Here is a 65,297-nt window from a genome sequence, read left to right as displayed (position 1 = left end):
GATGACATATGATTCTTTTTTGATTAAAATGTTTGTCAATCTTCAAAAAAGACTTTTGAGGAAAAATTATTAGTATCTGATCACTAAAACTTGAGATATTATTCACAAAACTACGTAAAACAGGAAAAAACTATGACTTTCTGTGTTAAATTTGCCTCTAAATCAAAATCTAAAGCGATGACATGTGATTCTTTGTTTATTAAAATGTTTGTCAATGTTCAGAAGAGACATTTGAGGAAAAATAACAGGTATCTGATTACTAAAACTCGAGATATTATTCACAAAACTACGTGAAACATGCAAAATTAGGACTTTTTAAGCTGAGTTTGCCTCTAAATCAAAATTTAAAGCGATGACATATGAGTCTTTTTTAATTAAATTTTTTGTTTATGTTCATTAAAGACATTTGAGGAAACACTATTAGTATCTTATTACCAAAACATGAGATATTCATTCACAAAACTACGTAAAACATGCAAAACTATGACTTTTTGTGCTAAATTTGCCTCTAAATCAACATTCAAAGCGATGACATGTGATTCTTTTTACATTAGAATGTTTGTTAATGTTCAAGAAAGACATTTAAGGAATAATATTTAGTATCCGATCACTAAAACTTAAGATATTATTCACAATACTGCGAGAAACATGCAAAATTATGACTTTTTATACTTGATGATTATAATGTGATTGATAATGTGATTCTTTTTTCACTAATATGTTCGTTGATGTATAAGAAAGACATTTGAGGAAAAATAACAGGTATCTGATTACTAAAACACGAGATATTATTCACAAAACTACGTGAAACATGCAAAATTAGGACTTTTTAAGCTGAGTTTGCCTCTAAATCAAAACCCGAAGCTGTGATCTGTGATTTTTTCTATAATAATATGTTCGTTGATGTTTAAGAAAAATATTTGAGGGAAAACTAATAGGTATCTGATTATTTAAATTTAAATATTCTTCACAAAACCACATGAATCATGTCTCACAGTTATGATATATGATTTTTTTCATTAAAATGTTTGTTTATGTTCAGGGATGACTTTTGAGTAAAAATAACACCATGTAAAATATGCAAAATCATATATATTTGGGCTCAATTGGCCTCTAAATCAAAATTCAAATTTATGATATGTAATTGTTTTTCATTTAAATGTTTGTTAATGTTGGGAAATAGTAATAGGTATCATATTGCTAAAAGTTGAGATGTTACGTTAAAAACTACGAATGTTTAAAGATAATTTTGTGCATAAAAAACATTAAAATACTCTTTTTGAAATTTATATATATATATATATATATATATATATATATATATATATATATATATATATATATATATATATATATATATATATATATATATATATATATATATATTTTTTTTTTTTTTTTTTTTTTTTTCAGGTGAAGGGGAAATTTGCATCCAAACCCCTGAGGGGAGTGTGGGGTTGGTTTGAATCAGTGACCGGACCCACTAAAACCCCTTCAGTCTCCAGCCCATAATACTCCCCGGGACCACCGCTAGGTATTGCTTCGGGGAGCGGCTTTTGTGCTCTGTGCACCCTCTTGGTTCTTTAGGTCTTTTTGCTAACTTAGCTAACTTACCTGGAGACTGGCCGTTAGCTAACACTGGCGTGTCGGTGGTCAACCTGTCGCCTGTTTTGCAATTCTAAAACTATTTGAGAGGCGGCTGTACAAACCGCCCTCCAAATGTTTGGGTCTCTACACATCCTCCGAACTAGGTTGTCCGGAGTGGTGTCTGGCCCGCTCACTACCATCATGTCGCTCCGCGCATGCACAAAACGAGGGCACACGAAGAAGACATGCTCAGCAGTCTCTTCCGCTTCCGCGCACTCGGGACACATGGGGGACCCCGCATGCCCGAATCTGTGTAGATACTGCCTAAAGCAACCATGGCCTGACAGAATCTGTGTCAGATGGAAGTTCACTTCTCCATGGCGCCTCCCGACCCATCCGGAATGAGTCGATGCGTCCATCTACCCTTCACGGAATTGGACCACTCCTGCTGCCATCTGATCATCGAGAATGATCTTCTGGTACCTCGTATGCCCCTTGTGTCACGTTGATCGAAGCATTCTACGTCCTCCTTAATGGCTATGCTGATAGGCATCATGCCGGACAGGACGCAGATTGCGTCGTATGACACAGTTCGATACGCGCTCGCAACCCTCAGGCACATGAGCCTGTAGGTACTCTCCAACTTACCCCGATGTTTACTAGTACCTAGTGCTTTGGACCACACTGGCCCGCCGTATCTCAGTATGGACGAAGTCACGCTAGCTAGAAGTTTCCGCTTGCTGCCGTACACTGCTGAGCTATTGGACATCATGCGAGATAATGCTGCAATAGCCATTGAAGCCCTCTTACAGGCATATTCGAAATGGCTCCCGAAGGCGAGCTTGTCATCGATCATCACCCCCAGCAGCTTCAGGGAGCGCTTAGAGGCGATGGTGCAATTCCCGACACTGATCAACGCCTGTTGCTTCGACTTGCGGTTATTGACAACTGAAATCTCCGTCTTATGATGCGCAAGCTCCAGTTTTTTGGAGCGCATCCAGTCCTCGACGACGCTTATAGAGTGCGAAGCCGTCAACTCAACCTCCTCGATCGACTCGCCGTAGACCTCAAGTGTGATGTCGTTCGCAAACCCAACGATCACAACCCCTTGGGGGAGCTTTAGTTTCAGCACTTCATCGTACATGATATTCCACAGTACCGGGCCCAGGATGGAACCTTGTGGAACCCCTGCGGTAATTGGGACACATTTTTGACCCTCGTCTGTGCTGTAAACTAGCACACGATTCTGGAAATAATTTCCCAGAATCCTGTACAAAGATACCGGAATGTCTAGTTTCCGAAGCGAGTGGGCTATGGAATCCCAGCTAACACTATTGAACGCATTTTCCACGTCCAACGTGACGATTGCGCAATAGCGAATGCCCCATCTTTTACGCTGGAGTGCTACCTCTGCTGTTTTGGTGACGGACAGAATAGCATCCACCGTAGACTTGCCTTTTCGGAAGCCGAACTGGTTACTCGACAGACCGTTTGCACTTTCGGTGTACCTAACCAGTCTATTGAGAATAACCTTCTCGAGCACCTTACCCGCCGTATCGAGCAGACATATCGGTCTGTATGCCGACGGGTCACCAGGTGGTTTCCCTGTCTTCGGCAATAAGACCAGCTTCTGTCGCTTCCATCTCTCTGGGAATGTACAGTCATCCAGGCACTTCTGCATGACTTCCCGGAATAGTCTGGGGGCCTCTTTGATGGCCTTCTTCACAGCCAGATTCGGAATCCCATCCAATCCCGGTGCCTTGCTCACCTTCAGGGAGTTGGCGATCGCGATGAGTTCCTCATTCGTAACCGTTTCCGCCTCCTCTGCCTCGGCACGGCTAACGCCGTCACTCATATATTGGGTGTTCGGCAGGTTGGCCGACCACCTCTGGTCTGAGTTTGAGATACTGGAACGTCGGTGAAGTGACTCGCCAGCCGGAGGCCAAGGATTTGGCTCGTGGCGTGGAAAGAGTCCCTCTATGATCCGCTCAAGCATCGCTGGTGATTTTTCTGCGGGCGCCATCGCACCCTTAGTCTTGGCCATCACCATCCTATAGGCGTTACCCCACGGGTTAGTGTTGGCACTAGCGCACAGTCTTTCGAAGCACGCACGTTTACTAGCTTTTATTGCTTTCTTAAGCGCCGCTTTTGCGGAACTGAATGCCCCTCGACGATCTTCCCTTTCTTCGTCGGTTCGCGCACGTTGAATCCTTCTTCTCGCTTGAAGACACGCTCTGCGGAGGTCCGCTATCGCGTCGGTCCACCAGTAGACTGGTGGCCTTCCATGCCTAGGCTGGCGGTTCCTAGGCATAGTGGCGTCGCACGCCCGCGAAAGTAATGCAACAAGTTGATCAGCGCTCAGGTTACGAGTTCTGCTCGCCTCGTGTTCTAGTCTAATTGCTTCCGCGAATACCTCTTCGTTGAAGTGTGATATCCTCCACCCGCGAGGAGCTGGAGTATTAATTCTACTCGCCACATGCGGTCTCGTTTTACAGTCTACGCTATAACAGACCGCCAGGTGGTCGCTATGAGTGTAGCCATCGTCTACCCTCCAGTTCGTGATCAATCCTGGACTACAGAATGTCACATCGATGATCGACTCCGCGCCGTTTCTACTGAAGGTGCTCTTCAAGCCGACGTTGGCCAGATCTATGTTGAGCTTCGCCAAAGCCTCCAACAAGATCCGGCCTCTCTGGTTTGTGCGTCGACTTCCCCACTCAGTTGCCCATGCGTTGAAGTCGCCCGCCACTACCAACGGTGATAGACCGATCAGCTCCACGGTGGCTCGGTCGATCATCCTTGCGAACTGCTCGGTAGACCAACGAGGCGGAGCATAGCAGCTGCAGTAGTACACTCCGTTCACCTTGGCAACCGCGTATCCTTCGTTTGAAGTTGACACTATCTCTTGAACCGGGAACCTGCTCGTCGTCCATATTGCCGCCATACCGGACCCGTCCGAAATCCAGTTACCGTTTCCGGAAGGAATTCGGTAGGGGTCCAAGATTATGGCGATGTCCGACAACGACTCAGTGACTGCTTGGTATAGCAGTTGCTGAGCCGCGAAGCAGTGGTTCAAATTTAGCTGTGTCACTCTCGCGCCCGTGGCTTGCTAGTCGGCTTACCGGCCGTGCACCTCGGGCCTCCCATTATGTGCTTTGCGTCACGCTTCCCGGCGCACGCCAAGCACTTCGGGGGCTCTCCGCAGTCTTTGCTTTTGTGGCCTGCAGCACCGCACCGCCTGCATAGGGAGCTGCTGTCAGGCCCCTTGCAGCTAAAGGACTTGTGTCCTTGCTCGAAGCATCGAAAGCAGACCTCCGGCGGCTGGTAGATGCTGAGTGGGCACATTGACCAGCCCACTTTGAGCCTCGCTACCTTTAGCGCCTGGTTTGCGTCTACTGACGGAAGCCTGACAGTGGCGGTCTGGGTTCCTACTGGGCCTTTGCGCAGTCGAACTGCCTCTGGTGCCACAACCACTTCGCACTGCTCCTTGAGGGCATCCACGACTTCGCATGCCTCGGTGACTTCGTCCAGGTATTTAAGTTGTAGGGTTACCTGCGACGTGAGTGCCCGAACCTGCACTCTATCTCCAAGCGCCTCTTGGGCCAATGCCCGATAGGCTGGGCCCTTGTTTCTGGCTTCCTTGCGGAGCTCGACGATCATTTCTCCCTTGCGGGATCGGCGGATGCTACGCACATCTGCCCCCAGATCTTTGAGCTTCGCATCGCCTCTCATTGCCTTAAGGACTTCCGAGTACTTTGACTCTTCTGTCTTAAGGATGAGTGCGTCGCCCTTATTTTTAACTTTCTTCGTCGCAGGATTTGTAACCGGGTGCGGTTTTTTGGCCACCACTTTTTGGTTCCTATTCCTTCCCGGAACCGTTACCCACGGGTTACCGGGAGCCTTCTGCTCCTTGGCTGCCACCGTGGGCGTTGCTTGCGCCACTCCTACACCGGTCTGAGGGCTGTTTGCGATTAAACGCTTCTTGGTGCCCCCGGGGGCCGTCTCTCCCGGGGACTGTCGCGTTCGTTTGGCAGCTGGTCCTGCCGCGCAAACCGCCGCAAACGTGCTGGCGTCCGTTTGGACCGACTTCGTCGCCAGCTCGGTCACCTTCGTCTCCTCTTTCTCCGCAGCCGCAGCTTTCATTTCGAGCTCGGCATGCTCCTTTTTCGCAGCATCGACGGAGGACCGAAGCATGTAGAGGGCCTGCTTCAAGTACTTCGTTGTATTGCTGCGACTTTTCGCAAACTCGATTATAGCATCGAGCTGCTCAGACAGGGCCACTACCCTCGGTAGCGTGTCCCGCTGTCTTCCGACCGCCTTTAATAGCTGTGGACCAGCCACCGCGATGTCTTGCGTAGATCCGGTAGGCGTACTGCCTTTACCGTCTTCGCAGGCGACCTTCACTGCACCCGTCTCCACTTTTCTAGGCGGAGACCGCTGGATGCCACCTCGCGCAAATGGGTTTTCCAACCCATCTGCCCCCATCTCCAGAGTTTTGTTTTGCTGCATTTTTGTTTATTGGGTCCCCCTACCAGCCGCTATCCTTATCCATAATGGAGTAGTCGCCTAAATGGTCCCAAGGTAGTCTATGCCGGAGCAGTGAGGCCATGGCTAGGGGCGGCTGCCATAGCGCCTCATGGGCAACTATGACACCCCCGACCGGCGCAAGTCAGGAAAAGACATCTGATCCTACTCCTGCCGGGTTCCCACCAGGCAATGGACTCGGAACGTACTGGAAGGCCTGCCAGGTTTTACGGGACGGAGACCCCTGCACCGGTTGTACTCTCGCCGTTTCAAGCCGTTATCACACGACATTACTAAGGGAGCTCAGCGCAGGTGCCAGCCCAAAATCATGGTACGAAAACGAAATCCGACTCTTATCCTATAGTGATGCGACCAGTTGCCGTAATTGGGAACATTACTGGCATCAGTCCCAATGGGCGGTATAGTGCATTTGGGTGGTGGGAGCGGCACTACTCGCTCCGTCGGAGCTGCTTCCGGCCAGTGTGGCTTTTGCGAGAATTCAGCGGCCCAGTGCCTGAATCTCGCCACGACCTAGGCTAGCTCCCGTTGATGGTCCGGGACTGCTTGCTAGCAGGGAGCACTTTCGTGGCCTTCGGTAATCGCCAATTATATATATAATGCATATAATGCATGCAACATTTTGACTGTTTGAGCTCAATTCGCCTTTAAATAAAAAATTCTAAGCGATGACATGTGATTTTTTTTTTTCAATAAAATGTTCGCTGTTCCTTCAACATCTGCGAATATTTTCTTGCAAAAAAATCCATGTTTTGATTATGTGCGAGTCGAGCAGAAGAAAAGTTACATTTCTGATGTTTTCGTAGTTTTGTGAATGGTAACACATTACGGGATTCGATTTACTTTTTTACTTTTACCTAAACTAGATCTTGAGACATTTGGCTGGAGGAAAGGCCGCATTTCATTAATTTAAACATCGATTAGGAGGCGACTTATGCATTAATTTTTTTAAATTTCTGCGTAGTTTTCTGGATTGAGAATTATCTTCTTCTCAGACGTGTTTCTTAGGACAACAATAAACATTTTCGTTATAAAAATTCACATGTCATCTTTTTAGATATCATTATAGAGGAGAACTAGCATGAATGGTCATGCTCAATTCTTATTACATCGATTTATTTCTTTCAAAAATCACATAAAAGAGGTTTTACTGTAAATGTTGAAGTACTTAAAGTGATGATGGACGTATTATCTTATAATAAGATGTGAAATATTTTTAGAGTGAGTTATGTTAATAAAGCAATGAATTAAACAAAATTATTCCTAATTTTGAAACCTTTGATCCCGAGCATCGCCGGGAACGTTCAACTAGTCTGCAATAAACTTAGATGCGTGCGGAACAGCACAGCAAAGACAAAAAAAAAGTTAGAGAAAGTTGCGGTCGACATTTGTTCCCTAATGACACCAGTTGAACAACGACGACAGTTGGCATTTTATGAAACACATTTTTATTTTATAAAAAAAAAAAACAAGAGAGAGAGAGAGACTACAACTGCGTCATTTATTTGCACTTTTAATATCATGTCATGCGTGTAACGTTTGAACCAGCCAGCAGCGACAAAGCAGGCCTGGCGCGACGATCTTTCAAGCGATGTGTGATAAGTATGAACGGCTCATCCGGCTGGCTGCGATTGGTTTAATTGTTCGGATATTTTATCAAGCCGGTTTATTAGCGGTGATTTCGTATAGCGGGTTTGATGCCAACCAGCAGTTCAATGCCGTGGTCGTGGCCAGTCACTGGACAGTAGAAATGACATTCACTTGCTATCAGCTTGTTGAAGGGATTAAAGCGAAGGGAGCTATCGCAAGGTATGTCGTAAAGATAAACTATTCATCGTCGATTGGTTTCTGATGGAAATGTGACATTTCTAATATTTTGCAACGCCTCGATTCGGGCCAAACCTTTCGATTGTGCATCATAGCAGGCGACACATCTGTGGAATTTTTAGTCAGCTTAGAGTCAGGTTTCATACCAGAAGAGGGAGTGTCCCCTCTACCATTGTGACAAACTGGATGCAACTTGTTGCACAATTTTCAACCTTTCGGTGCCATTCAAGACGGCTCGTCGCTTACCGCAGCAAACATTGCAATTTCCATGAGGATGAGATGATCTCAGGTTGTGCGAAAAAGTATTGTTCTCGTAAGATTTTACTAAAACTCTTAACAACATACCTGTTGGGTGGATTGTCGCCGACGGTGAGTCTCGCAGCTCCTCTTTGGCCTTCCCTTTTCGCGTGTGTACCTAATTTTGTATTCCGATTCAACACACCGACCGCATCTTGTTTCGCTGCTTCGAACGGGCCTCTCGAGGGCTCCACTGCAATTCTCTTACTTCGAATCTCTCTCTTTCTTTTTCTCTTGCTCCGCTCTTGTACCTCCTCTACTCCTAAAAAATTTTTTTTTTGTTATTTATTTATATCCATCATTATTACGTTATTAATTTTCGCTCACGATGCAATCGCTGCCGCCACCACCCATCCGTCCGTCTGTCGTTACGGCACCGCTAACGAATGGAGCATGTTTGGATTGTTGCGCCCCTCGTCCGTTGGTAGTGTGGCGGCTCGAGTTTTAATTTTTTACTCCAGCTGGCAATCAGTTTTTCTCCGACCGACATCAGTGCATATCGGTGGACCGCTCAGGACAGACCTACTACCAATATTCGGTGCTCGCGTTGAAGACTAAAAGAAAAACCAAACATCGGCTACTTAGTGCGTTCGATTTCGTCGCTACTTACGATCAATTAAAGTATTGGGAAAAACAGATTATCGCGAATATCGATTTAATCTTTGGTACTATTTTGCGTGAGTGTTTAGCGAAACTCGACTCTGTGCTAGCAAAAATTGTACGAAGTAGTTTTTTTTGTTACCGGTTTGCCTGTTTAAAGTTTAAAATCAGGATGGTTTAAGTAGTGTGCAGTGGTTGTTTGCCCTCCCCTGGATAATAATTAAAAAAAAAAAAAAAAAACAGCAGACACAGTTTCAATAGTGGTATTTTTCGCAAAACTGAAAAATAATCCAGCTTTATTGAACTTTTGTCTTCCCACCAAACCTAACATCGGAAATGCGAGTGATTTTGAGTTTGACAAAACGGAAATAAGTTTGGTTTTGCTTGATTGAAGAGAAGAAAATTACTAGCAAAGTGCGTACCTTCGAAGCGACCCTATCATTGGTTAAGACACCCCCTGGGAAAAATTCTACATCTTTGGCACCCCTTCTTGCTTCCTACCATCCTTCTTCTTCCTTTCTCATTGATACAAGCACTTGCTGAAATTTGAAAACGCGCTCAATCAATGTTGCAGTTTTCCTCAAAAAATTTCTCCAATCACTACTTTTATGCTCTAATAAGTGCAGTTTTTCTTTTTTTTTCCTCCACTACCTCCACCGCCTACTGAGTGCCACTAAAATATGTTTTCCCTGAAATGCGTCTTCGTGTTTATCTCTATTTGTCTGTGTGGCAAATGAGCTGAAATTGGTACGAAAGGGAAAATCTGCGCTGATTCGGTTTATACATGTGTGTGAGTGTTTTGTTGAAAATAAGAAACAAGAGCAATAACAGATAAGTCAGTGATTAAATGCATCCATTGCTGTAAACGACTCTGACTGACGTGCCGATGGACGTGCCGGTGGCCCCCAAAGTGACGGAATTCGAAAACGAGCGTCTGGTGTAAAGTGGCAATAATTTCCACACGAAGAAGCAGTTGAGCTATGCAGGCAGGGAAGATGCCCTTTTCAGGCTGAACTGGACGAAGACGGAGACCGTGGTTCGTAGTATCCGTCGAGTGGAAATTCGAACTGAAGACACTTTCGCCCCAAGCAACGTGCTGGACTTTCCCACATATGCATGCAAACATCCGTCAAAAAAGGGGTGAAATAGAAGATCTTCGGATGCGACACGGTTGGCTGCATTTGACAACAATTGGACTACTGCGATTGCGATTGTGAAGAAACACGGTGGATCGGATTGAGTGGCAGGGTTGTGTGTGTTCGGCTGGCTGGAAAATGTGAACTGTAGTGGACTTAGGTCAGCTCTTAGAAAATGAACTCCAGCATAAGGTTACGTTTTGACTATTCCGGCTCAAGTTACAAGTTGTGTGTTGGTGGAAACAAGTAAATAGTCGTTTAAATTAATCAATGACTAAGATTGTGATTAGCTTCATCAACTTCTATACGATGGTAATATCGGATCCGATCCTGGATTCGATTTTTTTGTTGCTGCACTGTTTGGTTTCCCAAAAACTTATTTTTCAAGAAAATTGCTCAAAACCGCTCAAACTTACTGAAACGTGAAGAATGAATCGTTTTAAGGAAATTAATTGAATTTTCTTTGTGGAAGTTGTATACAAGACTTGGCTTATTTCCATTGTGTTTTATGATTCCTTTATAATAACTTTCTTATATTTTATCATACAAATTATCAGTTATAAACACACTGTATGAAATTTATTCTATTGATTTCTGGTTTTATACAGGGTGTTGGGTTTATTGTTGGGAATATTTCTGGGGCTGATAGAGGGCGATCTTCTGCGCATATTCCCTGCAGTTAGTCTACTCAGAGTTTTTTTTAAGTTCATTGAATACTCTCAATAAAGAGGCTCTAACTTCAAACATATACGACTTTAAGCAATTTTATTGCTTCGATTTTAAAGATTTTGTCTAGATAGAGTCAAAAAACATTTTGGGAGCAAAAAAAATCAAGTAGAACTCCTCTTCACCGTCAAAAAAAAAAAAACGGAAGTTCGTGTGCAATACTTTTATCCAACACCTAATAAAATAACTCTCTAAGCATGATGTGGTGGCCTTAAAAAGATTCAAAATAACACCTGGGGTCGATTTACAGTTCTTGCATATCATCCTGGTTTCATAAATCATCATATTAGACGGTATTCGGCCATTTTTGGCTTTTTTTTTTCAGAAACCACTTAGGATTTTAAAATGACGTCTGGAGTTGATTTCAGGTTTCTGGGAATCCTATCCCGAAAATACCCATATAAGGAGCTATTTGGAAATTTAATGAAATTCATTCCTCTTCTATCGATGTCTTGCTAGATCTTCTCTTTGTCAATTTATAATTTATCATTTTCTTTTTTTCTTTCTTTGTCATTCGTTCGGTCATCCTTCGGTAATATATCAGGCGATTTTTTCCCTCCGTGATTTTTATTCCTCTGTTCTTCGGTAACATTTTATTGCAGATTTTTTTACCCTCCGTTTATTTATCCTTTGTCAATTAATTTATTTGTCAATTATTTGCTTCATCGATTTTGTTCCTTCTTCACCCTTTTTTCCTTTTGTGTATATTGTTTTTCTAAAACTTCTTGCTATTAATTGTTGTTCTGCAAAAACTGATAACTTTTCATTCTTCTACGATTTTTCTGATGTGTTTTTTCCTCCATTTGATATTTTTCTAATTGTCAACTTATATCCTGAGCTCATAGTTCTATTTTGTCGGTTTTTTCTTGTCTTGTCTCAAGTTTGCTCCTTGTTCGTTGTCCAGGAATATTGTATCTTGAGTCGGTTATTTCACTTAATTTTTCGTCATTTTGTAGATTTTCTAGATCTTTTAAATCTTATTTCCCTTTTCAATGTTTTTTTTTTCTTTTTTCGTATATGTTTGTTTTTTTTTTCTCGATTCTATGTTGGTCAATCTTGTACTTCAGAAATTGATATCTTTCCATTCCTTTCCGATTTTTTTCTGTCATTTTATCGTACAATGATGTACATTTCCCAGCCTCCCCAGCTGGTCTCGAGGTACGATGCTGGCCTAACAAGCCAGTCGTCGTAGATTCGAGTCCTGACTCGGGAGAGACTGTTAGTGTCAGTGGGATCGTAGCGCTAGCCCCGCAATTGTCCTGTAGACTTAACGGTTGGCTGCGAAGTCTGTGTATTGTTAACAGAAGGTTCAGTTCTGAATCGGAATGTAGCATGCTTTGATGCACATTTTTCCCGTGATTTTCTTCCTCTGTCCTCGTTGACGTTTTATGTAGATATTTTCACTGTGATAAAATTTCCTTTGTCAATTTACAATTCTTATGCGCTTAGAGTTTGGTGTTTTTTTGTCCTTTTTTATCAATGCTCTCTATTCTTCGAAAGAGCCTTTTCTCACCCATTAATTTTTTTCCTGAGCCAGTTTTTCATCCAATTTCTCACTATTTTACATTTCTCTTCTAAATTATTTGCTTCGTTATTTTTTTTTCATTCTTGCACCGTTTGTTCTCTTCTGTCGATTTTTTCCTCGAACTTCGTTTCGTCAGTTATGTTTTTTAAGAATTGACAATTTTCCATTCTCCGTTGATTTTTTCTTCTGCACTTTTTCCCTCTATAATTTGATCCTCCATTTATTTTTGATCACTTTTTATTTTTTTCATCTGTTGAACTTTTACACATACATGATGTTTTTTCCTGAGTTGATTTTTCCATTCTTTTTTTAGATTTCCTCCTCAGTGGATTATTCACTTCATTGATTTTGTTTTCCCTCTGAACTGCTTTTTCTCTTCTATCGAAATTTTTAACCAATTTAATAGTTTTCATCCCTCATTAATTTTTCTTACGCGTTTCTTTTATTCTCGTTATTTGATGATAAGTTAATGTTTTTTTTTCACTTGTCCTTCAAAGAAGAGCAGATTTTTTTTTGTAAATTTTCGAAATCTCTTGCACTTATTGTTTTGTTTTATTAACTTTTATTTCCTCCTCACCATCTTTTGAGCTTTTTCTCTACCATAAAGTTTTTTTATTAGCCGGTGTTCCATTCATTTTTTTGCTGTTTTGTTTTTTTTTTTATTTTAAGTAGAATAGCTGCTTCATCAATAAGTTTTTCTTCATCATTTTTTCTCTTTTGTGAATTTTTTCCTTGTCTATTGTGCTTTTCGAAAAATGATAATTTTTTCTTTTTCTGCTGATTTTTTCCTCTACATTTACTTCCATCATTTAATCATTCGGAGTTTTTTTTGCAGATATTTCCACTCCGTGATTTTTTTCGCGGTTAGTTTTAATTCTGCGCTTATATTTTTATTAATTTTTTTTTTTGAAGTAGAATACTTCTCTCAGGAAGTTCGGCTACATAGGGATGTGAAAAGAAAATCTAAAACCGAAAATAGTGAAAAATATGTCCAGTTTCAAATGCTAATAAATCGGTTAGTATTCGATGGATTTCCTTCGTTCTTGCAGCAATAGTTTGGAAAATCCTCTAAGATTCTTCCCAAATGCAGATAATTGTAATTTTATTTTACAAACTATTGTACTATTAAAAATAGTCAAGCCTTGTCAAAACAAAAACTTCGGCCTCTGATTGGTCGTTATATGATTGCTTCCCAAGCACGGTCGACAGAATCATAGACCTTGCCATTTGAAATGTGCTATTTGGCCTATATAAGAGCCTGTTTCACCCGAAGCCGCTCATTATAATTCTAGACTGCAACAACAGCAGTCCTCCCTTAGCAGCAGCAGTGGATACAGCAGCAGTAGCAGTGCAGCGGACAACGGCCACAGCTGTGGTATGGCAACGGATAGCGGAGCGCGTCTCAGCATCGATAGCAGGACCAGGTGATGCAGGGCAGCGGATACCAATGGCAACGGAAGCGTACACTACTGTGGCAACGGGGATAGCGCAGCGGTTGACGTTGGTCTAAGCATCTATATAAGCAGGGCCAGCCGATGCAGTGTTGCATTTTAGTGAAATGCTGTCTCTGAGCGATAGCAGGCACACTAGCAAATGCATCCAATGAAAAGAACGTTCTGGAAAGCTTTTCAGTGTTTATTTTCCCCCAAGGAATACTTTATTTGCATTGCCAGTGATAACGCAAAGATGTGATCGGCATCTTATCAGACATTGAATCAATCAACAAATTGTCCTTTTCAGAATGAAATAAAAACCTAATTGAAGAGTTAATATTTTCTCTTAAATCAATTTACACTTTCAAGAAATTTGGAACATATATATTTGGCTTCATCTCCGTGTCTCAGAACGTACTGAATTATCTTTTCTTTCAGTCATGAGAACAACATCCGAAAAGCTTTCATTATCAGCATGAAAATTAATTTTTCAAAATTCAAAAATTCAAAATTCAAAAATTATCAATTCCAAATCATGACAAGCAACTATATTATTGAGAATGGTCAATCCTTGTTGAAGCGCGAAATTCGAATGATCTGATTAGTCGTTAATATGATTGCTTTCCAAGCACGGTCGACAGAATCATAGACCTTGCCATTTTAAATTTGCTGTTTGCTGTATAAGAGTAAGGATGGGAGTTACCGACTGAAATGGCTATCGATAGTTATCGATGTTTTCCTATTACTATCGATAACTATCGATAGGTTTTTCATCCCTATATAAGAGCCTGTTTCAGTCGAAGCCGCTCATAATAGTTCTAGACAGCGACAACAGCAGTCTTCCAGTAGCAGCAGCAGTAGCAATGCAGTGGCGGATAGCGGCCACAGCTGTGGCATGGCAATGGATAGTGCACTAGTTGCAGCGGATCTCAGCATCGATAGCAGCTGGGCCAGCTGATGCAGGGACAGCGGATACCAATGGTAGCGTATAGCGGCCAAAACATTAGCATGGCTACGGATAGCGTAGCAGTTGCAGCGGGTTTAGCATCGATAGCAGCTGATGTAGTGAGGCACTTTAGTGAAATGCAGTCTCTGTGCGATAGCGGGCACTGGTAAATGCATTCAATGAAAAGTTGACTCATTTTGACAACACATGAGCCATCTAGTTTTGAGTGTTAAATCAGCTTTTCACTGTTTGTTATATCACAAGGAATACTTTATTCGCACTGTCAGTGATAACGCCAAGATGTGATCGGTATCTTATCCGATATTGAATTGAACGACAAATTAAAAAATGACTGAAACGCAAGCAGCCGGGTTTTCTTGTGAAAGTATTCTACTTCATCCTTGCGGTCGTGGCTTTGCACACAACCCTCCTGTTTTTTTGACTAATTTTCGCTTCCTTTTCCAACTGTTTTAAGCTTATCGTACCTCCTTTTTCATCGAATTTTTTCTTCCTTTTTCGTTTCTTTTCTCTTCTATTGTTCTGTCTTTAACGAGAACTTTTTCATCAGTTTTATTCTTCAAAATTAATGATTAGACGTTCACTGTCTACAGTAATGTTTTTCTGCAAATTGTTTCCCTCTATGAATTTTTTTGTTCTGTCAATTTTCTAATTTTCCCGTTTTTGTCTGATTTCGGCTTCGCTTTTCTCATTTTTTAAGCTTTTCCTCGTCCGTCATTTTGCACCATTTTGTGTTCTGAACGGTATCTCCGCCGAAATCGATTTTTTCTCTTCTTTAACTTTTTTTTTTCTGCTGGCGCTTTGTTGAATTTATTCTTGAAGAATTGGTAACTTTACTTTCTGCGCCAATTTTTCTCTTCGATCTATTTTCCTGTGTTTATTATCCAATGTCAATGTTTTTTTTTGCAATTTTATTCCCCTCCGTGACATTTTTCGCTTTCATTCTATGTTTGGACGATTTTTTGTATAAGTTTTGTTTTCTGTTCCTCATATTTTAGGCTATAATTCATCCATGAGGTTTTCCCCTGAATCAATTTTCTCACTTTTTTATATTTTTTTTCTCGAAATTAATTCGCTTCATAGATTTTTTCTTCGAGCACACCACTTTTGTCTATTTAAGCTTTTCAAAATTTCTGTTAGAAGTCGATTTCAAATTTCTAGGTATCACACTAATTTTAAAAAGTACCCATATTGAATGGCATTTGATCAGTTTCAACTATTCTCCAGATATAAGAAGTCTTCATTTTCAGATTCAAAATGGCAGCCTCTGAAAATCATCTCGGTTAAAAAATACTCTTATTGGATGATATTTGGCCTTGTTTTCAATTTCTAACTGATTGAAATCTGCATTCAAAATAAGGCTCTACATTTTTCAATAGTAAAATATTCAATTCTGGAATCGCGGGATTTTTATGTGGGACGACAGAATGCTGGCAAACATCGGCGCCTATAGCTGATCATTTCGGACATTGTGTGGCATTGTACGAACTCCTGATTTGCGTGCCGCAAATAAATTTACTACGACGTCGCGATACTCATCCATCGTGCGCGGTAAACAAACAAAAATGTCAGCAAGTCGACACCATGCGCGTTGACCTACACCATATCTGTTCAACTAAAGAACCAACAACGTGACAAAATCTCTTTATTTTTATTATCGACATCTAGCGGTGGAGAGGACGCATTTTACACTCAAAATTTTATTACACTCATACCATTCATACCTGCTCGTGGTGAAGAAAAGCAAAAAGACTGTGCGACCTTCGCCGCTCTTTCGTCGAGAAAATTCTTTGTTCTCTCCGGTACTGCTATAGCGAGAGTGCCTTTTCGTGATAATCGTACATTACCACCAGCATACGACCATGGTTTTTTGAAATATGTTTTTTAATGAATTTCATTTTTGCCCGAGTTGAAAACCGAATATCTTGACAATCGTTTTTTTACATAGTACCTAATGTCACAAGCAGTGCTGTGTATAGCGCGTCGGGTATGCATTACTCACAATGTTAGATCTAATAAGGGAACATCCATAAATGACGTAGCTTTTTTTAAGGGTATTTTTTTGACACCCCCCTCCCCCATTGTAGCATTTCGTCACAAAATCAGGACCCCCCTCTAGATAATTACGTAGCTTTACATTCTTACAGCTTTACATCACCTTTTTGTCTGGTCATCGAAGCAAATAAAGAATAGATGTTTGTTGCATGTTCAAAATATCGAAGCGAATTGTTTCAATGTAGGATACAATAGCGAGTAACGAATGCGAAAGCGTGGGCTAGGATTCGCAGCAGAGTTTTGTTCAAGGCTGCATATCTGTTCTGTGCCTACACCCAACACAAACGAGCAAGATTTTGTTACTTCAGAGCAATATTTTATTACCTTTTGTGTCTAATGACCGCGCATTAGACAAAAGTTATATGCGTTGTTGCAGTGGAATATACAACCAAGAGCCGCAATGCACGTGTAGCGAGACTTCACCCGCTGAACCTAGATATCTCAATGTTGTGCAAACTTGTAAATAGGGCTGTTACGGATATCCGCATCTGCATCCGCAAATGCGGAACATCCGCATGAAAATTGACATCCGTATTCGCATCCGCATCCATATTATACCATGCGGATATTGAAAAAAATATGCCTTCATAAAATTTTGTAGAAAAATTTTTCTTGGTGTATTTACTACTCGCTTTTGTTCTTTTGTTATTCGCTGTTGTGTAGTGATGCTACGTCTTCAACCCTCCAACGTGAAAAAATGCTTCCTCACCCCGCGCCTACTTTTTGGTCAAATCGTTACACCATGTTCTACTCATAATGATCTCACCTTTATGGTTGAGACACACTCGGATCGTCGTTAATGCAGTACAAAATACAAAACCTGTCTCCTTACCAATATTGTAGAAAATAGATACACTCATAAAATATCACTTCTCTCTGTTGACTGTCGAATCGTTATTTTGATATTCAAAACTAATCTGTATCTACGAGAGTTGACAGCAAAAAAAAAAAATTCCAGAAACTGAAACAATAAACGCGAGAAAACAAAATTCGCGTGCAAAATCTCCATGTGTACTGCGATGCGATTCAGAGAAAAACAACTTTTTTCGAGCTAGTAAAAAATCTGCTCGAAATTAAAGCTTACAGTTAGATCCCACTAAAAGATTTTTCGATTTTTCCCACATAAATAATCTCAGTTCATCGATTCGTTTCAAGCCTTTGCCAGTTAACACCAGCTGGTCAAGCTTTCGATTATACACAAAACGTTTCACGGCGTTGTTGGCCTTACGCGCATGCCATGTGAGCATGCAGACGACACGCGTCTGCTGCGATTATCGAGTAGAGAGAAAAAAAAGCCACTCTATCGGTAAGTGATCACGTTGACCACCTGCGCATAGTGGCCGATAAATCGGCTGCTCAACCCTCCGCCGCCGGAGTAATTTTTCGCTGTAAACACCTCGCTCGATCGGGCACCAACAAGGCTTACAAACTGATAGTAAAAGTAAATCTTTCAACCAGTTTAATTCAACTTGATTTTTTCTCTCCAATATTTTAAACCTCCATACTGGGCAGGCGCTTTTTTCGCATTCACGCATAAGACTGAAACCGGTTAGCTAGCTGTGGTCGCATGGGATGCGACTAGACGACTAGACAACAAACATTAGACATCTGCAGCCCAGCCGGTCTGGGCTGAGGACCAAACGAAAAATCAACCGCTCAAGTTTTCTTCAACTGGCTGGCTGTCATGAGTGTTACGCAGTCGTTAATTGATTTTGGCGACATTCCTGCATTTAACTACGGAAATAGTTTTCGTCAACCCCGTGCAAAGTTCCAATGACATAACGACGCATGTACGCGATTCTGTTGTGACGCGAAGCGCGCGGCTTCCTCCACCGGTTTGGCACGAAATTTCACTTTCCTTTTACGAGCTGCGCTCGCTGTGTGCTGTGGCACGACGTGTGTTGTTTTTTTTTTCGTTTGAATTGGATCACAGAAGGCGGGGTGACGGGTGCGCGGTTGGGTAGGCGTAATTTGACATTGCAGTGCGGGAAGTATTATGTATGATAGTATTTTGTACGAGCGGTTTATGTTTGTCTACCACCTTCGAAGTACCTCTTACAGCGGGGTTTCCTTCCACCTTTGCTTCTAATGAATTACACTAAATGAAGAAATCAGGCGTGAACTGAGTTGTTTGTTTGTTGTTTTTTTTTTTTACGGGGCACTACTTGATGGGTTTGAGTTTGATGAATTTCAATTGCCAAACACATGGAAGCGTGTGCCGTGTCAAACAAATGTTTGTGGAAAAAAAAGTACATGAAAGTGTAGAAAACACATTCGTTCATTCACGCAGCCAAAGCTCTTTGGATTTATCAAGTGCAGTGCTGTGAACTAGACTTTGTTAATAAGCACAGCTCTTTAAGGTGTTACACTCAGATTGAGATAGATATTAACTGAACACCCGAAAGCAACTGCATATTGTTTGTGGATTTCAAGGTAACATGAAAAATTCCTATGTGAAAATTTCAGTCCAGTCTAATCTAATTCATTCTCATTGCGTTGGGAGCTGTTCGACTTATACTTACTTAAATCATACAAATATGTGTGAAAATGGATTGCGTACACAAAAAGATTTTTTTAGCTGGCATACTATTCAAAAATAAATAATCTAGACGATAGACTTACCTTGGTTATGAAGTGTGCTTATCTTCACAACATTTTTCGAATAATGTTGAAAAATTCGTAAAATATAAAAGTAAAACTACTTTTTTCTCCTGTGCTTAGTCTTTTATGTCAATCGGATTATGATTTAAGAATCAGAATTATAATTTTCACTCATTTTGTAATAATCATTTTGATGGTGTGACGCGGCACATGATTGGTAACCTTGGAAAGAAGCCTCTTCTTTTTACCTAAAGCCATTCGAATATAATGTTGTAGGTTGCTGGAACACAGTTATAGCTATTGCTGGAGTACCAATTCACCGTAGAAACAACTCAGCAAGGGTGGAACTGAATCCTGCTCGATAAAATTAATATGTCAAATTTTATTTGTCGGATTTAACCTATTATCAGTTAAGATCGACCAGTACTCCAGCACCAATGCGCATAATTTACATTACGCAGCAGACGATAAATTGGACGGGGAATGTAATTGGAGTCTAGGACGATATGAACGGGATTTTGTCTTTACCTTGACTTTGCCTCCTGTGTTCAGTGATACGAGAGCTCAATATCGTGAACTTTTTTTCATTTTTTTCTACAGCACTACAAAATAATATTTTTTCTTCACATGTATTGTAATTAGATTTTTTTCTACTTATTGCACGATTCATAATTTACCTTCTACGTATCTTTAAAAGTCTTAAAAATGCCTAATAAACCCAAATATTTTTGAAAATATAAACGGTAATTTCCCACGCTAATTTTCGAACTCCAATTTCAATCCAAATCCAATCCAAATCCAATCCAAATCCAATCCCAATCCAATCCAAATCCAATCCAAACCCAATTCAAATCCAATCCAAATCCAATCCAAACCCAATTCAAATCCAATCCAAATCCAATCCAAATCCAAATCCAATCCAAATCCAAATCCAATCCAAACCAAATCCAAATCCGATCCAAATCCAATCCAAATTCAATCCAAATTCAATTCAAATCCAATTCAAACCCAATTCAAATCCAATCCAAACCCAATTCAAATCCAATCCAAATCCAATCCAAATCCAAATCCAATCCAAACAAAATCCAAATCCGATTAAAAACCAATCCAAATTCAATCCAAATTCAATCCAAATCCAATCCAAATCCAATCCAAATCCATTCCAAATCCAATCCAAATCTAATCCAAATCCAATCCAAATCCAATCCAAATTCAATCCAAATCCAATTCAAATCCTATCCAAATCGAATCCAAATCCAATCCAAATCCAATCCAAATCCATTCCAAATCCAATCCAAATCCAATCCAAATCCAATCCAAATCCAATTCAAATCCAATCCAAATCCAATTCAAATCCAATCCAAATCCAATCCAAAGCCAATCCAAATCCAATCCAAATCCAATCTAAATCCGATCCAAATCCAATCCAAATTCAATCCAAATTCAATCCAAATCCAATCCAAATCCAATCCAAATCCAATCTTAATCCAATCCAAATCCAATCCAAATCCAGTCCAAATCCAATCCAAATCCAATCCAAATCCAATCCAAATCTAATTCAAATCCAATCCAAATCCAATCCAAATCCAATCCAAATCCATTCTAAATCCAATCCAAATCCAATCCAAATCCAATCCAAATCCAATCCAAATCCAATCCAAATTCAATCTAAATCCAATCAAAAGCCAAATCCAATCCAAATCCAATCCAAATCCAATCCAAATCCAATCCAAATCCATTCCAAATCCAATCCAAATCTAATCCAAAACCAATCCAAATCCAATCCAAATCCAATCCAAATCCAATCCAAATCCAATCCAAATCCAATCCAAATCCAATCCAAATCCAATCCAAATCCATTCTAAATCCAATCCAAGTCCAATCCAAATCCAATCCAAATCTAATCCAAATCCAATCCAAATCCAATCCAAATCCAATTCAAATCCAATCCAAATCCAATTCAAATCCAATCCAAATCCAATCCAAAGCCAATCCAAATCCAATCCAAATCCAATCTAAATCCGATCCAAATCCAATCCAAATTCAATCCAAATTCAATCCAAATCCAATCCAAATCCAATCCAAATCCAATCTTAATCCAATCCAAATCCAATCCAAATCCAATCCAAATCTAATTCAAATCCATTCCAAATCCAATCCAAATCCAATCCAAATCCATTCTAAATCCAATCCAAATCCAATCCAAATCCAATCCAAATCCAATCCAAATTCAATCTAAATCCAATCAAAAGCCAAATCCAATCCAAATCCAATCCAAATCCAATCCAAATCCAATCCAAATCCAATCCAAATCCAATCCAAATCCATTCCAAATCCAATCCAAATCTAATCCAAATCCAACCCAAATCCAATCCAAATCCAATCCAAATCCAATCCAAATCCAATCCAAATCCAATACAAATCCAATCCAAATCAAATCCAAATCCAATCCAAATCCAATCCAAATCCAATCCAAATCCAATACAAATCCAATCCAAATCCAATCCAAATCCAATCCAAATCCAATCCAAATCCAATCCAAATCCAGTCCAAAACCAATCCAAATCCAATCCAAACCCAATTCAAATCCAATCCAAATCCAATCCAAATCCAAATCCAATCCAAACCAAATCCAAATCCGATCCAAATCCAATCCAAATTCAATCCAAATTCAATTCAAATCCAATTCAAACCCAATTCAAATCCAATCCAAACCCAATTCAAATCCAATCCAAATCCAATCCAAATCCAAATCCATTCCAAACAAAATCAAAATCCGATCCAAAACCAATCCAAATTCAATCCAAATTCAATCCAAATCCAATCCAAATCCAATCCAAATCCATTCCAAATCCAATCCAAATCTAATCCAAATCCAATCCAAATCCAATCCAAATTCAATCCAAATCCAATTCAAATCCTATCCAAATCGAATCCAAATCCAATCCAAATCCAATCCAAATCCAATCCAAATCCATTCCAAATCCAATCCAAATCTAATCCAAATCCAAACCAAATCCAATCCAAATCCAAATCAAATCCAATCCAAATCGAATTCAAATCCAATCAAAAGCCAAATCCAATCCAAAGCCAATCCAAATCCAATCCAAATCTAATTCAAATCCAATCCAAATCCAATCCAAATCCAATCCAAATCCAATCCAAATCCAATCCAAATCCAATCCAAATTCAATCTAAATCCAATCAAAAGCCAAATCCAATCCAAATCCAATCCAAATCCAATCCAAATCCATTCCAAATCCAATCCAAATCTAATCCAAATCCAATCCAAATCCAATCCAAATCCAATCCAAATCCAATCCAAATCCAATCCAAATCAAATCCAAATCCAATCCAAATCCAATCCAAATCCATTCCAATTCCAATCCAAATCTAATCCAAATCCAATCCAAATCCAATCCAAATCCAATTCAAATCCAATCCAAATCCAATTCAAATCCAATCCAAATCCAATCCAAAGCCAATCCAAATCCAATCCAAATCCAATCTAAATCCGATCCAAATCCAATCCAAATTCAATCCAAATTCAATCCAAATCCAATCCAAATCCAATCTTAATCCAATCCAAATCCAATCCAAATCCAATCCAAATCTAATTCAAATCCAATCCAAATCCAATCCAAATCCAATCCAAATCCAATCCAAATCCATTCTAAATCCAATCCAAGTCCAATCCAAATGCAATCCAAATCCAATCCAAATGCAATCCAAATCCAATCCAAATCCAATCCAAATTCAATCTAAATCCAATCAAAAGCCAAATCCAATCCAAATCCAATCCAAATCCAATCCAAATCCAATCCAAATCCAATCCAAATCCAATCCAAATCCAATCCAAATCATATCCAAATCCAATCCAAATCCAATCCAAATCCAATCCAAATCCAGTCCAAATTCAATCCAAATCCAGTCCAAATCCAATCCAAATCCAATCCAAATCCAATCCAAATCTAATCCAAATCCAATCCAAATCGAATGCCAGTTTTGGACGAAAACGACGTTCGTTACTCGTTTGTAAAGTGACTGCGGACGCCAACAGTTCCTCACAGTAAATAGCACCCTCAAGCTCTTCTTTTTACAACTTGAATAGAAGTATGTGGTCGTCCTTAAAAAAAGTTAGTTTAGTTTCCACAAAACAAAATTATTATACGACGGTGCTATCCACTTAGATGGGAGATCCAAAATTACACCAGTTTCCTCAATTGGTTCGTGGTTGGAACTGTAATCGCGTCTTCGTTGCTATAACACAACTCTTGTTCAGACATGTAATTAGATTTTTCCCGATGTTTTGGTCGAAAATAGACAAAATGCTTGTGTCAAAAAACGCAATAAATGAAGATAGCGGTTTTTCCCGCAACCTTTCCCGGATGTCGATAGCTAACTTTCAACCATTGTAAATTCCGCATAACTAATTCATTAATTCCATAAAGCAAAGTGTGTTACTCAACACACAATTCCCTCCATAATTGAGTCATTAGGAATTGTAAGCATTAAAACCCTCTACACTACAGGATGTTGAAAGCAACTGCATCGGTCCTCCCTAATAGTTTTCAGCACAAATTACTTCACTATTTGAAGTTTAATTTCATGTCAATCGTAAACCAGACACGTTGTGTACACATGATAATCACGAAGTGAGTAACGAGCCTAATAAAAAGTAGTCTGCAATTGCAGGACCAAGACGATAAAACTAAAAGTTTCCATCCAGTTTCAATTATGATGTTGGAGTGAAATTGATTTAAATTACATAATGAACTCAAATTTTCCGACAGGTCGTGTGCTAAACAAACATAATAAAAAATCGGCTCCTTCAACTGCAATTTCAACAATTACCATTGTCGAGGGGAAAGCTTAGCGACCCACGTGGTGGTTTTCAACTGTCATGTGCTGATTTGATGAATACCCAGCACTTCATTCAGCCCGATCATAGTAGACGCTGATTATACTTTATTGTTATTAGTTCGTTTCCCAAGGGAAAGATTTGTTTTTGTTTAGTTAGTCAAAAGTTTTAAAGTAAGAAAAACTGTTTTAGTGGTTCAAGTTTTAGTTGAATAAGATTTGTTTTAAAAAAATTGGCATGACGAGACCGGATTCTAACTGGCCCCATTCGGCACCTATTGCGTATGTGCCGTATGCTTAAGCGTGACCACTTTCACACAAACTGTTTACACGAACCGGGTTGGCGCAGTGGCAATGGCAAACCATCGAAAGCAATTACATCGACTGTCTTTCGAAACGTAACATCTCAGAAGTGGAGAAGTGGAGTCACACTCGCACATTGCCTATAGTCAGACAGGGCACACGAGACCCCAACTCAACCAACCGATCCCCCTGTCAATCGGAAGAAAGAAAGCCGACGCAAACGGCGGCAATTACGACACGATCGCAATCGGGTAAACCAAGTGCCTGTTCGTCACAACGACATCATCATCATCAACGCCTTGCAAGAAAGAAGAAAAAAAAAACGTTCAGCTAAACGATTACTCGCGTCGCATACTAAAAGTGAAACTCGTGATGTTTTGCGAACCAATTTTTCTCCCCCACTTGGGGGGAAAAAGCAACTCTCCATACGATACCGCAAATGCAAATAGGCGGTTCTATTGTTATAACACCGATTTATGATCGATTTCAAAACCGTGATCTCCAAACGCCCCTTGTTCCAAACAGCAATCATATTTCATGGCTTATTGAATGTTTGAAAATGGTCATTTTACGAATTTTTTTCTTCCATTTAAAATTCATTCCGGCTTCACGTTCCTTTTACAAACGTACCAAATTCCGCTCATTTGTAAGTCCATTCATGCACCTGCGCTTCTATTGGTTTTCCGTGCCGAACAGCTTTTTTGCGCAAACAAACCTCCCTTCGTATCACGCTATTCACCGCACTGCTGCTAGTAGTTAAACATATCTTTCGGTGCATGGCTTTCCTTTGAAACTCGAACTCAAAATGCAATCCGTATCCAAACAGCCTAATCAGTGGAAAAGATTTCGCTTTGCTTCTTTTCTTCTCTCTTTTTCTTTCCGGCCATTCGTTCAGACAGACTAGAAGCGCACAAGATGAGTATTGATCCGCGGCCAAACCACAGCCGTCAGTCCCACTGAGGGTGAGTGACAACAACGTACGAAACCACACGCGAATCAAGCGATCGGAAACAGAAAGTTCCTTCCAAGTAGAGGCAGAGCGGGGCTTCCACAGAACAGGTGGAGCCAGGACTTATTTCAACCTAGAGCGCACGATATCCGATGCAACAACGATGGCAGCAGCATGCGTAAAATTTACGGTAAGTTAAAACTTCCCATACGATCGGGTTCGTTGCGTGACGTGCACGCAAGTCTATTGAGATTCTTGCAAACTTTTAACCCACATTCACCTGAAAACTTCAAGTTCACAATGCAGTTGCCAACGTACATTATTACATAATAGAACCCCAAAAACCTTTCACTGACCGGACGTTGGCTTTGATTGCGTTACGACACGAAACACGAAATTGTAAATTACTATTATACAGTTATACAGCACACCGAGAGAGACCAATCGATCGGTCGTAAATCGTCGTCATCCGCTGTGCTGTGCTGAGGCGGCATCAGCAGCGAAAAAATGCCGCCCGGTTAACACACTGAACCAGAAGACTTGGCCGGCCGGCCGGGCCAAGCAGCGAGCGTCACTCGGTCTGTCGATCGATGCAAACAGGCGAGGGCGCTGCCCTGTGATGCGCACCGAGTGGCAGATCAGAGTGTTAATTTTTGTTAATTAAGTTGGTGTAGTCGTTAGATTTTAGATATTTCTTATTGGTAATAATTTTATGTTTATTTGAGAAGCAAAAAATATCTGATTTTTTCAAGAATCAATAGACTTTCTAAATAGATGGATTATTGATTTTATTTAGCGATGACCATTACAACTGCAGAAAATATAGGCATTCTTTAAGGACAAATAAACAATTTTTAAAAAAAAAGTTCGACAGGATATGAAAATGTAATGCTAATCAAAGCAATATTAGATGTATAGCGCCGTAACGTTTCGATAAAAAAAAAGCTATATTAAAGATAAATGTTTGAGATATTTAAATTTGAATACTTCGAAAAGAAGACCAATTCAGATACAGTTGTAATCTTTGCTTTTGACTGAGGAATTGTATCCGTGAGTGTAAAGCCCGCGGATATAAATACAAATTCAAAATTTATGTAGGGTACTGGTATTGTAAGACATGCCACAACAAGACAAAACAAAAACATTGATATTTAACTTAATTGGCATACCACAAAAAATCAAAATAATGGTCCAAATCTTACAAAAAAAAACTTCATTGGCATTTTGATCATTGTTGACTCAAGAACATTGTTTACATTTTTAAACTTTTTTACAAGTTTAACATATTTAAAATTTTTGATTTTTGGGAAATGTCTGATATTTTGCCATTTTTTACATTTTTTTGACATTTTTTACATTTTAGCAGTTACTAGGTTTAGAGAGATCGTAGCAAGCTGCGACCGCGAGTGAATGTAAAAAGATTTCGCTTGTGATTTTTTAGTGTCAATTCGCAATTTTTTTGCGGTTTCTCGTGCTTAAGTGCCTAAGAACTTGAAGAGAATTACAAACCCCATTTTATTCGTTGTGCATGGATCTTTTTCATTTATCACTGTTTTAGGACCGTCCATCTGCAGAGAAAAAATGTAGTTATGAATATTGTTATGCAGTTTGAAATGAAAGCTGGAATCATAAATGTGTGAAGATTAGTGTACATTGTGCCAGACATGATCCAGTAAAATTATATGATGATTTCTGGAAGCAGCCATTTCATCCGGTGGCGGAGCGCTTCCTCGAAAGTGCTCACAATCACCAAGGAAACGGTGTGATTGTTTATGTGCGAGTGGTGAAAAAAAAAAAGTAACGGAATGCTTTGTGCGCTGAATGCTGACTCGGTGTATAAGATAAGTGCATTGTGTTTATATTTACAAAAAAACATTTATTTTATCATTTCGCTCAGTGGTTGAGTGATTCTTTTTCGTAACTTGAGTAGATTTTTATATCTTCCGGGAAATAGCAAATATAAGCTAGTTTTATAAAATCTTTTCTGATACTTTCAAGATTTAAATACTTAAACTTTCACATAATTTTGTTGGTATTTCGTCAAGCTTCATTTCAAGATTTTTCTAGCTTTTGAACAATCATTGATTTTTTAATGACTATTTAAAAGTTTTGTAAATAGGGATTACATGAATGCACGACTGTATAGCTAAGTGTGTATGTTTCACTTTTTCGATTTTTCTTGCTTTTGGTTTATATACTGTGTTCCAATTTTGACTAGTTCGGCATTTTGTTAATAAACTCAATATACTGGCCAATTTGGATATCCGCGTTTTTGAATAATTAAGGCTTTGTATGCATGAAACTTTGCCAATTTTTCTATTTAATAGGTAACATTCGCATCGAAATGTCGTGTCCCCGAGCGTCTGCGTCGGTAGAAGGGAAATTAGCGGTCGTGCGTAATGCTTCGGTGTAAACCGGCTCGAGAGAGTTTTGCTCATATGAACGTTTTCGAAATGAAGTGATTTCGCGGGGTATACCCAGAATACTTGTTCATGTCTCACAGTGACCATTTAGCCGAAAATTTCGTTCGGTCGATAAATATCGTAGCTAACGAAAACGCGATGTATAGCTTCCAAAGAATCACGTCAGCCGACGTGTACTTGGGATTACAAATAGCTGGTTGCTACAAGTGGCAAAGGCTACTTCACGCGCGTCGTACGCAGAGGATAGCGGTGTTTGGCAAGAAAGATACTCATGGTTCGTTTCCGTAATAAGCGCGCAACATTTTTATATTCCGTTTTTCAGGTGTGTTTTTCGCGGGATCGTTTTCTTTTTAGAGCAGACGAAGTAAATACGATAGACGTCGTTAGTCGATCTGCTCCGTGCTTATACCTTTCATGAGGCCGTTTTATTTTCAGATAGATCACCAACGCCAATAGCTTTCGGTATAGAGAGGATAACCTTACGAGGAGATATCCAATCATTTGAAGTTGTCTCAATTCGGTCAAAGATCCAGTATCCTTGCGTTCGATTCATTGTTGCGGTGTTACATTGTCAAACTGAATCAGTTCGAATCGCATTATCATTATCGTGGCGGATGTAATGGCGCGACACTTGTTCTAAAGAACCCGACGCTCGAAATCAGCGCATCGTTTACCAAAACGAACCCTGCTGTATACCTTGCCCTTTCTCCAACATCCCAGTGATTTCTCGTGGAAGTGCAGAGGTTTTTTTTTTTTAAGGGGGGATTTGTTAGTAGCTTAAGTATTTATGATAAATATTAGTAAATAATGAGTATGTGTGTCCAATCACAAATGGTGACTTCTCAACACTGTTAGAAATTTGTAATTTTAATTGTTAGGATTTGTTCTCTTTCGCAATTAGGACTTATCATTCGTAGGGATTTAAACCTACTTGTCAGAAAAGGGGAAGTAAACTTACAACTTACTTAATTGCTAACTTATTGGCTATAAAGAGAGCTTATCGTAGCAATTGAGGATTGCAACGATTTTTGTCGAAAATTGTTAATAATTTTATTTGACATAGCTTCTAATGGTTCAACACCAGTAAGTCTATGTAATTCGAGTGTACCAAACCAAGGAGGACGCTTCAAAATCATTTTCAGAATTTTATTCTGAATCCTTTGGAGCGTTTTTTTCCTTGTTGAACAGCAACTTGACCAGATCGGTACAGCATAAAGCATTGCTGGTCTAAAAACTTGTTTGTAAATCAAAAGTTTGTTCTTTAAACAAAGTTTAGAATTCCTGTTAATGAGAGGATATAAACATCTCGTATATTTGATGCACTTGGCTTGTATACTCTCAATGTGCTCTTTGAAAATAAGTTTTTTATCATAAATTAGTCCCAAGTACTTAACCTTGTCGGACCAACTTAAAATAACCCCATTCATCTTGACAACGTGATTATTGTTTGGCTTGAGGAAAGAAGCCCTAGGCTTATGCGGAAAAATTATCATTTGAGTTTTAGAAGCATTAGGAGAGATTTTCCACTTTTGCAAGTAGGAAGAAAAAATATCTAAACTTTTCTGCAATCGACTGCATATGACACGAAGACTTTTTCCTTTTACGGAAATGCTTGTGTCATCGCAGAACAATGACTTTGTGCATCCTGGAGGCAAATCAGGAAGATCTGAAGTGAATATGTTGTACAGGACTGGACCCAAGACTGAATCTACACCTGCTCTGACAGGAAATCTATCAGATTTTGAATTCTGATAGACAACCTGCAGAGTTCGATCAGTAAGATAATTTTTTAAAATTTTGATTAGGAAAATTGGAAAATTAAAAGTTTGCAATTTCGCAATTAAACCTTTATGCCAAACACTGTCGAATGCTTTTTCTATATCTAAAAGAGCAGATCCAGTGGAATAACCTTCAGATTTGTTAGCTCGTATCATATTAGTAACTCTGAGCAATTGATGAGTTGTGGAATGCCCATGGCGAAATCCAAACTGTTCATTTGCAAAAATTGAATTTTCGTTGATGTGTGACATCATTCTGTTAAGAATGATTCTCTCAAACAGTTTACTTATTGAAGAAAGCAAACTGATTGGTCGATAACTTGAAACTTCAGCTGAGTTCTTATCCGGTTTTAAAATGGGAGTAATTTTTGCATTTTTCCATAATTTGGGAAAATATGAGTTTTGAAGCAGCAATTGAAAATTTTCACTAAAAATTCCATTGTGCTCTCAGGGAGATGTTTGATTAGTATATTAAAGATTCCATCGTCACCAGGTGCTTTCATATTTTTGAAAATTTTAATAATTGAAAGAAATTAAATCAAATTGACGTGTGACTTCATTTTCAATTGGAGTCACAAAATTCAAATTTGAGTTATGAACACTCTCAAATTGCTGAGCAAGTCTTTGAGCCTTTTGTTCATTGGATACAAGAAAACGTTCACCATCTTTTAAAACTGGAATAGGCTTTGAAGGTTTCTTAAGAATCTTCGACAGCTTCCAAAATGGTTTTGAATATGGTTTCAATTTTTCAACTTTAGTCTCAAAATTTTGATTTCTCAGAAGAGTAAATCTATGCTTAATCTCTTTCTGTAAATCTTTATAAATAGTTTTAAAAACAGGGTCACGAGAACGTTGATATTGACGTCTGCGGACATTTTTCAATCGAATTAGAAGTTGAAGATTTTCGTCAATTATTGATGAATCAAATTTCACTTGAGCCTTTGGAACAGAATAATTCCTGGCATCAACAATTGCACATTTTAATGCTTCCAAAGCGGAATCAATATTCACTTCGTTTCGCAAATCAAGCTCATTATTGAAATTTCTCTCAATATGAGTATTGTATCTTTCCCAATTAGCCTTGTTATAATTAAAAACAGAGCTCATAGGGTTTAAAACTGATTCATGTGATAAAGAAAAAGTTATTGGAAGATGGTCAGAATCAAAGTCAGCATGTGTGATCAAATCACTACATACATGACTTTGATCTGTTAGCACCAAATCAATTGTTGAAGGGTTTCTTACAGAAGAAAAGCATGTAGGACTATTCGGAGACAAAATAGAATAGTATCCTGAAGAACAATCATTGAATAAAATGTTGCCATTGGAATTACTTTGAGAATTATTCCATGAACGATGTTTAGCGTTAAAATCGCCGATTATGAAAAATTTCGAACGATTTCTGGTGAGTTTTTGTAAATCACCTTTAAAATAATTTTTGTGCTCGCGTGTGCATTGAAATGGTAAATATGCTGCGGCAATGAATAAAATCCCAAGTTCAGTTTGAACTTCAATTCCCAAAGTTTCAATAACTTTCGTCTCAAGATGGGGAAGAGCACGATGTTTGATTCGGCGATGAATAACAATTGCAACTCCACCGCCGGAACTCTGAATCCTATCATATCTATGAACCACGTAATTGGGATCATATTTTAATTTTATGTTAGGTTTCAAAAATGTTTCAGTAATAATTGCAATATGCACATTATTTACTGTTAAAAAATTAAAAAGCTCATTCTCATTGGCCTTCAATGAGCGAGCATTCCAATTTAATATTTTAATTGTTTTATTTAAAATCATTGCTAAATTTTAAATTAGAAACAATTTTAGTAGTAAAATTTGTGCCTATTTGAATGGCTTCAAACATTGATTTTGCCTGCAACATGGCGTTCATAAGATCGAACATTGCCTGTTGCAAAAAAGAAAGTTTACCTGCCGTAATAGGCAGTTGACATTAGAAAAAATATTTTCGGTAGCAATATTAGCTGGAGTGATAGGTGTACGATTATTTTCTAGCGTGTTTTGTTTACCCATATTAACGGTCATTTTCGAACTACCAACACTAGGCGGTATAATGTTCGAACTACCTGTAACCTGTGCATAAGTTAAACGGGTATGCAAAGGAGTAGGTAAACTATGTGTCACTGGTACGCTTGGAGAATTTTGTTTTGAAGTTGGTTTTAATTGAGAAATTGAATTTTGTTTACCTTGCCTTGCCTTAACAATTGCTGAACGGACTGGGCATTGGTAAAAAGTTGACATATGGTTGCCGTTACAATTCGCACAGCGAAAATTTTTACTCTCTTTCACAGGACATGTGTCCTTTTTGTGAGAAGAGTCTCCACAATTAAGACATTTTTGGTCCATGTTACAGAATTTGGAACCATGGCCATAACGTTGGCAAGCACGACATTGGGTGATATTCTTTTCACCTCCGCCATACTTCCTATAAATTTCCCACTTTACACGCACATTATACAAAGCATGTGCTTTTTCAAAAAATTTTAAGTTGTTAACCTCATTGCGGTTAAAATGAATTAAATAATTAACAAGGGAAATTCCAGTTCTCTGACTGTTTTCGCCTCGTGATTTTTGTTTCATTAGAATTACTTGGGTAGGGGCTATGCCAAGTAATTCTGTTAAAGTAAGTTTGATCTCATCAACGGTTTGATCGTTGGTGAGACCTTTCAGGACAACCTTGAACTGATAGGTAACTTTAACGTCAGAAACAAACGTTGAAAGTTCCTTTTTGAATATATTAAATTCAGAAGAAATAGTTACCACAATAGGTGGAACTTTCTCCTTTTTCAAAGATTTTATATTTTGTATAGTTTCATTATTAATAACTTCCATTTCACCAGCTTCTTGCCTCTCTTTTCCTCCCCGCAGCGATGCGAGGTTTCTTTTTCCGTCCAGCCATTTCAGGTTATACGAAAAAAGTTAAAACAAATGTTAAATTCAAAAGTAGGTAGTCTTGAGAAAGACTGATGGGAAATAACTTTCAGGTAGTCTTTAAAAGACACACTGAAAAAACACAAACTTTAAAGCTATAGGCAGTCAAAGACCAGTCCACAAGCAACCGAAAAAACGTCTGATCTGTAGGACAGTTCAAGACGCACTGGAAGTGCAGAGGTGTTCTCGGCTTCCATAAAGCGAATATCACGTCAACATTTTCCTATACAAACTCCTTCTTTGACCTGCATTCGGATGCGGCCGGCGCTGGTATTGCCTAATAAACAGATTAAGGTCACCAGTTTTTACACATTAAGGATGCATGTTGGTCCCTAGCATCATCTATTGGTTCTCTGTGTAATTACCGCTGATCTGGCAATAACGGAGTAGCAACCGCGGGCGGTCAATCATGCTCATGCTCATGCTTTAGCAGTTACTAGGTTTAGATATTATCAACTTTTTCACGTTTATTTGCAATTTATTGATAAGTTTGAAACATATGAAATTTGTGACATTCGTGACATATTTAGATCATATAACGGCATGCACCATGAAGGCTGTTGGGGCCACATACAAATGTGTGTGGTTTAATGAAAAAAAAAATCTGAAAGTTCTTATATTCTCTTTTTCGGAACCAAGTTCAACCAACGAATAATAAAAATGTTGTTGGGGCTACGCACAAATGTGTGTGTGGTTTGTCTAGTAAATTTCAAAGGGTATTAAATTCTACGCTAAGATTTGAAAGATTGCAAAATATGCTAAGCTACCTTGTTGTTACCAAGTCGTATAGAAACTGGTGGCGTTGATGATTCTAATAGACCCCCGGCTGGCTGTATTCAAATATTCTTTTCAACTGCGACTGCAGTTTTCATTCTAAAACCATTTTTCACTCGTCGCATGCAAAGGTTAATATGCTGAGAAAAGAAATATGCATATTAACAATATTCAAAATAATTCACGAAATGGCCTAATAATCACAATATCATAGGTTCGTGTCACGACTCTCAAGATATCAAGTAGTTGTTGAAATATATGAGCAAGATCGCGCCAAATCACCGATGGTCGAATATCGACCATTTTTGATTTGAATGGAACTTTGCACACGTATTTGGCTTAGCAAACTGAGCATTTTCCACAGATGGAGCGATTTTTCACACCCATGAGTTACATTCTAAAAGGGCGTATGCCTTTTGGCATAGGTTTTATTCGAAGCATTGTAGCCCAGAAACCGTTGGTTGTATAGAAAAACTGTCTGAGAATGAGTTGTAGGGAATCAAAAATGCACCATAAAAAAAATATACACTGTACAAAATAATTTTTTTTTGACCAAAAAAAATTAAAAATAAACATTAAATTTCAATTTAAAAAAAAAAGAGTTGATTTTTTTTTTAAAGAAACTTGGCGTTAATACGCAACTTTTAAAAAAAAGTCCAGGATGGAGACATGAAAAATAATTTTTTTATGGTAGATTAATTTTTTTATAAAAATTCTAATTTAAAAATTTTCCAAAATATTTGTATTCTGATGACCTTAAAAGATGCAGAGAGTCATTTTGAATCAAAAAGCTCTCGGTAGTAAACATTCTAAAGGCATCGGTTTTCGAGTTATTTTAAATTTAAGCTCGAAAAATTATAATTATTTAGGAAAATACACGTTTCTCTTAATTTGTCCATGGTTCTCTAGCAAAAACCATTCGTTCATTGGAATGCCTCATCAAAAATAAACAATTCATTCTTTGACAACAAAACGATTGGGCGAACGGTTCTCAAGAAAAGAGTTAAATGTTCTCAGTGATATAAATATACATAAGAACAAATATCTTAAAATAACAATATAGTTCACTCTCGAATTTCCCATATATTTCCGTGAAGACAGACAGGGAACACCCCCTCTTGTGGTGAAAAAGGTAACTAAACTCATTGCACAGTGGTACAGTAAGGCATTTTAGGCGGACATGAGCTTTTCGTTGCGATTTTAGTTTGCGGTTTAAAGCCATAGTTTTTGTAAAAAGTTGTTTCTTATACATAGTCCTCTATTTATGTGCAAATGAAAATTAGGGTGGTCTTAAAATCAACGAAATAAAAACAAACTAACTTGTTTTCATGTGCATAAATAATTGTAAACATTCTTTGGCAAACTTGTAGATCAACTAATTTTAAGTAACTTTGTAAAAAACTTTTTTGTTGACATTAAATTTGGTTTCCAAAAACAGTCTTTTCGCTCTATTTCTTCAATTCAAATTTAAAAACAAAGTTTTCTTCGGTAACTTTAATCAAAAATACGCAAATTTTGACGAAAAAACATTGTCGATATATCGTACAGATGAAGAGTTTTCACTATTTCTATTTTAAAAATAGGCCCTTTTAAAATATTGATGTCTCCGTTTAGGGCAAACATAAATAATATTTTTTGGTATCATTTGAAAGAACAAGTATTGTATAAATTTTGTGAACTGTGCCGATGAATGTATACATTTATTTCTGCAAATAAATAAGATAGATTTTTTATTTAGTCGACTTCAGGACCACCCTGATTTTCATTTGCACATAAAAAATAAACTAAATATAAGAAACAGGTTCTTAAGAAAAAAATTTACTCTAAAACCACAAAATCGCATCGAAAAATTCATGTCGGCCTAATTTGCCTTACTGTACCACTGTGCATTGTTGTTGAATTTCTGTGAGCGTGTGACATTCTCACACACGAAACTGAATTTACTCAATTTTAGATTTAGTTGACTCAATTTCATACTTTCACAGAAAAAAATATGTTGTAGATTTCGTGCGTATATTGTTTGTATGTCAAACTAACGCCATTCCGGGAGTTAAATATTGATAATATAATAGATGTAGCTTATCGAGGCACGAAGAAGAAATATTCAAATAATCAGGCCACGACGGGTAAATGGTAAACTAATCCCAAGTTGCTATAGACGTGGTTCCCTGTGTAACTTCACTAGCTCAGATCCATCACAGGAAGCAATTATGAAATTTGCGGCCGTCAAGCTCAAGCTCAATAATCAGGCCACGAAGTGTACACTTAAATGAATATTTCAATTACCTCGTGGAAAAGATAAAAGGTGAAACCTCACAGTGGTTGTCAATAGTCGTATATGATTGTTGTGCAACTTTCTGCTTAGATAACACTTGAATGTTCTATCAATTTACCAATTTAAGTATGGATACACATAATGTTGTAATTGGTTTAAAAGCTTTATTATATGATATATAAAAGATTTTCAACAAAAAAAACATAATTAGTGATAACAACTGTTATGCGAAAACTATTATTTAATGTTTAGTTTTCTTCGTTTTGAAAGTATTTTTTGTTTTTTTTTTATCCCTCCGAATGTTTTTGGTCTCGAGTTCTAATCTTCGTATTCATCACTTGCAGCTTTGCTTTAACCAGTACATTTATGTATTTACTAGCTGACCCGGCGAACTTCGTAGCGCCTATTTTTGTGTTTAATTTAATAATTTTCAACATTCCAAATTCATTGATTTCTTGCGATTTGTTTATATCGTTTGAAATTATTGGTTTTATCGGAATGACAACATCCTCGACTTCTGCCTTTAGTACATCACCTCTATTCCGAAAACACTCTTATTGGATGGTATTCAGTTATTTTCGTTGTTTTCCAGAAACTGAAAGTGGTCATCTTCGAATTCAAGATGGTGTCCACATTATTTCGATTACGAAAATATTCATATGCAGTAGTATTCGGCTGTTTCCCAGAAGTGGCCATCTTACAATTCAAAATGGTGTCTGAGGTCAATTTTTAGCTCCATGCATCATTCTGGTTAAAGAAACTCTCATATTGGGTAGTATTTGGTCCCTTTAGGCTATTTTCCAGAAACCGGAAGTCATCACCCTGGATTTTAAAATGGCATTTGGAGACAATTTCTGGCCCCTGAGCGTCATTCTGGTTTAAGAAACACCAATAATAGGTGTTATTTAGTCATTTTCAGCTGTTTTCCAGAAACCGGAAGCCACCATCTTAGAATTCAAAATGATGTCTGTGGTCGACTCTAGCTACTGTGTATCATTCTGGTATCGAAGCATCTCATATTGGATGGAAATCGGCCGGTTGAAGAAATACCCATATTGGGTGGTATTTGGTCATTTTCGGCAGTTTCCCATTCACCGGAAGTCGTCATTTTACAATTCATAATGTTGTCTGAGGTCGATTTGTAGCTTCAGTGCATCATAACAATCACGGAAATACCCTAATGAGTGTTATTTGGTCTTTTGCCACTGTTGTTTAGGAACCGGAAGTCGCCATATTGGATTTAAAACGGCATTTGGCGACAATTTCTGGACTCTGAGCATCATTCTGGTTAAAGAAACACCCATATTTGGTTGTTTTTGGGTCATTTTCGGCAGTTTTCAGTCACCAAAAGTCGCCATTTCACAACTCAAAATATTGTCTGAAGTCGATTTGTGGTTTCAGTGCATCATCACGATTTCGGAAATACCCATATTAGGTGGTATTTGGTCATATCCGGCTGTTTCTCAGAAACCGGAAGTCGCCATCTTGGATTTCAAAATGGTATTCAGAGACAATTTCTGGCCTCTGAGCGTCATTCTAGTTTAATAAACATCAATATTAGGTGGTATTTGGTCATTTTCGTTTCTTTTCCAATCACGAAGTCGCCATCTTACAATTCAAAATGTTGTCTGAGGTCGATTTGTGGCTTCAGTGCATCATAACAATCGCGGAAATACCCATATTTGGTCATTCGCTGCTGTTTTTCAGACACGGGAAGTCGCCATCTTGGATTTCAAACTGGCATTTGGAGACAATTTCTGGCCTCTGAGCGTCATTCTAGTTAAAAAAACAACACCCATATTAGGTGGTATTTGATCATTTTCGGCAGTTTTCCAGTCACCGGAAGTCGCCATTTTACAACTCAAAATATTGTCGGAGATCGACAATCGTTCAAACCGTGGAACACCACCCATGGATTGCCTCATACATAGGCGAACTTTATTTTTATAAAATATTCGGCCGAGTCCACTTCACAATAAAATGTGCATTTTTTTCAGTGTACCCATTAGGGTAATATTATTGTCAAAAGTTACTCTTTTTCGCATGTCGTGTAGAACAAAATCAGAAGTGGCGCACCTAGCGGTCGAAAAGGTGACTAACGCTTCTGTCATTTTCAATTTGTCTTCATATTTCCTCGTAAGTGAACTATATTGGTATTTAAGATATTTGATAAGAATCAAATATTTATTTTCGAGTTTTATTATCTTAGGAACATATTTTTTATGACATAGATACTTTACAGAACTAGTTTCACCTTATATTTTATATACATCATAAGTTTGTTCGAATGTCTTATAAAAATGTTTTATATAATAATATGTTTGTCGTGCAACACTACCTACTTGTTTACTAATAATAACTGTTTGTGAAGTACGCAACCAATAACTACTGGGTCACCTATAATATCTGTTTTCGTATATAAATACGATTGCACTATTCCAGATGTGTTAGTAACAGTTTGCATTTTGTGAAGATGAATAAAGTGAAAATGGAATACACCAAGCCCAAATGCTGTAAACCATTTCCTGATCATCGGTGCTCATCAAGCTTACGCAAATTAAACGAAAACGTTATTGCAAAATTAAAAATATTGAACAGTCAAGCTCATTTTAATACGTCTTTATCAATTTGTGATTCGTGTAGTTATTGGAATGATAGTCAAGCCACCATTCATTCCTTCGTTGTTTACTATTCAGAATCTGGAACACTTAAGAATATCAGCTTCATCATAATACCGGAAGTACTCCATCATGATACTGTTGCGGTTCAGGTGTTCATTGCCAAATTAATGAGTTTTTTGAAAACAACAATAGAGTTGAAAAAAGCGATATTAATGTCTGATGGAGCTGCCTCACAATATAAAAATAGAAAAAACTTTGCAACAAAAAATAACGTCGATGCAGAGTGGCATTTTTTGCGACTTCTCATGGTAAAGGCCCATGCGATGCAATTGGTGGCATATTAAAACGAATGGCAGGAAATGCAAGTTTAGCTAAAGAACATGAACATCCCATTACAAGCGCAAAAGAATTGTATGATTGTAATATAAATATATCAAAAATGTCCTTTAGTTGGGTATCATATGAAGAATATGAACAAGGAGTAACAGAATGGAGCAATATTTTCAAAAAATCTATAATAATAGCTGCCACACAAAAGTATTACTCTTTTGTTCCGATTTCAGAAAATAAGATACAAACGAAGCTGTTTTCGAAAAAAGATTTACTTATGGTGTATATAAAATATAAGGTGAAACTAGTTCTGTAAAGTATCTTTGTCATAAAAAAATATGTTCCTAAGATAATAAAACTCGAAAATAAATATTTGATTCTTATATATATTTATATCACTTAGAACAATTAACTCTTTTCTTGAGAACCGTTCGCCCAATCGTTTTGTTGTCAAAGAATGAATTGTATATTTTTGATGAAGCATTCCAATGAACGTATGGTTTTTGCTGGAGAACCATGGACAACTTAAGAGAAACGTGTATTTTCCTAAATAATTATAGATCAATCAAAGAAATAGTTATCGGTTTCCGTTATACTCTACTAATTTTTTTGGAAATAAATATTGAAATTCAGTCCGCAAATATATATTTCGACTGTGACGTACAGTCTTCCTCAGTGCTTATGTGGACTGGTAAAGAGCAAAGCGTAAATCCTGTTTTTTTTATTTGTAGTAGGTAAAAATGAAAATTAAGCACCCTTAATTGGAGTTAGGTAGGGAATTATGCGGTCGATTGTTTACCGTACCATGTCTGGGGTTTTTGGGAAGCAGATTGAATAGCCATGAGGGGTGATTACCTGCGTCTTTATTGAGAAGCGTGCATGAGTGTTGTTTATAAATTTCTAAACTTTCAGCTACGTCTAATTTCCATAAATTATTAATGGGGCGGAGGAGGTGAATGTTATCCGAAGTTAGTGGATGTTCCTCGTTAAAAATATGTTCAGCCACTTTTGATTTGAAATGGTGTGGTGGGGCATTTGTTGAAACTTTACTTGCTTTGGTCACTTCTGCGAAATGTTCTTTGAAACGTATCCCTAGGTTACGTTTAGTTTGTCCAATGTAAACCATGTCACAGTGACTGCATGCAATTTTATAAATTCCAGCTTTGTTCAGGGTATCAATAGGGTCTTTGGTAGACCCTAATTTTGTTTTGAGTTGGGTATTTCTACTAGTGTAGACAATATCCATCCCAAATTTTGTAAATTTTGAACGAAGTGGGCGTGTCAAGTTAACGTCATATTCAACGGCTACCCTTTTCAGATCTTCTGTTATTGGGGTGAGTGTTGTAAAAGATTTCCGAATTTGAGCACGCTTCTTTTTATCGACAATGGCTTGAATGATACTTTCATTGTAGCCATTAAGTTTAGCAATTTCGAAAATATATTCCAGTTCCTTTTGCTTGGCTACTTCACTTAGAGGTAAAGTTTCCATGCGGTGGATCATGTGATGGAAGGATGCCATTTTATGCTGGAAGGGATGGTTTGAAGTGTTAGGTATTACCCGTTTTGTATTCGTGGGTTTCCGATAAATTTCAAATTCCAAGTCCGTAGACTTTCTGACTACAACGACGTCCAAGAAAGGGAGTCTGTTGTTAAGTTCTTTTTCAATTGTGAAGTTTATATTTTTATGGGTATTATTAAGGTATATGAAAAAAGTTTCAAGATCCGCCCTTTTCAAAATACAAAAAATATCATCCACATACCTCCACCATCGAATCGGTAAGATGTTCCTCTTCTCTAATGTACTTTCTATATTTGCCATGAAGAGCTCACATAGAAAGGGAGAAAGAGGATTCCCCATTGGTGCCCCTTTAGTCTGTTTGTAAAATTTACCACGAAATGTGAAGTAGTTTTCTTTCATGCAAAGGCGTGAAAGTTTCAACAAACTGTCAACTTTCTTTTTCCAAGTATTATCAAAATATTGGGAAAGAAGCCAGTCCTCTAGAAGGTTTAAGGTTTCATTCACTGGAACGCTAGGAAATAAGGCCGTAACGTCAAATGAAACCATTATCTCATCAGATTGGATGTTACCCGAGGATCTTAAATTTTCAACGAAATCTCCGGTGCTCTTTACTGATCGACTTGGAAATTTATGGGGCATGGCTTGAAATTCTTTTACCAGCCATTTAGCCAATTTTTCTGTGGGAGCCCCTACCGCTGAGATAATTTCTCTCATTTCATTTCCAGGTTTGTGAATTTTGGGGAGACCCTTTATTCTTGGAAGAACTGGATTTGAAACACGAAGATTTTGTAACGCATTACCCAAAACGGGTTTGCATTCTTTTATTGTATTTTCTACACGTTTTACCATATCAGCAAGAGGATTGAGTCGCAGTTGCCAATATGGACCTTTATCAATTTTTTGGGTTATTTGTTCATCATAGTCAGACTTGTCCATGATGACGGTTTTGTTCCCCTTATCTGCTTTTAAATAGAAAACAGGTTTTTTACGTAATTCCTCAACTGTCTTTAAATCAGACGAATTTTCATGACTTGGCAGTGTCTTAGTAATTTTTGAAAAAATTTGCCGTACTTCACCAGTTTGTTCTGTGGAAAGTTTACAACTGTCCATCCCAGCTTCTATATCGATGATCGATTGTTCAATATTGGGTCGTGAAGGAATTGCGAAATTTAGGCCCATATTTAGAAGATTTTGCTGGGGTTGTGAAAACTCGTACGAAGACCTATTGACCACAAAGTCGTCAATGAGGTGTACTTTGGCTGTTTTTCTACTGCTGTTATTTCGTAGAAGCAGTTGATTTAACTTTTTCAATCCCAATTTTCGTTTTCTTTCCCCTTCACACTTTTCGGCTACTTTAACTTTAGTTAGAAAATTTTGAAATTCAAAAGGAAATTCTTTGGCAAGTTTTAAATGAAGTGAATAACATTCCAGAGTTGTGGAGCTAAGTTTACTATAAAGAAACTTGATGCTAGATCAATCAAAGAAATAGTTATCGGTTTCCGTTATACTCTACTAATTTTTTTGGAAATAAATATTGAAATTCAGTCCGCAAATATATATTTCGACTGTGACGTACAGTCTTCCTCAGTGCTTATGTGGACCTATGTGACGCTTCAGGTGTGTCACTGTATTGTTAGCATTCTTGAGTAAATACTACTTTTCGTATTTCATCCGTATTTTATGTAAAGACGTGGGCCAGAATTGTAACATTATTGTCGTGAATTTCGTTTTGCAGAATTTGTTAGTCATATCAAATACTTCGGTACGCTACTTAACTGTTTCTTAACGGAGCAAACATTTTCCTAAGCTGTATTTGTTCTTTCATATTTGCTTCCACTGCTACGTCGAAGCTGTCCGCCGTCACGAACGTGTGACCGCTCTCAGGAAAATTTAGAATAAGTTACACTGATTTCGAATTTATCAGTAGTATCAAATGTAAAAACAAAATCTAATTTTATTCTGAGCGGCGCAGTTGGTACATTCTGTTATGCTTTTCACAAAAAACTTGTTTAATAAGGCACGATAGAAGGTCATTTATGAATTGACCAGCGATAGATTCATTCCAAACGTAAGCTATAGCACCGCCATCGATTTGCAGTAGTTGGTTTTTCATCACCGGTCGTAGCTGGCTATGGGACTGACTTGCTATCATTCTGCCTACGTACCCTAAAAGTAATCGCATGTGAGTCCCAGCTTATGATTTTCAACAAATTTCAGTCAAATTTCGGTGTTTATACAAGTTTTATGATGTAAAAGTGTTAGATTGTCATTGCAGTACTAAATTCTGTTGATGGTCTTGATTGAAAAAGCATTTGAGTGCCAAATTTCACCCAAAGCGTTACGATTTTCAATTGCTGTTTTCTCGTCAGCAACAAAACGCAAATGGGACGGACTTGCTATTAGCGGCAGTATAGGTCTACTTATATTTTATCACTATTTTCAAGCAAAACGATTAAAATCACTCCGAAACTAGAAAAAATCATGTTCAAATAGAACATGTTTTGAATCGAAAACCGTACACAGTTTTTTGTCTGAATCAAAACCCGTGAGCGATTCTCGCTGAAACCGTCCCACTGGTGACATGAGGTCTTTCAAAAAGGATATTTTTATGTCTAATTGATTGAAAGTAGCGAAAAAATGAGAAAACCGCTTTGGTTAGTTCATATTGATGGACCCCTCGGGCACAAATCGGTTAAACGGTTTCTACAAAAATTGATTTTTGAGCAATTCTTGACCTTTTTATTGATTTATTTCTCTTGAATTTGTCATTGAATTCCCTGCAACCAACACATTGTTTTCAAGAGGAATGATAGAGCTTTCATTTGAAGTAGAAAAAAATTGGCCGCCATCTCGGATCTCGCCGCCATCTTGGATTCTATCAGAAAAGTTTTTGAGCAAGTTTGCAACCACCGATTTTGAATTTAACATCACCATTGGAAAGCTGAGAAAAATGCTTCAAGATACATTCAAAATATTAGGTAAGCATTGATGTTATCTTGTCATTCTGGTCACTTTTCAAAATCGAGCTACAAACAGTTCAACACATGACGCGCGTGATTGAAAATTATCAACGCAACATACTGAGCCTGTGGTGTGTGTCTGTGTGTAGTGTATATTAGGAGCCATCCATGTTCCACGTGGACAGATTTTTAAGGATTTTGTTACCCCCCCCCCCCCTTCCCCTCCCCAACAACTTCTCATATAAATTCTCAAAATTTTGTATGAATCATGGACATCACACAGACCCCCCTCCGCAAAGTTGTCCACGTGAAATGTGGATGCTCAGTGCCTGTGTGACTTTGGGTTTGTTCACAAATTACGTAAAGCAAAAAATCATATCTTTGATCCCTTTTCATTGCATTCACATTGTTTATTTTTTCACTCCCTCGCTCCTCCTAGAGTGTAACGCAATTTGTGATTAAGCTTTTTTACGATTTTTTTTCTAGAACAAAGTTTGGTTCCCTGTACGGTTCCCAGTTTTCGCGTGTTTAGTAATTAAACAAATTAATGTTAGATGTTGTTTTTGCTACTGTTGTATACTGTTTTTTTCATGCATTAAACTACCATCAACAAAGGTATGGTATACCAAGGTATAGTATGAATCAAGTATATCCCGAGTAATCTGGAGAAGATTTGCGTATGCTAACGTAAATAAAGTAAGAGTAGAATCATCACTTTTTTGATCCCTAGCAAATTCTTATCGACGAAAAGGGTACGTTTGCTACCTAACGAAATTCAGCCAATTGATTAAAGGCTACCTGTCAACTAGGAATACTGACTGTCCACATCATACGCACACCACAGGCTCAGTATATTGCGTTGATAATATCAAATCACGCGCGTCATGCGTTGAACTGTTTGTAGCTCGATATTGAAAAGTGACCAGAATGACAAGATAACCTCAATGCTCACCTAATATTTTGAATGTATCTTGAAGCATTTTTTCTCAGCTTTCCAATGGTGATGTCAAATTCAAAATCGGTGGTTGCGAACTTGCTCAAAAATACGTTTTTTTGATGAAATCCAAGATGGCGGCGAGATCCAAGATGGCGGCCAATTTTTGCCTTTCTCCTAGAAAGGTATAGCAATCACTTGCAAAACCGAAAGTATAAAAGTGCTCCAAAGGGCCGAATGGCATATATCACTCGACTCAGTTCGACGAGCTGAGCATTTTCTGTATGTGTGTGTGTGTATGTGTGTGTGTGTGTATGTGCAGATTTTTATTCTCACTCACTTTTCTCAGAGATGGCTGGACCGATTTTCATGAAATTAATTGCAAATGAAAGGTCTTGGTGCCCCATGAGACCCTATTAAATTTAATTGTGGTCGGATTTTTAGTTTAGAGGTTATGTATCAAAATGTAAAAATCATGAAACATCATTATCTCAAAAACTACACTACAGATTTGAACAAAATTGATTTCAAATGAACGGGCTATCTGAAAAACCATTAATTTTTTAATTTTTTGAAGATTGAACTTGTGGTTCAAAAGTTATGAAAAGAAACGTGTTTTGAAGACTGTTTAATCTCACTCATGTTTCTCAGAGATGGCTGGACCGATTCTCAAAAAATCAGTGTCAAATGGAAGGTCTAGTTGCCCCATAAGACCCTATTGATTTGTTTTGCAATCGGACTATTACTTTGCCTGTTATGTTTAAAAATGTGAAATCCAGCTATGCAAAGGAAAATATTCCGAAGACTACTTAAACTCACTCACTTTTCTCAAAGATGGCTGACCCGATTTCCAAAAAATTAGTGTAAAATTTAAAGACTAGCTGCATCATAACACTCTATTGAATTTTACTGTAATCGGACTGTAACTTCGTCTGTAAAGTACCAAAATGTGAAAATCGCGAAGCTTAATTATCTCAGAAACTACACAACCGATTTGATTATTATTATTATGAGATGAGCGGGCTAGTTAAGGGTTAACTGGTGAATTATGATTGAACACGTGGTTTCAGATTTTGGCTGCCCTATACGTTCCCATTTCATTTGATTATAATCGAACTTAAGCAACCGTTATGTATTAAATTGTTTATAAAACAATGAAAGTCTATTATCTCGAAGATTACATGACTTATTTGAACATAAATAGTGCCATACGAACGAGTCATCTCTCAAACTTACAAATAACAAACTTCATAACAAATTGATATGTGGCTCAAAAGTTATGGAAAGACAAGAAATTCAAAGACAATTGAAAGCTCTACCTGGTTTGAACGATATATGTGGCCTCAACATAATTTAAATGTGGTATCGTACTATTTGAACGTTCCAAATTCATTGATTCCTTGCGATGTGCTTAAAATCTGCAAATGCACAACGAATCGCCCATAGGATATGATCAAGGTCAAATAACAAATCGTTAAAAATGACAGGTTTTATCGAAATGACAACATCACCGACTTTTGGCTTCTGTACAACGCCTTAATTCTGAATATATTCATATTGGGTGGTATTCGGTCATTTTCAGCAGATTTTCTGCCATCAATCTAACACCGGAAATACCCATATTAGGAGGTATTTAGTTATTTTGATTGATTTCCAGGAACTAAAAGTGATTGTCTTTAAATTCAAAAGGGTGTCCAGGGTCAGTGTTTTGGTTGAGTATTATTCGGTCATTTTCGACTGTTTCCGAGAAGTTGCCATTTAGCAATTCAAAATGGCGCCTGAGGTCAATTGTTAGCTTCTTGTATCATTCTGGTTCCGGAGATACTCATATTGGATAGCATTTGTTTATTTTAGGCTGTTTTTCACAAACCGGTAGTCGCCATTTTGGGTTTTAAAATGGTATTAAGATAATTTCTGGCCTCCATGCGTCATTCTGGTTGAAGAAACACCAGTATTAGGTGTTATTCGATCATTTTCGGCTGTTTCCCAGGAACCGGGAGTCAACAACCTAGAATTCAAAATGGAGTCTGTGGTCGATTTCAGCTGCTGTGTATCATTCTAGATCCGGAGATACTTATGTTAGACGGGAATCGGCCATTTTTGGCTGTTTTCCAGAAGGAGTTGCCATCCTACAATTCATAATGGTGTCTGAGGTAAATTTTTAGCTTCTTGCAACATTCTGGCTCCAGAGATACTCATATTGGGTGGTATTTGGTCACTTTGGGCTGTTTTTCAAAAACCGAAAGTCGTCATTATGGACTTTAAAATAGCCTGTGTTATCAATTTCTGTCATCTGGGCGTAATTCTGGTTCCGAACACATTCATATTGAATGGTATTTGGTCATTTCCGGCTGTTTGCCAGACACCGGAAGTAACCATCTTAAAATTAAAGATTTTGTCTGTGATCAATTTTTAGCTTCTGTCCATCTTTCTGGTTCCGGAGATTCTCATATTAAATGGGAATCGTCCCTTTCAGACTGTTTTCCAGAAACCGGAAGTTGCCATCTTACAATTCAAAATGTTGTCTGAAGTCGATTTGTGGCTCCAGTGCATCGTTACGGTTCCAGAAATACTCATAGTGGGTGGTATTTGGTCGTTTGTCGCTGTTTTTCCGAAACCGAAAGTCGCTATTTTGGATTTCATCATGGCATTTGAAGACAATTTCGATCGATTTTAGCTCCTGTGTATCATTCTAGATCCGGATATTATTATATTGGGTGGAAATCGGCCATTTTTGGCTGTTTTCCAGAAACCGGAAGTTGCCATCTTACAATCCAAAATGTTGCCTGAGGTCGATTATGGAACAAATTTGTTACCACTAAAAACATTCACCTGCCAAATATGGTTCCATTTAGTTGGTTAGCTCTCGAGATGTGCAGAAATTTGTGTATCATTTGTATGGAAACCCTTCCTTCCAGAAGAGGGAGGGGTCTCGAACCATTATGGAAAGATTTGTTACCCCTAAAAACATTCACATGCTAAATTTTGTTCCATTTACTCGGTTAGTTCTTAAGTTGTGCAGAAATTTATGTTTCATTTGTATGGGACCCCTTCCTTCCAGAAGAGGAAGGGGTCTCAAACTATCATAGGAACCTTTATCGGCACCAAAAAACCCCTACGTACAAATTTTCACGTCGATCGGTTCGGTAGTTTTCGAACCTATAAGGATCAGACAGACAGACAGACAACAACATCAATATTTTAGAACCTAAAGAGTGAATATACGTTTATTGGATTGAAGCGTTAATGTAAATATATTTTTACAAATAAAAGTTTGGATGAGAAAGGCTGGGTCTGACCGCTAGGTGGAATAATTTAGGTTTTTCTAGTTCAAATGAAAGCTCTATCATCTTTCTTGAAAACAATGTGTTGGTTGCAGAGGGTTCAATGACAAATTCAAGAGAAATAAATCAATAAAAAGGTCGAGAATTGCTCAAAAATCAATTTTTGTGAAAACCGTTTAACCGATTTGTGCCCGAGGGGTCCATCAATATGAACTAACCAAAGCGGTTTTCTCATTTTTTCGCTACTTTCAATCAATTAGACATAAAAATATCCTTTTTAAAAGACCTCATGTCACCAGTGGGACGGTTTCAGCGAGAATTGCTCCGTACACTTTTGAATCGAAATCCGCACACACGCGATATAGACTGGATCAAAGTCCATACAGCAATGAATCAAAATTCGTATAGCTATAGAAGTACAAAAATGAACATCTTTTGATTATAATTTATTTAAATTTACGAATAAATATATTTTGAGAATCAATTGGTTCCTAAAGTTTCACACGGTTTTCTAATTTTTTATATCAGCTGAAATAGTGCAATTTTCGTAGCGTTTCATTGCGGCACCCCTTGTCGTATTAACCGGAACGCCGGATATTCACGAAGCTTCCCGGTACGACTTTCCCTTGCGCACCTCAGTCACAGCTCCTTCGAAATTGTTTGCGGTATATTTATACTTGTTTTCTTCCATTATATGCCGAAAACAAGAAGAAAGTTCAACAATATATGCATGATACACACGCTGTACGGATTGCGGTTCAAGCAATTAACAAGGATCAAAATCCGTACGGTACAGTTATTGTTGAATAAATAAAATTTACACTATTTATCAGCCAATATACAGCTTGAAAATGACAAAGACTTTCTTTTTCCATCAGTTTCAAAAAGATTCACAGAGTAAAACACTTATATCCCACTTGAAAAACGTGTTTATATAAAGAACGTTTCCTTAGTAAATTCTCTAACGATACAACGCAATGACAACTGAAACCGATACACGATCGATTTTTCATTTTTAATATTTTTATTTCGTGGCCTACTGGCGCATAGTTTAATTTAACAGAAGGCCAACAACTCAACGGACATGTACACGTAACTATCACATGAATTTTCATTTTTATAATGCTTAAAACTGAAGAAAAACATCATACGGATTTCGATACTGTACGGGTTTCGATCCAGGACCAAAGCAGAAAGCAGAATCGTTTTTGTTGCTCCTTGTTTTTATAAAACCCTCAAGTATGAACACCGTTAGATGAATTTTGAACCTTTCATTTCAAAGAACACTCAAAAGCAATAATTTTCGTTTGTTTTTATGAGCAATAAATATAATCACAGGACAATCTTCTTATTATAAGTTAGCATAGCGCAGTCTACTACGATATGGGTTGACTTTAACGTTCTCATAATAGTTCTTGACAAGAAGTTTATCGAAGCATTTCTAGTTTTTATATTATTTTAATCCGAATAATCATTTTATTATTAGAGTTATAATGATCGCTGTCAGCTAATGAATCGTTAGACCAGACTCCCTTCTGATGTAACATTCAATAACATAGATGAAATTTTAAACTTGGAAGTTGATATTGTGAATCCTCTCCAGAAAGCCGCTCTGTGGCTGGTAGTGCACTACATATCGTATTTGATATCCAGTTATCCCAAATCAAATATTTTTGTGTTTCAAAGAACCATGAGAGAGTTCAGGAGGAACAATAATCAGTAAAAAAATATTCTAATGGACATCTCAATATATGTTGAAGTGTGCGAATGGGTGCGTAAGAATGTATTAATTTATTAGTAGTTTGAGGAAAGAAATCACAAAATTGTGAACAGAAATAGAACAGAAATGTATTTGTAATTTCAGTTACAATTTCTGTAGACATTATTACAATAATTGATCACGGGATTATATTGATAGCGCTCTATCCCAACCCGAAGTGAATCTATTACTGAACAGCATAGGAGCACTTTTGTTATCCAGAATCCGCTTGAATGGTGTAGAACTCAACAACGATGAAATCAAAATCAAGATTTTTCACGACAAACTGATAACCTTTCGACGACTTAATGCATCATTCAACTGCAGCTGACACATATGTTCCGTTATCGCCAAGTCATGTTCTCTGATGAAAGACTCTACACACAAATCGATAAATTTAGCGAGTCTGCTCAGGAGGTTTTACAAGAGAACTACGTTAATGTTGATGGCTTCCAACTGAAATGTGCGGAGCCTTTCGCTGATAACCGTTCAGGACACCTGCTAACATTCAGGAATGAGCGCAGTAATCTTGAAAACCAAGTTGAAGATGTTCACATTGAAGTGATCGATTTTCAACTAACGACAGATGGTGGGAGTACCGAAGTACTTCCAAAAACTTCCAAGATTGGTTCTTTATTAACAGAATTTTGAATTGATGTATTTTGTTATATTATATTAAAATGAAATAAAACCTATTTTAAACCGACTTACCGATATCAAATTAGACTAGGAAAATCTTTGTACAAAATAAGCCCTGAATATATCCACATGTGGTGAGTTCTGGCATTTCTTACATGATTGCTTTCTCTGGTCACCTATCCGAGGAATTGATGTGTATGGACACTTCATTTGATTTCAGTTTATCTAATTACACACAGACATTTTCCGAACTCTTCGAACTGAGACGAGTGTTATATGAAAGGTGGTAACATGGGCCTCGGATCGGAAGTCTGTACCCCAAGCGATTTGTAACATTTTTGACAAGAAAAGATCTTAGTTAATCACACGTTTAATTTCAATTTAATAAAAATAAAATATCTATTAACAAGCAAAATAATCTATTTAACCGGTTGAAACTGCAACAAAAATTTTAGTATAACTGCAGGAACCATGGAAAAACTTCGTTAAGTTTAGGTACACAATCGCGTGCTAGAAATAGATTTATCACGTAAAATCATTAGGAAACCTAAATCACAGTATCATTTCATGACAGATGAAATTATATCTCGTTACAAAAAAAAAAACCTAAAAAAGTTTTTTCCGTTTTTTCAGATTTCCCGACCCCTGCTAGCGCTGACCCTCTGGATTCTAGCAGGTTGCACCGCACAGACCCTGCAGACCAGCACAGGTAACGCCACAGTTACGATCACATCCCCACAAGCATCCTCGTCATCGTCGTTTTCCCTATCGGCGGAACTACCACCGGACTCCAAGCTGCGTTTCCTTCGGCCAACCTTCACCCGAACAGAGCTGAAAGTGGCCCGCAGTCTCGATCCGGACAACGTTCAGAAGTTGAATGTTCGCTCCAACAACGGTCGAATGGTTGAAATAATCGTGAAAAAGCGAGACGAAAAAAGCAGCCCACATTCCAGAGGATCTCCACAGGGCAGCAGTAAGCCAGTGGCATCGGACGGGTATCGAGTGACAAGTGACAATTCCCCCGAATCGGTAGACCTGATCAGTGCCTTTCTCGATCACGTGAACCGCATCGAGCGGCCAGCACGGCAGTACGAAGATGAAAGTTCGATAAAAAACGATCGTCGGCCGGTCAGAATCGCCGTCAACAGTCGACCAGTGGAGGAAAATGCCGCGGCCAGTGTTCCAGCTCCGGTAATAATCAGTTCCGATGCGATCTACATGAAGGATAATCCTTTCGGTGGCAAAACGAAACAGAAAGCACCACGAGCTCTACAGGAGATCGACGAAGATGGCATTCCAGTGGTACACGGTATCCGTGTTCCGGATGATGAAGCCGATAAACGACAGGTATGGCGAAATGCTCGAGTAATCAACGGTGAACTGGTGCCGTACGAGAAGGGCCACGTCCCGAAGCGTATGGAAGGAACCGGAGATGCTTACGGTCAATTGATTTTCGCTCGTCCAACGAGCAGTGAAACGGGTCGCCATCGAAGCATTGGCCCCTTCACGACAGCCGATAATTTTGCGCGGAACGATAAACCCAAAAGTTTCGGACCGTTCAGTGTCGTAGACAATTTGCGCTCGAGCGTGCGGGTTAACGAGGCGGAACAACCGCAGCCAATCATTATGAGAGTACCGGTAAACATTGGGCCTTTCTCGCGTGCCGACAACGCCCGTGTTTCGAACGCTAAACTGATCGAGTACATCAAAAAGATCAATGATCAGGAAAGTCGCAAGCACTACTATATGGCACGATCACCGAACAAGGAAATCTATGCTGAACAACAGCCGAAAATTCAACGTCGAATGTTGCAAAATCCCGGTAACCCCGTGTATCCGGTATCCAAACTGTACTCCGTTCCTGGCAGCAATAAACTACAGGGTGAACTGGAAGACTCGAGAAAACCTGTTCTACAGTACGCCCACCCAGAGTTGGGTGTGCAGCCAGCAAAGTTTGTACCGCCAGAGCATAAACCAACCCCGAAAGCTACCAAGAAAATAATCAACGTCGAATTTGCCAAACACAATGATCATTCACCTTTCGCAATAGAACCAGCCATGATGGGAAAAGATTACTACGACAATCCACTTCCGGTAAAATTCCCCACCAAACATCCGTACGATGAACTATACCAACCATCCAAAATGCCAGCAACCTATCCTTACACCTACGGATTCATCCGGCGTGTGAAACCCGAACGTCCACTGTGGATGACACTTACCGAAAAGGTGAAGGATAGTTTTCAAAACGGAATTCACACGGTGCACGAGTTCACCAAACCAGTGCTGGACCCGCTGGTCGAAGCCGGCCACAAGATCTCCAAGAACCTGGGGTTCGCTCCAAAGCCTAGTGAAGCTAAGGACAAAGCTGATCTGGTGGTGGCACCAGCTTCAAGTTCGATTGTTCTGCCAGCTCTAGGCGTTCTGGCCGGTGGAGCAGCGCTCAGTCTCGGTGCCGTCGCTATGGGACGTTTTTTCGATCTGGACATGCTGCGGCGATCGGGCGAACAGCTTGTTATGGAACTGGACGATTTGCAGCACAGACGAGCGCTGGAGGGAGTGGAAACGAATCCGGAGAAGTACTATTTGTTTGTACCGACAACGGCCATCACTCAGATGGAGCAGAGCCAATCGGGACGACGATCCAAAAGATCGATAGTTCAGCAACAGCAGCAGCAGCATGATTCCACGGACAGCTTGTTTGAAAATGAAATCTATCGGAACGATAAATTTGACGATCAAGGGGATGTGATCGAAATCATTAATGTGCGAACAGCCGATCCGAGTGATGATGAAGAATTGCCGGATGATAAGATGCAGCGGCTGGATGCTACTTTCAACGGTCATAGTCGCTACCGGCGTGCCATTGGTGGAGCAGAATTTAGTGACGGTGAGGGTCTGAGTCAGGTGCTGCAAGACGTAGAACGCGATTTACCACGACCGTCGCGGGTGGCATTCGAGCAGCAGCTTAAACAAACCGACTGGAAGAATCCTTCCTGTGCCAAACGGACATTCTGCCTCGTCATGGTCCAGCAGGGTGCCGACGATGTCGTACTGATGGAGAAGAAAATGTACACCATGCTGGAGATGTAAGTAGGAATCACGCAATCACTCACGTTTCATTCGCACCGATCGCGAAGGACTTGTTTTTTGTTTTGTTTTGTTTCGTATCATTCAGGTTGCCATCGAAACGCACGCAACGCAGCAAAGCGGCGTAGCTCTCGTTTTAGTTATAAAACATTACAACTTTCTCATGGATCGGTATTATTACTTCTGGCTGGCTGGTTGGCCGTGTTGCCGCGGTGAAAAAGCGCATGTTTTGTACCTACCGGCCATGCCCATTTACAGCCCAAATCACTTTCGAAAATTCGCGAGCTCATTCCACATTCCTTCACTTATTATCATCGGCCGACCGCCGCCGCGCAGTTGTTGCTGGAGCTGCTGTTGTTTTTTTCGCTCAACTTGTTGCTTCTTTTGGATTTAAGCAAGTGCTCTTCCTGCCGATCTCAGCAATCTCGTGTGCAAGCCAGATTGCATATGATTTTTTTTTCTGCAGCGAACTTTGAATGCCCTTTACCGAAAAACTGTTGCTCGCTGGCGGCATTGAAGGATGCCATGCATTTGTATGGCTCCAACAAAGGATTGCTGTAATGAAAAATGGGAAAGAGCCCAAAACATACTTTTTTTGGGCCACTTCATAACAGGTGAAAGTCTTACGCAGTAGGGCGTCTTGGTTTTTTTTCCTTTGATTTGCTCTAAACTGGATTATTTTTTCACTCATAAGGTGCTTAAGGTTCTGAAGTTAGTAGATTACAAAAACGTCATGGTCCTTATTCTAATTCTGTTCTAACTCCAATGCTCTTATGCTTGGATTTTTTTTTTTATATCATTGACATTGTTGACATTTGTGTTACTTTCGAAACATCGAAACAAACTTTAGATGAACAGTATAATCACATTTCTCTTAATTCGTTGTAGGATGCATCCAACGCTCGGAGCGACACTGACCAACCACTTATCGGAAGTAACCGATGCCATTCGGCAGCATAACTGCGGTCAATTCGTGTGTCAGCAACGACCAAAAACGTAACCTACAAGAAATATTTCGTACTGACTGGCGTACACCAATTCGAGAGAGTAAAACTACCCCAACGAACAAACAAAAAAACAGACGGTTTCACATAATCCTTTCAGAAAAAAAACAACAATTTAACTCTGAGGAAATCGTTTGGTTTTGTAGTCTAAGCTGAATAATTCACTCTGTAAAAAGATTGTGTTGTTACTTACTACTAGAGTCGATTACAAACCCAACACGGATTAATTGTATAAAAAGAGAAAGGAAATCAGGACCAGACCGTATCAAACACACACACATTCTTGTTTATATCGAAATGCCAAAGGATGATTAGTAGGCGAAACAAGAAAAAAGCAAAATTTCCGTTATGCTTGACAACGCGAAGCAGTATAATTCACATTATTAGTGCCTTTAGATGATAAATCCGACACGAATCCGAATCCATCCCCACACGAATCCTCCTCCTCCTGACTTAGGATGTAAGCCCAAACTAAGCTAGAAACAAAAAAAAAAAACACGAAGAAAAAATCATCAACGCGCTAGCAAACGAGAAAGAAAGTGACAAAATGACAAATCTCGCATATTTATTACTCGATTTTACCTAAATTATGTAAATGCGATTATTTAATTTCGATAATTTATTGGCTCGGCTTGGCATCCCGTCGACTAAACACGCAGCGCTTACGTGCACGGGCCGAGCATCATGCAAATTGGGACGGTTTGCACATTTTGTCACATTTTGTCGGACACTGAACATGTGACGAAACCACGAATCCACGACCTGATTGATGAACGACTGAAGGAAAGTTCAGAAACTCCTCCAATATGTTATTAGATTATGTCGCTGAATGGTCAATTAATTAAACGGTAGAGATAGTTTGCTATAATAGTCTTGTTTATACTGATAGATTTAAATAAAGATAAAAAAACAAAATATATAAAATCGAATGCGAGACAATTGTGATGAAAGTATCGATATGATGAGGAGAAATAAAGCAATAATTATGTTTAAAGCTAAGGTTGTTTTGATTCAAAACTAGAATGGATTATATTGACAGCTGGTATAAGTTGAAGGGGTTACCTTTTTGGTCGAGAAAAATGAGGGAAGTTTGAATCTATTTTTAAGTGTATAGCACCATTTTCATTGCATCAAAGCACGTTTGATTTTGAGATATACCAATTATTACTGGGGTAATGGCCGTTTCCCCGAAACGCTATTTTTTGCAGAGGCTTGCGGTGAGCCTGATAGAGACTCAGCGGGTCAACCGAAATCGAAAAACTTATATTATTTCATTAGTTTAGAATTGTGCAGGGTCCTTGAACGATCGTTTTTATGAGTATTTTGTTTTCAGTGCAATGGGAACGTTTTTTCCCAAAAAATGCACGTTTGCATGCGGCAAAATGTAACTGTATGTTTCGAAAAGCGATCGTTCAAGGACCGGCGAATTTAGTAACGAAAATGTAAAAAAAAAGATGAAGGAAATCGGTTCAGTAGTTTTCCCGCAATCAGGATTACGGCAAAGTCATTTTTCGGAAAACACTATTCCGAGATAATCGCATGTAAAGTTCCAAGCTAAGCTTATGCGGTCGTGGCGAGGCGCGCTGCAAATCGCTCTAACTTTCTTCCTATTGCTCAGATCTTTATGAAAATTTGTGAAAATGTTCTCAAGATGTTGTATTTGAAAATAATACAATAAAATTTTTTCGGTTTTTTGAAAATTAAAAAGGTATATAACCCCTTAAATCCTTGGTTCCTTGAGGTTTCTGAACAACTGAAAAATGTCGAAGAATTTCAAATTTTCCTAGTTTAAGTTTTCAACCATACAAGAACAACATGTTTTCTTTGCATTAACACCTAAGAAATACTATTAATACCAATCCGGGGCGGACGAAGACTGATTTGAGCTGCAGGTGAAAACTTGTTTTGGCGCCCCCCATCAATTTTTCGTTTACCGTCAGGTTTTTTTACGCGGTAGATACGTACCTCTTTAGAAAACCGTGTTAAAAACCGCGTTAATTCGAAAATCCGCATGAAAAAAACGCGTTAATTCAAAACCGCGTAAGAGTAAGAGGTTTTAGAAAAAACCCGAGACGTTCTACGATCAGTACTTAAAATTGTCCTCTGTGACGGTTATTTCGGATTTATCGGAAGGCGGAGGGTTTTTTGACTAAGTATTTTGCTCAATTAATACTCAGAAGGTTTTGGTTCCCAACCCGCATTAACTCGAAAACCCGTGATTTTTTTTTTTTTGAATTAGCGCGAGTTAAACACTTGGGTGTTGTTCGGAGTTTTTAAAAAAGCTACTGACACATTTCACTGCTCAATTAAGACTGACTTTATCAATTCTAACGATTACATTTGTGCTCGCCGTTCGATTCACGTTGGCCAGAATATGAACCGCTGACTCCGCATCGCTCGGTGGTGGCTCCGATCGTTCGATTGTCGTCAACCTGCTCGTCGATGGCATTGTCTGAATTGTCAGCAAATTCCTTTGGTAGCTCGGTTGTTAACTCCTCCCGGCTGAGAGATGAGACTCCAGGGAAATCACATCCGCAATGGCCAATCTTCTAATTGGTTTTGCATCTGAGATCGTTGGAATGTCCTTTAATGAATCGTCCTGTTGAATTTTGATTTTTGTGGATCTGCTTGATATGAAATTACAAAGGAGAACAATGCTGATGATTGTGGTTAGAGGGAAAGTAATTCCTCCGAAAATGGTTAACTTTGGCCAGTGAAAGCTTTTTGTTTGCAATTTGATATTTTCCAGTTCTTTTCTAGTCTCGAGATGTAGTTCATGGAGATGTTCGAGGCTCAGTTAACAATGAGATGTCCTTGCTCCACAGAGATACCTTCTAGTGGTATCTGTAAGGGTGATTCTTCGAGATTATGAATATTGCTGCTAAAAGTGTTGTTGTCAATCGAAACATTACAGTTTTCGAACGAGATGAAGAATGGACCGAATTGGTTCCTTTTAAAAATTCCACAGTTGCTTGTAAGTGAAAAATTTCTATCATAGTTGATGATCAGTTTTTTGTCGTTAACGGTGATGATTTCTTCTTGTATGAGGTTGAGGGTAAAATTACAACTGGCTGGTTTTTCCATTTAAGAGTTCCGAAATACATGTTGAGTTTTCGGGTATTAGGTCTTCTATGTTGAATATCGTTGGATTCAAAGAAGGTACGGCATAGATCTCTTTGTGGTGTTTCAAATAATTTTATCTCTCAAAATAAATTTGTCTTTGTTTATGACGAATCGGATAAATGTGAATTTTCCTGAATATTCTTTTGTCTAGTTTAGGAATTTTGATAAGCAGAGCTACCTCCTTGCTGTTGGTTGCCACTGATGATTCTGCATATGATAGTGCTTCGCTGATAGAGTTGGTTGTCACGTTCTCGTCGTGTAGTCTTCTTACTAATACTTGTATTTCTTCTGTACTTAGAATTTTGCTGTTTAAGATTCCTATCTTTGCTAAACTTATACTGTCTACAATTTGCTCTAATTTTTCATGTAAACACTTCAAGTTCAAAAATATATTAATGGAATGATTTTCTATGGATTTTGTATTGAACAATGATATGGCTTGAGTAGTTTTACGTACGAATTCCTTCATCTGTAGGTTTAATTCCCGGTTAATTTTTACCTGAGCATTATTATTCTGAATTAGATTATTGATAGAGGAGTTAATTATTTTTGAATCTTTAGCATCTGGACTACCTGCTATAAATTTCCATGCTGATCCTAGGCTATCCCAGCGTTTTGATCTGTTGGTTGTTCAGTATTTGATCGATTTGTTTAAATTCTTCTATAATTAATATGGAAAACTGATTGGTCGCTATTTCGTCAAACATGTCTCTAAGGTTTCGTACATGGTATTGATATGAACTTATGTTAAAATGATGGAGATAAAAATATGAGTCAATTCTTACTCTGCTAGTGTCATGGTCGATAGCTAGGATTGGCTGGTTAGTTAGCTTCCGGAGTGATATAGTTTGTTCTGATGACCATCCTGAATGTAGGATTACAAGTCCTAGTCTGTAATTGAAGTGCATTGAGTTAGATCTCTCGAATTTTAATGTCGTTTTTATGAATTTTATTGTACTGTTATTAACTTTTGCTATTTCGCGTCTTGAACTGCCCACAGATCAGACGTTTTTTCGGTTGCTTGTGGACTGGTCTTTGACTGCCTATAGCTTAAAAGTTTGTGTTTTGTCAGTGTGTCTTTTAAATACTACCGGAAAGTTATTTCCCATCAGTCTTTCTCAAGACTACCTACTTTTGAATTTAACATTTGTTTTAACTTTTTTCGTATCACCTGAAATGGCTGGACGGAAAAAGAAACCTCGCATCGCTGCGGGGAGGAAAAGAGAGGCATCTCTTTCTGACACATCGAGTGTCTGTAGTGACAATCCTTTTGATATTTTGCCTGAGCAAGAAGCTGGTGAAATGGAAGTTATTAATAATGAAACTATACAAAATATAAAATCTTTAAAAAAGGAGAAAGTTCCACCTATTGTGGTAACTATTTCTTCTGAATTTAATATATTCAAAAAGGAACTTTCAACGTTTGTTTCTGACGTTAAAGTTACCTATCAAATTGGCCGTAGAGGTGAATGCCGCTTATTAGCCGACTCAGTAAAGGGTCGTGATCGTCTTGTTCAGTATTTAACTGACAAGATGTACAAATTTTTTACATATGACACCAAGAACGCCAAGCCGTTTAAGGTCGTATTAAAAGGTCTCACCAACGATCAAACCGTTGATGAGATCAAACTTACTTTAACAGAATTACTTGGCATAGCCCCTACCCAAGTAATTCTAATGAAACAAAAATCACGGAGCGAAAACAGTCAGAGAACTGGAATTTCCCTTGTTAATTATTTAATTCATTTTAACCGCAATGAGGTTAACAACTTAAAATTTTTTGAAAAAGCACATGCTTTGTGTTACAACGAGCAATCGAAGTCCCCTCGAACGACCGTTACTGATAGCAACTGATAGTAACGTGAGATGGCAGAGCGAAGCGGGAAGATAGAAGGACGTCACCTATTGTTACTCTCACTGAAGTGTCTTTAGATTGAAGAGGAGTCATCAGGTTAGGAAATTAAAAGCGTTCACCCGATTGAAAAAACTTTAGAAGACAAACTTTGATCGTAGTTGATATTATATATTAAATATTAAGGTAATTCTCTCGCAATACTCTCATGTGAATTTATATAAAATAATTAAGCTTTGGAATATTATGCAATATAGTTTATATTGATTTGTCGGTTGTTACACGTGCGGAGAACATTGAAGATAAGCTCATAGGTCGGAGATCAGCATTATCGATTGTGATCGAACACCAAGATTGTGAGTAACTAAATAGAATAGCATCCGTTTAAGTTTTTAATATTAAATTAATTGCAGCTTAAAGCAATTTATGAATAAAGATTTGCTAAAGATTTGGTTACCCGAACATAACCTTTAAGAATCTTGACTTTGTCAAGATGGGTAAGGATGGAATCTCCGATCAAAATTGTCGTTCGTGTGACCGACCGGACACGGCAGATGCCATGGTGGCCTGTGATGCGTGCAACTGCTGGTATCATTTCTGGTGCGTAGGCGTAGATTCGAGTGTAGAAAACCGCCACTGGATTTGTCACCGATGCCAAGCAAAGGGTTTGCTGTCCGTGGTAACAATAAAAACACCCAATAAGGTAACAACCAGCAGATCATCGTCCATAAAAAAGGGAAAGACTGGCGGAAAACCCCTTCAGTCGCAACGTGGAAGTGCTCAATCTAACGCTCGCTCCGCGGTACTTGAAGAACAATTAGCATTATTGAAAGAGCAGGAACTTTTGCTGGAAGAGGAGCTGAAACAAAAGGAAGAGGTAGAACGCCTCGAGCTCGAGGAAAGGCAGCGGCAGATTAACGAACGTCGACGACGGCAGGAAGAGGAGGCAAAGCTAAGAGAAGAGCAGTTGGCTAAACAAAAGGCGTTGCGAGAAGAGAGGTTAAGGTTAAAAAAGGAGTCGATGGATAAACGTCAAGAGCTTATTAGGCAGCAGGCCCAGATGAGCGATGGAGGGTCAACGATCTCAGCCTCGGGAATTTCCCAAATTTTCAACGGAAGCAGGGTGCAAAAATGGTTGAAGGAAAATGAAAATTCCACGGATGTCGGTAGTAAGGACCCCTCGGGAAAAGGGACAATTAATTCGTCACAACAACCATCTTCATCATCAGCTTCTTTAGTCAGCGGGAATTCATTGCAAGGACATTCACTGCATTTATGCAAATTGCAGCCCGCCAGGTTACGGGCAAGGATCTTCCAGCTTTCAGCGGAAACCCGGAAGACTGGCCGATGTTTATTCGGATCTTTGAAGAGACTACGAATGCGTGTGGATTTTCCAATGTGGAAAATCAAGTACGGCTTCAGAAATGCCTACGGGGTGATGCTTTGGAAACCGTTCGCAGCCGGCTCCTGATGCCGGAAGGCGTGCCACATGTGATTAAGACACTTGGAAATGCGTTTTGGTCGTCCAGAATTGATTATTCGTTCGATGCTAGAACGTATTCATCGTCTACCCTCCCCTAAGCCAGATAGGTTGGAGACACTGATTGATTTTGGATTGGCTGTCCAGAATTTAGTCGTTCATTTACAGGCGGCCAAACAGGAGAGTCATCTTAACAATCCAACTTTGCTACAGGAGCTCGTGGCAAAGCTACCAGTGCAATTAAAGCTTGGTATTGGGCTAAATATAAATTACTGAACTCGACACCCACTCTTGCTACTTTCGGATGTTTCATGGAGCAATTGATCCAAGCGGCTAGCGAAGTCTGCTTCGATGTTCCGCTCAACCAAAACGCCAAGTTTGAAAGACCGAGAAACAAAGAAAAAAATGTGGCTCATTCATACTCGCACGAAAACAAATTTGACCGACATTCCCTTTCACACTCGAAACGCAACGAATTGACAAAGAAACAAGTTAAACTTTGTCAATTTTGTAAAGAATCGGGACATCGAGTTTCAGGTTGCAAGGAATTTGCAAAAAGAAACCTAGAGGATCGTTTAAATTTCGTGCGGCAGAATAATCTTTGCAGAACTTGTTTGAATTTTCACCAGAAATGGCCCTGTAAGACTTGGCAAGGTTGTAATGTGGAAGGATGTCGGGAAAAGCATCACTATCTCTTGCATCCACCGATTTCTAGCGGTCCAGTACATCTATCGAGCAGCCATTCGTCTGTCAACCTCGACCGGCAAAATATGTTACCCCATTTTCGTATACTCCCAGTAGTTCTGCATAAAAACGGGAAAAGGCAGCTGATATTTGCGTTTATTGACGAAGGATCTTCATCGACACTATTAGACCGCTCTGTAGCAGATTTACTAGAAATAGAAGGTCCAGTTGAGCCGCTGACACTGCAATGGACTGGTAACGTTACACGGAATGAAAATACATCGCGGCGGGTGCATGTCTCTGTCTCTGGAAAGGGTAAATCGCAGAAGCACCAAATCACTAATGCACGCACGGTCGATCATCTTATGTTGCCAAAACAGTCGCTATCGTATCGAGTGCTAAGTGAAAAATATTCACATCTCAGAGGGTTACCCATAGACGACTATCAGATGGTGGAACCGAAACTACTCATCGGGTTGGACAACCTGAGGCTTGGGATACCGCTGAAAATTAGAGAAGTAAACGAGGAGTAAACGAACCTATAGCAGCGAAATGCAGGCTAGGGTGGACTATTTATGGCAGTGAGGTGGGACATACACCAACAGTTTCGATAAACTTGCATGTCCCGGCATGTACGGATTACGATCGAGAGTTGAATCAACAACTGAGCGACTACTTTACGCTGGAACAAGCCGGAGCGAAATTTCCATTCGACATTCCTGAATCAAAAATGGACCAAAGAGCGCGCCAATTGCTGGATGGAACGACTCGCCGAGTGGGTAACCGATTTGAAACCGGATTGCTGTGGAAGTCGGACAACGTTGAATTTCCGGATAGTTTCCCCATGGCTGTTCGGAGGCTTGAAGCGTTGGAGCGAAAACTTGCAAAGGATCCCGTTTTAAAACTGCGAGTACACGAGCAACTAGATGAATATGTGACAAAAGGTTACTGTCACCGCGCAAAGTCGGACGAGTTAGCAACTGCCGATAACAAGCGCGTCTGGTACCTACCTCTTGGAATTGTCGTCAACCCAAGGAAACCAAATAAGGTGAGGTTAATGTGGGACGCTGCAGCCCAAGTAAATGGCGTTTCATTTAACTCGGCATTATTGAAGGGACCAGATTTGCTTACACCCCTCATTGCTGTTCTGAGTCATTTTCGCGAACACAAAATCGCGATCACCGGAGATATAAAAGAAATGTTCTTGCGTATGCTAATATGCGCCGAAGATCGGCAATCACAACGATTTCTATGGCGGAGAAAATCCGACGATCCCCCCCAGATTTATATTATCGATGTGGCTACGTTCGGGTCTACTTGTTCCCCGAGCTCAGCTCAATTTGTAAAAAATAGGAACGCGATGGACTATATGGAAGAGTTCCCCAGAGCAGCAACAGCAATCATAAAATATCACTACATTGATGACTATCTCGATAGTTCCGCAACGGTAGAAGAAGCTATCGAAGTAGCGAAGCAGGTGAAGCACATTCATGAAAAAGGGGGCTTTGAGATTCGTAACTTCCTGTCTAATTCTGGTCAGGTACTTTCCGCAATCGAAGATACGTCGCGGGACGAGTCGAAAGAACTCAGCATCGTAAGAGTAGAAAAAACAGAATCCGTGCTGGGAATGCGATGGAATCCGCTCGCAGACGTTTTCTCATACGCACTGTCACCTAAAGTGGAGGTTATGAAGGTAATGGAACCCACACACATACCAACTAAACGTGAGATGTTAAAGCTCGTGATGAGCTTGTTCGATCCACTCGGATTTGTAACTTTCTTTCTCGTCCACGGACGAATCTTAATACAAGACGCGTGGGCAGCTGGACTTGACTGGGACTCCCCAATAAATGATCGATTACTCAAAAAATGGCGTCTATGGCTCAGTCAATTTCCCTCATTAATCAACCTTCGGATCCCACGTAATTACTTCAGAAATAAAATGAACGAGTCCAAAAATCTTCACGTATTCGTTGATGCAAGTAGAGAGGCATACGCTAGTGTGGCATACATCACAGCAACAGGACCAGAAGGGATCGAAGTCGCACTTGTTTTAGCTAAAAGCAAAGTTGCTCCGATCAAGGTACTTTCAGTTCCACGTCTCGAACTTAAAGCTGCGGTTTTAGGAACACGTCTCGCTGAATCAGTAATCTCGTCGCATTCGTTTAAAATAGATCAAAGATTTTTTTGGACTGATTTGAAGGCAGTCCTCGCTTGGATCAATTCAGATCACCGAAGGTATCATCAGTTTATGGGTGTTAAAATCGGTGAAATATTATCGTCAACTCGAATGAGCGAGTGGAAGTACGTTCGATCAGGGCAGAACCCTGCTGATCCTGCCACTAAGTGGGGAACAGGGCCGAAGTTCGACCTAGAGAGCTTGTGGTTCCGTGGTCCCCCCTTCCTGTATTGTCCTAAAGATGAATGGCCGGAAAATTGTCGCTTTACGACCTACACAGAATTAACTAATGTACAACATGTGCACTGGGAAGCTCCGCAGCCCCTCATCGATGTAACTCGCTTCAGTAAGTGGGAAAGACTTCAACGAACACAAGCATATGTGGTACGATTCATTGAGAATTATAAACGGTTGCGGAAGGGAGAACCGATTCAACGTGGTGAACTATCGCAAGAAGAGTTACAACGAGCCGAAAAATTGCTGGGGAAACAGGCTCAAGCAGACGTCTTTGCGTCGGAGAGGAAAATTTTATTGGACACTCAAGGGGACCCTCACGCGCGTCACAATGTGGTACCAAAGACCAGCTCTATACATAAATTATGGCCGTACCTAGACGAGGATGGATTAATTCGAATGCGGGGTAGAATTGGTGCTGCGTGGTACGCACCGCACGAAGCTAAGTACCCCGTGATTTTGCCAGCTACCTTAATATCTTCTCTCCTTACAGACTGGTTCCACCGTCGCTACTGTCACGCCCACCATGAAACCGTCGTGAATGAAATGAGGCAACGTTATGAGATACCGAAACTAAGAGCGTTGCTCAAACGAACAGTCAAAGGCTGTTTCACCTGTCGATTAGAAAAAGCCACCCCTCTACTACCACCTATGGCACCGTTGCCGGAACAACGACTGTCTCCGTACATGAGACCGTTTACCTACGTCGGGGTAGATTATTTTGGACCCCTGTACGTGAAAGTAGGTCGCACGGAAGTAAAACGCTGGGTTGCACTCTTCACATGTATGACAGTGAGGGCAATACATCTCGAAGTGGTACACAGTTTGTCGAGCGAGTCATGCATAATGGCAGTCAGGCGGTTCGTTGCCAGGCGGGGCGCTCCTGTCGAATTTTTCAGCGACAACGGAACCTGTTTCGTTGGAGCAAACAAACAGCTACAGCATGAGATACAGTCCAGAAACGAAGCATTGGCAACGACATTCACAAACACGAATACGCGTTGGAAATTTAACACCCCAGGAGCACCCCACATGGGAGGGGTCTGGGAGCGCTTGGTACGCTCGGTTAAGCAAGCTATTGCCACGATTATCGATGCACCCCGTAAGCCGAACGATGAAACGCTTATGACAATTCTTTCGGATGCTGAGTCGATGATAAACTCGAGATCCCTGACTTACGTGCCCTTGGAAACCGCCGATGAGGAATCGCTGACTCCAAACCACTTCTTGCTTGGGAGTTCGTCAGGCGTGAAACAGCCACCGTCGCAACTAGTAGACTATCGCCCTACTCTTATAAATAGCTGGGCTCTTGCTCAACACATCACGGACACGTTTTGGAAAAGGTGGATTAAAGAGTACTTGCCGGTCATAAGGAGACGAGGTAAATGGTTTGAAGAAGTTCGCGAGATCCAAAAGGGCGACTTGGTGTTGATGGTAAGCGGCGCGGTGCGAAATCAGTACGTAAGAGCGAGAGTTGAAAAGGTATTCCTGGGACGAGATGGACGAGTTCGCCAGGCACAGGTGCGCACAGCAACAGGCGTATATAAACGGCCGGTGATTAAGCTGGCATTGCTCGACGTTTTACCGGATTGTGAAGCCGCTGAGGACTCATCAGGAGGTGCAGATCATCACCAGTCTTCACGGGTGGGGGATTGTTACAACGAGCAATCGAAGTCCCCTCGAACGACCGTTACTGATAGCAACTGATAGTAACGTGAGATGGCAGAGCGAAGCGGGAAGATAGAAGGACGTCACCTATTGTTACTCTCACTGAAGTGTCTTTAGATTGAAGAGGAGTCATCAGGTTAGGAAATTAAAAGCGTACACCCGATTGAAAAAACTTTAGAAGACAAACTTTGATCGTAGTTGATATTATATATTAAATATTAAGGTAATTCTCTCGCAATACTCTCATGTGAATTTATATAAAATAATTAAGCTTTGGAATATTATGCAATATAGTTTATATTGATTTGTCGGTTGTTACACGTGCGGAAA

At 39.2% G+C, this 65,297-nt stretch overlaps 1 protein-coding gene and 1 long non-coding RNA gene across 9 annotated transcripts; one reads left to right on the top strand and one right to left on the bottom strand.

Moving 5' to 3' along the window:
• Positions 1–7,760: 7,760 nt before the first annotated feature.
• On the bottom strand, positions 7,761–8,792 carry LOC129729744 (uncharacterized). Its single transcript, XR_008728738.1, has 3 exons — positions 8,581–8,792; positions 8,302–8,515; positions 7,761–8,063 (listed from the first exon to the last, which is right to left on the bottom strand). It is a non-coding gene; the product is annotated as an uncharacterized LOC129729744 (long non-coding RNA).
• On the top strand, positions 8,738–54,741 carry LOC129729742 (uncharacterized). 8 transcript variants are annotated; one of them, XM_055688550.1, is made up of 4 exons: positions 8,738–8,837; positions 25,352–25,595; positions 50,287–52,742; positions 53,632–54,741. In XM_055688550.1, exons 2-4 carry the CDS (start codon positions 25,569–25,571, stop codon positions 53,741–53,743), a joined length of 2,595 nt encoding a protein of 864 aa, XP_055544525.1. In that variant the 5' UTR covers positions 8,738–8,837; positions 25,352–25,568; the 3' UTR covers positions 53,744–54,741. The 8 variants fall into 8 exon arrangements, with proteins under 8 accessions (XP_055544525.1, XP_055544523.1, XP_055544522.1 ...); XM_055688548.1 differs by having other exon boundaries at positions 8,744–8,930; positions 25,356–25,595; XM_055688547.1 differs by having other exon boundaries at positions 8,744–8,930.
• Positions 54,742–65,297: the final 10,556 nt, after the last annotated feature.

Source organism: Wyeomyia smithii, chromosome 3, assembly GCF_029784165.1.
Source record: "Wyeomyia smithii strain HCP4-BCI-WySm-NY-G18 chromosome 3, ASM2978416v1, whole genome shotgun sequence".
NCBI classification, from domain to species: Eukaryota; Metazoa; Arthropoda; class Insecta; order Diptera; family Culicidae; genus Wyeomyia; species Wyeomyia smithii.
The sequence above is the reverse complement of the archived record's forward strand: the minus strand, read 5'-3'. Positions and strand labels throughout refer to the sequence as shown.

Excerpts from the sequence above, each read along its gene's own strand:
- LOC129729742 (XM_055688550.1), top strand. The coding sequence starts at position 25,569 with ATGGCAGCAGCATGCGTAAAATTTACG. Across the intron at positions 25,596-50,286 it reads CAGCATGCGTAAAATTTACG|ATTTCCCGACCCCTGCTAGC; the intron begins GTAAGTTAAAAC and ends CCGTTTTTTCAG. Across the intron at positions 52,743-53,631 it reads ATGTACACCATGCTGGAGAT|GATGCATCCAACGCTCGGAG; the intron begins GTAAGTAGGAAT and ends AATTCGTTGTAG.